This window comes from Centruroides sculpturatus, unplaced genomic scaffold, assembly GCF_000671375.1.
Source record: "Centruroides sculpturatus isolate CEXI.00-Female unplaced genomic scaffold, Cexi_2.0 scaffold39, whole genome shotgun sequence".
NCBI classification, from domain to species: Eukaryota; Metazoa; Arthropoda; class Arachnida; order Scorpiones; family Buthidae; genus Centruroides; species Centruroides sculpturatus.
In genome coordinates, this window is record NW_019384314.1 from 932,492 (window position 1) to 1,004,580 (window position 72,089).

The window sequence follows — 72,089 nt, forward strand, 5'->3', positions numbered from 1 at the left end:
ACAACTATAAAAGAAGCTACGATGTTGGGGGACTATGGAGCGTAGCAATCGCTGCAAATACGTATATTCTTCTGCTAGTATCCTATCAGTAGCATAATAGAAGAGAAGGTTCTGTAATCAAGTTTCCACCTGTCTCTGAATGGTGAACAATACTCCATTTCAGCCATTTGTACTTGTCTCGCGATCGAATGATTATTGCTGAAAGTGGTCTATCTGAGACGTTTATAACCTACCACCCGTATATGTGTTCCCTGAGATATTTAATGCACCAACATTTCAGTCAAGTCAGAACGATCCACACGGCGGAAAATACGGCGAAACGTCCATTCTGTTTTCCTCAGCACGATTATATGGCCCTTGTCAACCTCCGTCAGCTGTGCCTAATGTTTTTGACTGAATCGTACAGATAGACTTAATGTTAAACGACAGATCACTGAAAATTCCGAAAAGAATTAAAAATCTACAACTCAATTTAACTTGCCAAAAGTAAATTTAGTTTTCCGATATTAATTATAAAAGGATTTTGTATATGAATTTTAAGGATTTTATGATAAAAGTTAGGTATTTGTTTCGTTAAAACTCAATTAGTTGGATAGGATCCTAGTCTAGAAAATAGCTTTCTGTTACCATTAGCTTAGTTAATTATGTTGTGATCTTGTTGCAAAATGTTCTTATCCCTTTTTCTTTAATTTTTTCCTGTAATTTATACAAATTTTATATTGATACTAGTATTATAGTACAGCCTTTAGTATCAATTTAAAAATTTGTATTTGTATTATAACTTAGAAAGATTTTATATACCCCGAATTATTGTGAAGATATTAGAGAAGGGACTTGGATTTTACAAATACGTGAGCCGTTCACAGCCCGGCACACGTATTTGTAAACTCTAAGTGACTCGTACAACATGGAATTCATATAAAACGAAATAATCAACAGTGTTATAGGGGGGGTCGACTGTAATCCTATCCATGCAATTAGAACATCGTAGACGTATTGTAAAGGGTAAGAAGTTGGATAGAGAGCGATTTACGAAATATTTTCCGTAATTTCAAAAGTTACGTAAAAGAGAAATAAAAAATTACAATAACGAATATTTATTCAGATGACACTCGAAAGCTACACGAACCGTTGACGTCAAGACACGTTAACGGTTTGTGTGACGAAAATATCACGCGCTGGAAGTATTCGACAGTAGCAGTAAAAGATAAGTAATAAAGAGAATAGCAGAATGATAATAAAAATAGTTATTTATTTACATGCCTCGTAATTTTTTAATAATTATAACATTTGCTATTCATTCTATAATTCTTCTACTCTGGTCGCTCGTTATTAAAAATAACTACAATTATTAAATCATCGTATTATTAATTTTTTTATAGTAGAAGACTGGAAGAAAGAATTTCTTCACTTGCTCCTTAATTAATTTTTCAATATACGGAAATCCATTAAACAGTAAAGTGCTAATGAGAGGGGGAAGGTGACTCTGATGTTAGACACTTAACACCGTATGTTAATTCTTGTCTCCGTTAATAGAATTGCAAGGTTTGTAGATCCAAGTTTTAAATTAAGTAATATTTCTTTAAAAATTCTATTTATGACTATTAGAAGAGTATTAAATGTACTGTTAAATAGGCAAGAATCACACCCGTGTAGAGACTATTTGCTTTTATACTATAACAGTATTCTTTCCTCTATCAAAATTCTTAGAAATTTTTCGAATTAAACCATTTCAAAATTTTTTTATTAACTCATTTATATATAAATTAAAATTACACTTTGGTATGTCAAATATATTGTCAAACAGCTCCTTCTTCTGAAGACAGCATTCTTTTATGATTACTTCTTTATAGAATCTTTGGTGCCATATGAAATTGGTATCTAAATTTATGATTGATTTCAATTTCATTTTTATTTATTGTAAGAGTAGGTTTCGTGTGAGCAATTTTCTTCGCTTCAATAAACTCTTCTTTTCGGAAAAATAAGATGGTCATACTCCTCTGGAAATGAATCGATTGTGTAATCCAATGCATTGAAATTTTAAATGAAAATAAATTCTAGAAAAACAGAAAATAATATTCTTGAATTAGCACGTTAATTAATTGATTTTTTTATTAATACCGCCTTCAAATGATATTAATTAGGCAAAAGAACCTTAATGAATTTAAAGCTGGAAGTTTGAAGATGACATTTTCTACTCTACAGAAAAGCGTTAATTAACAAATATTCTTCTCATTCTTCTTATTATTTTACTTTGAATTATAATAAATCTATAACGTTTCTATTTTTAAGAAAAGTTTAAATTAAATTTAGACATTTATTTATTGCCATTGCTATAATCGATTATGGTTATTTATATTATTTTTCCACGTATTTTTCTCTTTCTAAAATTACAGAAAAAATTAGTAAAACTTTCGTTTTTTTGTAACCGAAAAAAGTATTTTCTGTTAGAAAGAAGAGTTGAAATATTTCTTATTTTTTTACTCTGGAGGCTTTGTTTATTTATAAGGCAGTGCGACACGATGAGGGATTCCTCCCGGGAGGACTTCCTACAAGAAACTGACCCTTATTTAGGTGTTTCTAACTTGAAGAATACCCGGAAAACTCCATATGCCAGCTCGTTGGCGAAAAGCAAACCCACGAACTATCAGTGTTCAGAAGTTTTATCCATACAGTCACTGGTGGGCCTACTCTGGAGGCTATGACTTTGTTAGAACCAAAGATGAAAAGATAACAATAGAATGTAAGGAGCTTTGCACAAAATTCTTATGTGAATTTCTGTTATATAAAATGCCATCTGAATAAATACTCTTCATTCGTTATTGTATTCTATTTTTTTTTTTATTCCCTTTTACGTAACTTCTGAAATTACAGAAAATTTGAAGCAGTGTCCCCGTAGAAAGTTCCAATTGTGCTATTTTCTGAAGAGATTTCTATAATGGAATTATATATAGTTGTATTATAATACGGGCAATTCTTCAATGGACAATGCAATAAACTTCTAATCGTAATGGCAACTTTCATTTATATGAACAACTAATTAATATTGTATTACATTACAAGTAGATTATATTTTAATACATCAATGAACTTAAATTGCTTTATCTAAAATATTATAAGTGTCTAGAGTATTAATAAATTAGAATGTCACTCGTCTTTACGGTTAGTTATCGATTGACAAGAACTAAATATTAGTTCATCAATCAGCAGCTAAAGGCTTCCAATAACTTTATTTGGCTGTCACCAATGAAATATGTTCCATCGTTCTTGATTATCTAACAAATTACTCTATATTTATTAGCATGGGAATCGCTGAATTTACTAAAAATTTATGTTGTTTAATTGTTTTTAATAAAATCTTAAAAGTTTACTAGCAATTTCCATGGAAAATGATTTGATTTCCTAATGATAACATTAGCTTCTGAGAATTCTAAGTTTAGAAGTAATTATGTAACTGAATATTGACTGATATATGAGAAAAAATTATAAAAGGATCTTTACGCTTGTAATTAAAGATAAGGTTATTCTGAAGACAAAAGCATAAAAAATAAAATGAAACACAGGTTAGAGTAATCCTTAGATGTGTAAGTTATCATTTCAATACAAATCTAATACAACCCTCTTGTTTTCTTTAAGAAAGTCAAGGATAAATAAAGCAGAAGGAACTTAAAGAAAAAGAAAATTGTATTTTCTTCTTCGATTTTTTTCACACAAAATCAATAATATAAGTATAACTAACCGTCCTCATTTGATTGCACTCGTTATCTATTTATTTTTGCAATTCATCTCCACGTTCTTGTGTCTAGGAATGTATTTTTCCATTTAAAATTTGTTTAAAACAATATTACTTTTAATCATTTAAATGAAAATCTCAATATCCCAAATTATAATGACGTTAAGTGAACATCATCCACATAAAATATTCAGATAATTATATTATTTTATAAAATATTCGCGTAATAAATTATTGAGTAGTAGAGGACTTTTTTTCTGTAACTTTTAGTTATTTTATAATTTGATTTATTAAAGCTGTTTTCCTAGATATAAGACTTATTTCCTTCGTTATTGTTAGCTATCGAAGTGTTTTCATAATGTTGAAGAACTTTTCCACAATTATCTTATACACTTGGAGGCAGTTTTCGTCTTCTTAATTCATCGATCGACATTAATAAATGGAAATTATTTTTTTCCATATATTAAGACTTTAATAAATTATTAAACAAGTAATGGAATATCGATATAATAGAATACTAAATCTATACATTTTTCTCTTTCTCGTGATCTATCTATTCTAAAAATCCTCCTCAAATAGTTTGTTGTATATAAAACTTAAAAAAATATATTTTATTAATTTAAATTATAGAAAATCCATATCAGAAATCCTACTTTAAAACTACTTTAGAAATTCGTTTATTCGTCGGTTCCTAATATGCAACCGATATCTTAAAGAAAATCTTTATGTAAACTGGAAACTATACAGTATGACACGACGTTGTATCAATAGATTCATTACTATGATGGCTTGTTTGGTGTCAGTGGAAGATACAACAGAGGAAAGAGATACACGAATTAAAACCTTCCTCATTGAGATACACAATAAAAAATTTAAATTGACTTATTTCAAACGTTTTTTTAAAAGCATTTACGATAGCAAATATGGCTTATCAAACCATCTGTAATTCTTTGTCTAATGTCAATCTTCGTATACGTGTTAATTAAAAGATAATTATCAATTCTTCTTAATTTTTCAGTTTGTTCCAGCTTTGGGTAGTTCTGGATTCGCTACTGTTTGGTTTAAAGAAAAAAAAAGTAAAAAAATATAATGGAAAGAGGTCAATAATCTAGATAAATACTTGATTAAAAGAAGAAAGAATTTCTTCATTTTCCAAAATTTTTAACTTTCTTATAAAAAAAAAAAATTATTATAACAAGAAATTTTAATTAAATTCGCTTCTTTATAAAGTATATTTTTAAATAAAAGTTTTATTATTATATTAAAATCATTTCCTATTTGATTAAATAAAATTAATACACAATACAAAATACATTACTTGACTTTTTTTTAATAATTTGAAATTGTTTTACTTATTTAATTTCATTATATATATATATATTTTTTGAAGATGAATACGTAGTACAGCTACTGGCGTAATGTAATATTAATTAACACGATAATTTATTGTTTATATTTTCCTATAATGAGAAGAAAGGAAATCAAGAAATCATATTTTATCCATTTGGAAAACAGTACAATGGTTTTATAATAGAAAACCATTGACTCGTGTTTTTCTATCAACCTCCATTTTCTCTTTTTCCTTCGATATTTACTCGGTTTTTTCCCTTCTTTACGAATTATCGACTTTGCCAAAAGTTACACTCGACAATAGACAAACATCAAGAAATAACGCGAGAAACAGAAAAAATAAAATTCTTTTTATTATCGGAAAGTAATTGTAAGAAAGCGTATATAACACTACACGGACATTTTCTACTTACAAATATTGACAAATCGTATCAATTTTTAGATAAAATTTTCTTTATATTGAAAGTACAAAGCGATATATTTGTTGCTCTGTAAATAAATATAATTGTTTAGAAAATATTATAAAGTTGTAATTAAATTTATTTAATTCATTACAAATAATAATTATAGAAATTGTTTTAGAACTAATTAATAATTAAGTTAATAATATAATGGAAGTTTCTTTGACTGCGATTTCTAGATGATCTAAGATAGGAAAGTGCCGTGTTTAAATACCAGAAAAACCAGATAAAGATGATAAATTTGACTGTATTACATTCTATAATTAATTATACAAACTTTTCCCAATATTCTAAATACTTCGTAAGTTTTAATAATTAAATTTTTTTTATAGAAAAAGTGAATATTGATTAAAATCTTCTTCCTTATGAATATCGAACGAAGACAATAGCTGTTAACTCGATAGGAAAAAGTCACTTTTTATTTCTTAACTCGAACTTACATAATTTAATAATAATTAGAGAAACTAAATAGTATATTTCTATGAATAGAATATTAAATATAAGTTTAAATATAAAGTAATATTTAAGAAGAAAGATAGAAAGATTGTAGTTATCCATCGTCTTTATTTATTCGCTAGTTCATTGATCTTCTNGAAGATTTTGGATCATTGTTTTAGAACGATAGAACAATAACAGCTATTATTAAAACACGTAAACTGATAAGTCAATACACTTAATATGTTTTTTATCATATTTACTTGTTTATTTTTATTTATTTTTTCACATCACTGACTGCTATCTAGTATTGAATTGGAATTGTAAGAAAGATTACTTTTGTACTAAATTAAAGTTTTACTTAGCAGAAACTTATTTACAATTGTTACTGTAATTTCAGTTATATAATTTTACTTAAATAAACTAATTGTTAACAAGTATATGTGGGAGTTAGTTGCTGCAGCGAAGACATTGCTGAACGAACTCTCAACAATAATAGGAATTTTAGATATTCTGTGTAGGAATTTTGTGAGTTACATACTTCTTAATTGAAATAGTCTTGTATAAACAGTTAAATTAAACTAATCGTGATCAGATTAATCACCTCTTTGTATGGTTAATATGGTTAAGAAGTAATTAAATTCGTTCTCTTCGAAATTGAGTTATTGCGTGATAATTCTTCCTGAAAAACACAGAATTATTTTTTAAAAAATCCTGATTCTCTTATTACAAGAAAAATTTATCACACAAATTTTTTTCACTTTACAGCAACTAATTAACAAAGATGTTTGTTCCCCAATTTTCTCAACATTTTCAATATTTGGCTACATATAAAATCATGGCTTTTTCAAAANACTTACATAATTTAATAATAATTAGAGAAACTAAATAGTATATTTCTATGAATAGAATATTAAATATAAGTTTAAATATAAAGTAATATTTAAGAAGAAAGATAGAAAGATTGTAGTTATCCATCGTCTTCATTTAATCGCTAGTTCATTGATCTTCTTGATCCCCCAGTTAATTCCTTCATCTAAATTACCTTAATCTATCTAAATCATTAGTATATAGAACCACTCCCAATAGAAATATACTTTTTATTCAATCCCTACTTAAAAAATTAGGTTAATCTTTCTTAAACGTTTTATCTTATTTATTTTTAAACAGCGAGCGAAATTTTCTTATATCAAAATCAATTTTTAATACCACGTAAACGTTATATTTTCTTTTCTAGTGTCTATTTTTGATTTCTGTGGTTTATACTTTATCTGTTTATCAAATTTATTCTTTAAGTCGTTGTGGAATATATATTACAAATTTTCGAGACGATAGCATGGCTCTCACCACTATGTTACATATTTATCATCAGTGTTCGTGGTCTTTATATTTCATGTTATACCCGTGTTGAAACGAAGAAAAAATTGTGTAGATAGAAATCTTTTATACCTTGTAACGAAGTCGAATCACGTGTCGAAGTGCTTAAAGATGCATTCCACAGTTCAGTTTTCTGTTATCGAATTTTTCCAGTCACTGTACTTCAAATTTTCGGTAGTTGTCTGGAGATTACTTCGTTCGTTACTAAAAATCTTCCAGTAAAAAATCCAATCGAATTCACTCTCCTGTAATTTAAGGCACTTGTATTTAATAGTGTTTTCGTTAAAAGTAATTCTTATATTAGTATTTAGTTCATTTGCATGGAATTTTTTAAACACAATTCTAGAGAAACGTCGAATATTAATTGTTTCTTTTGAAATCACTTTCAAAATAAACAAGACACACGTAAATTAAATATATATTTCTCAATTTCTGACACAATTTCCTGTAGAATCGAGATGCCTAAGGCAGATCTTTTGATGAAGACTGGCACAAGATCGGTAAGGAGGACCTTTATACAACTTTTCATGTCTTTTCTATTTAGAGAGCGTCATAATATAACATTAAAAAAAATTGAAATTATTAAACAATACGTTTCGTTCGCTTAAGTGAAATTATCTGTTTGACATTTATCATAGTGGGAAGTAAGTAATTTTTTGGATTTACGTTAATTTTATTAAAGGACAATCGAGAACAAAGTTAAATAAATTGAAATACGTAATAACGAGTGTATTATACGTAAAAATGTATTGTATTTATGGAAGTTTAAATTTTCTAATCTCTACTTTAAAGTATTATATTTAACTAATGAGATCTTTTAACTTTTTATTTTTATTCGTAATTATACTCACGACAAACATACAAGTATGCTTACTTGATGTTAATTATCTAATTAAACTAATTAAAAGGGGATATATATATTTTCTCTTGGCAACGAAAAATTAATCTGACAATTTTATGCAAAGTTAATTATAAAAGTTTTAATCTTGTAATTTTCAATTTTATTTTCACAGATAATTTTTCCAGTTATATTTTAACTAACAGATGAGCTCGGTGTTTCTCGGGCTAAAAATAACAGCAAAGATTAAAGATTATTAGATTATTTCGTACGTCTATCCCTTCTATTAGCCTATATTATCAATATATTACAGTATTTGATTTATAACTACAATGGTTATCTTACGTAAGAGTTTATCACAGTCACCGAGTGCCCAATTTAACACATTTTAAAGATTCTTTAAATTGTGTACACTAGAGGAATAAAGAAGATTGGTCACTCGGTGACTGTCTGTTTGTCTGTCCTTATTTAACCCAGAGAAAGGAGTTAAATAAATGAAAGTCGTGACTAACATGGAAAATATAAGAGAAAGGGATCTTAAATAGTAAATTACAGTCAATTCTAAAGTAATTACAATTTTGTTTTTCAGAAAGTATAGAGAAAAACAGAAATAAGTGATTAAAAGAGAATTAAATTTATATTGTTTATCCTAGTTTGACGAAATCCTACATTTAAACAAATAAAGAGTTTTCAATTAACTCGTAATGATGCAAATAGGAATTAAGTGAATTGCTTTATACAGGAATAATGATTTCATTTGACATTCGATCTTTTTAATGTTTTTAACGTCATCCATATACCTTTTTTTTTATTATTTACCGTATATATTTTACAGTATATTACTCTCTTTATAAGTAAAAATATTAGCAAATTGTCATGTAATAGAAACGTTTAAATTATTAATTATTTTTATTATTATAAATAAAAGTTAGTTTAGAATTTAGAATAAATTCTTTAAACTGAAAAGAGAATTAATATCGACTGAAACCAAAGAGTAAGAATTTCTAAATAAAATTCCTTAATTATAAATAATGAAAACTGATTTATCAGTTAAAATTTCTTTTAAGAGTAAAGTAATTATTGATAAATTACATTTATAAAAGGACATTTAAGAAGAATTAAATATATTAAAAGATAGTTTTAATGCTTAAAGAGAAATTCCATTATCTATACTCAAATTTTAAAAACTTAGATACTTTCCTTAAAATAGATTTTGTTGACACATTAATTAAATAAAATCAAAGACGACAACTTTTCTAATTAAGAAGATTTTAACTTTAAATATTTAAGTCCTTCTTCCCATTCCATTTTCCTTAATAATGTTTAAATGTTATTAAAAATTTACAAAGGTTTAAAGAGATTTCTCGATGTTTTCCACATTGAAATTTAAATAATAATAATAATAATAATTTCTGTATACAATTGGTATGTGAATTGTTATAATTATATATATATATTTTTATATTATCCTTCGTTATAACTTAAAATTTATATATTCCAGAATACTAGAAATATAAACTTCAAGTATAAAAGAATTTAGTATGTTTCGATCAATTAGAATTTGCCAGAGAGAAAACAGCATATTTATTCTTATATATTATTTTAAGAGATAAGCTCTAAAATAACTAATTTTTTTTAATGTAAATTCGTAAGGATAAGTTTTAAGTATAGAAAATATAAATTTACATCTGGAATTAGAAATGAAGATAATACTTTCGAAAGATGTCTTCGTATGGAGAAGATAGAGAATGCTTATGAATGATCACAGAATGTAAAATATTTATATGATTTTAAACTGAAAAATGTATTAATTTAAACGTATCCTCTGGTATAATATTTGTCTTAGAATATGTTCTAATATCCATTTCATAAGCTTCAAAAAATGTCCCTAAAATTGGTCAAATTTCTAAAATTTTCTCCAGAGCTTACACTGTTTGAATCTCCATCTCAAGAATTTACACATGGTCTTCATTTTTTTTGCAACCGAATCCTCAAATCGTCTATATGTTTAATAACTCTATAGCTTAATTCAAACATTTGGAATCATAAAAAAAACATGAAATTCAATTCAGGTTGCACTCGTCTAACTTGTTCATTTAACACCATTAATCAGATTTTTAGGAGCTCCCATAACAGTTCAAGCTTCAGGATAGAAAAAAAGTAAGTCTATCACTGTTCTTTGTTATAGGATTTTAAAAACTTATTTTGTTGTAAGCAAATTTAATACTATAAAAACTTGTATAAACCGAAATACTAGCTATATCCCAAATAACTCCATTATTGGGTTATAAATTTCATATTAATATCGATTTACTGTCTTCAATGCGCCCATTTTAGAGAATGTTTTCTCGGGATTTATTTTTTACAGCAATCGTTACTTTTATATACAGAATATTTTTAAATACGATTCGAGAAAGTATGCAAGTACCTGTCGATCTATATATACATTAGCTTATTTTAAGACGTACAATGCAAAGAAGCTTCTATAAATGTCAAAAAGTGTATAAAACTTGGCAGAATTTATATTTTTAAAAATGTTTTTAAAAGTGAGGAGTAAATCGTTATAAAATTTAAATATTTACATTACGATTCCGATATTTAAAGGCTATAGAGATAATTATGTTTAACGTTTCTTTAATAATTTATTACATTAGTTAATACGTATTCGAATAGTTTAAAACACACATAAAAATATCTAGGACCCTACTATGAAGAGTATCAAACAATATAAAATGTGGAAGTATTTAGATAATTACAGAATAGAAAGTAATTAGAAGCTATAAAAGCTTTTTAATCAAACCTTTCGTGTTAAAAAACACGATTTTAAGAAAGATTGCCAGTAGAAATACATAAGTGATGCTAGAGATGGTGGTAAAAAATCGTCAAGACGGTCGTAAAAGAATCGTTTCGAAAATAAAATACCTAACTTATCATAAAAACGAGGAAATGTAACCATAAAATTGTCTGTTTTGTAAGAAAGAAAAAAAAACTCTAAATATTACCTCGTTAATATGAACCGCAATGTTACCCTTTGGATAAGTTTTCACACGAGAACCAAAAGAGATATTCATAGATCAATGGATTAATCTAGCTTCTACGTAAGTTATCTAACACGAAAGAAAATATAAGGTCATTAATCGTAAAAGAGTTAATAAAATTAATTTAAACTGTGTAAAACTTTATCACAAGCGATTTAAAAGTTTTTTTTACGAAATACATTCCAAATTAATTTGAATGTGTGCCAAATATTTCTCCTTTCTCTGTTTTTTCTTTTTTAAATTGACGTGGTGTATTGTACTGCACATTGCTAAAAGTTAACTTAAAAGAACACTTGACAAGTAACTTGAATTATCCTTATTCTTTTCTTCTTCTTTCAAGATTCATGTATGACTATAGTTACAGTCCTGTATATAGGCTACAATCATATTCCCAATCCTTCTATTAATTCTTTCTATTTTTAATAATACCCGTGTATATTCTTTCACAATATTACAATCGGAAGTAATTAAATCGTTGAATTATACTATAGATTTTATATGAAGTATATTTCCTCTTACATATGCTGGTAGTTAGTAGATATATTTCTGGTAAAGAAAGGATAAAATAGTTCAGAAAAATAATAAATTACATACAATTATTTGGAGTTTTTAAACGAATAAATAGCCTTTGTCTCTATGTCTACTTTACTGTTTATTTATGCATGCATTTTAGCACTCAAAAACAATGAAATTTGTGGATAAATAACAACAATTTTGACTCCGACAGAAAATTTTTGAAAGAATGTTAAACGGATCCAGTTCTATTCAAAAAATGATAATAAAGAGATACCCGATGCTGTAATCTCTTTTATTATTGGCATTTGATTCTTCTTCGTCGTCTCTCTTAGTAAAATGAGAATGGTGAATTTATTTCTATTAACTAAATCCTAAATCATGGTTGATTCTCGACTACAGTTTCTCCCCCTGGGACTTTCTATCTCTATAGTTATCACACAACTGCATCTCGATTGTGATGAGTAGCGGAGAAATTCGAGTATTACAGATTCTTCCAAATTCTCGGTTTATGTAAAGAAAAAGAAAAAAAAAAGGCAGAATTTCTTCTGTTTCCGTTAATCGTGTTTTCATATTTATTCAAATAAACTAACACTAATAAACGTTTAACTGCTGACGACATACCACGACATTTATTTACAGTGAGTTTACGTTTTTGATGTCACAACACAGTAAATTTATATCTCGTGTTACCGGGTTTATTTATAAATGACTGCATTCAAGCATAATATTTAACGAAAATAACTTATTAACTTAAATATTTCTATTATTATTAAATGGATAGGCAGAAGAAATCAGCCTATCGGTCTGGAGGAACCTAAAACAATTGACCCTTGACATTGATCCTTATTCTTTCAACCCATTAGATTTATTTTTCTAAGGTAATACGTAGTAAAACATGAAATACACTTAATTATAGAAAGGTTAATCAGAAACATTATAAAAACATGCAATATTAATTTGTGTGTTCAATGTAGTGAGACTCACAAGTTGTGTTTTCTACGTGTAAACATTTAAACCATTCTATATTTAGTATTTTATTTACAAAATTAAATAAACAGTTAAAAATACGAAGGTTATAAGTAAGAATATAAGTGCATTCTCTAGAACGTAATCCTATAAGCATCCGAGTTAACGACTTCGACTTTAGAAATTTACTTTAACGTTTGATTCATGTGAGAAGGAGGATAAATTCGTCGTCATAGAAACGGAAATTAGGGTAGGAAGTCTTTTTACTGAATTAAGGTATTCTTTGGACAAGATATATATTTTTTACACTAACGAACACTATAAGATTCCACGTGTCCTGCATTTATATAAATGACTTTTATTTTATCAATACGTAAAAGTAGCTTAATTGTTACATATATCTCTCTTATCAGATACACGAGAAACATTTGTTTCTCCTTTACAGCTACGTAATCATTGAATAAGTATTTAAACGACGTCTAGAAGAAACACAAGCTAAAGAGAACGTCATGCATTAGACAAAGAAATCGATTCTGTAATAGTAAAGTATTTTTTAATTATATTTTCAGGCATAATAATGCTTTCAAAAGTCAGTTATAATTAATTTTTAAGTTTATTTTATTTTTTTTAAAACGATTTCGATGTTAATTTAAGAAAAATAATTAATTAAACTATCTTATTTTCTCGGAAGTTATATTGTTTTGGATTTTTATGCACGTTTTGAGATTCTATATACAATTAGTAAAATTTATTTGCGAATCTAATGGTTCTCGTAGGAAGTTAATTGAAATACTGAATTAATTACCATTATTCACTCGAATCTAATAGAAATACAAAAGTTTAACGAGAGATAATTTTAAGTAATTTTCTTCTTTCAAACAGTAATTAGATACTTAATCTCATTCTCCCTCCCAATTCTCTATAAAACAGATAAAGAAGAGATAAAGTTGTTTCTTTCGCATTAAAAAAAAACAGAGATTTATATCGTTTTTATCAACCTTTAACATCAACACTTACCTTAAATCTTATTTTCTTTTACATCTACCCATTTCTTTCAAGACAATTTACATAGAATTTGTTAATGGACATATAAAAGAAAATATTTTTGCTTTAAGTATAATGTAATTATCATGATAAAGACTCAAATTTTAATAACTTATATAATAAGAGAGTATACTTATATATTGCTTATATAATAAGAGAAGTTAGATGAAGTTTTATTATGCCTCCAAGATCTTTGTAAACAAGCACAGAAAGAATTTCTGATGGAGAAAATTTAATTCGTAAGTTGTCTAAAGAGATATAATTTAAAATCTATGAGACTAATTTGATAATAATAACAATGAAATAACTTAATAACATCGACAGTAAGTTATATAAATCGATTTTTAGAATTGTCTATCAATAAAAATGAAATGCTTTCTAGTTTCATTCGTGCTTAAAGAGAAGTTGATAAACTGAATTTGGACAACTTTTGCACTTAGCCAAGTCTACAAAAAAAAAAATAAAATGTGAAATTTTATATCCAGAAAACTTTTTGAAAGATTTCCAATAAGAAATTCTACATTTTTCATTAAATTTTTCCATATCTTGAAAGGTAATGTACGTAACTTTAGAAGATGCTTTTCAAGCATCTAAAATTTGTCGTAACTAAATTATGAATCGTATATGAAGTAGAGAAATTCAATATTCATCTCCAAACTTCTGTTTCGGGATCAAAAGAAGAAGACGAAATTTTCGTCCAACAATAATTGATAAAAAAATTTCGTAAAAATGTAACATCTTTCGACGTTTGTGGAATAGTAAATTTTCTGCTTGGAAAACATAAAACACGTGTCGTTATAATAAAATATTTCGGATTATATCTGTATAATTTACGTTGTTCTTCGACATCGTAAAATTTTCTAATTAACTTATATAATTCAGTGAAAAAGCTATGAAACTTTACAATAAAGAGTTGTAAGGGTTTATAAAAAAAAATTACATTTCTATATTGTCTTAATATACTGATGAATAGATAGCACTAAGCTGATTAAATTCTCGTCACGGTTTACCTGTTCTATTATCTATAATTAGGAATAACTTGATACATTTATAAATAGATAATATATGTAGTCGATGCATCAAAATGTCTTTAGAACAATACGCTGGTTTCATTTTATTTACCTCTTTTGTCTGTCTGATTTCATGACAGGTAGTCTATACTTTGCGGAATAAACTTAATTCCTTACCGAATTTTAGCTTATATAATATTACAAAACTGTTGACATATTTAACTGAAAAGGTTAAGATTTACAGTAATATATTTTCGAAAAATAATCTTTTATTTGTACTAAAAATACGATTTTACATGGCTTTCATATAGTTAAAAACACGACAATTGAAAAATATACACAGTATAAGTATTAGAAACATGTTTTCTTTTTACAAAAGTTAATTAATATCGATGATTAATCACGTTTTACAGATGAATCTAATGAAGATAAGTTTGATATTTGTTTGTTTTATATCAGGTTTAAAATGATATTATATAAAGTTTATTCCCAAATTTGTATTTATAATGAGTTGAAACAGATAAACTTATTAAACTTCTCTAGCTTTCTGTTCGAACTTTGATCTTATTCTATCGAGATTAATCATACAGACAATTGTATTCGAGAAGTTTGTATTTATTCAATCACAATGCTGACATGAACTGATTTTCTGTAATTTGTAGAGATGAAAACAAACGATGAGAGAGATGCAGAATTCTAGATATTTTGCATTCTTAACTAGAAAAGATGACAGATCTTTCCTTTTTATAGAAGCCACCATAATGTTTGTTTGAATCCACCAGTCAATTCGCTCCATTCGTAAAATATACAACGTGCCGAATCATCTAGAGAGAAAGAAAAATGTATTAATTAAATCTTAATCGTACTTTTTATCCAATACGTTGCATTCTCACTTAACTGCACCGTCACCAATTGAGTGAGGAAATACATCTTTTATACGGTTCTGTGGGCAACTTCGTATTGTTTCATTTAATAGAAAAATATAAATGATAAACGGTGCGAAAGTAACGTAATATGAGAGTTTCTGCTCTATCTTTCATTAGTATTAAATACAAATAATTTCATCACATTTTTTTAATCTATTTTACTCAAATAAATGTATTATAGGCCTATACCATTTACTTGAAAAAAAATCTATAAAATCAAGTGTAATTCTCTTGTCTTTTGTATGATTTAAAAACTTAAAAAATAATAAACTGAGAAAAGCATAAAACCATTTATTGATGACATTTTGAGTCACTAGAGGGAAAATTGGCGTAGTTTTCTTCTTAGAAGATCTCCAGAAAAGTAAATAAGTGGTTGATCTCTGAGCGGATAATTCTATTAATTAAAAGAATAGAAAAAAAAATATCTTAAAAATTCTTATATTATAAATGATAAGAAAGAAAAGAAACTTACGACGGCGCTTAAATCTATTTCTACCATATCCACACTTCAATAATCTAAGGAATGCCTTTCGGAATTTCTTGTTGCAACCTCCATAAATAATAGGATTGAGGGCACTATTGGAATAGGCGATGAATGTGGTTATGTGGTTCATCTTGAGGAACCATGCTGGCTGCTGAATACAAATTAAACATAATTTAAAAGATAAAAGAAAGCTAAAATTCTAAATATAAACAATACATCAAACAATTTCTTAATTAACAATTATTAAAAGGGTATTTAAAAATCATATAAATGTTCTTTTGCAAATACGAGAAAAAGAATTACCGCATGGTTGTATCCAAATTGCGAATAGAGGACAATGACTTGGAGAGGCATCCAACACAATACGAAGACTAAAAGAACCGCACACACCATCTTAATCACCTGAAACACATTTAGAAATAATAAAAAAATCATGCTGTCCAGTGAAGATTAAGTAAGTAGAGAATCTATAGTAACAATAGATATTATTTACTTTCAGAATTTAAGATTAAGTTTATTGTTATAATTAAAAATTAAATATTTTATATTTATTAAATTTAAGAATATAATCACTATAGAAGAAAAACTATTAAAATTCTCATAATAAAGAAATTTGCTGTTGGAATTGTTTTTTTAACTTAAAATTAATTGAAAAGCGAAGGTTGTAATTGCATTTGATTTCTTCAAAATTAACTTATCTATAAAAATAGACATACATTGTATTCTTTTAAAGCAAGTTTAGAAAGAACAACGATTTTTTTAGTGTAAATGCAACTAAATTATAGTTTCTGATCTAGCATCCTCCTATTACTTTTGAAGTCATTTAGTTACATTTATTCGCCAGATAAGTAACATATTTTCCGAAGTTTTGATTGTTTTAACACACAAAGAGTACAATGCAAATGGAACAATGTTAATTTATCAATACAAACGAAGAAATTCAGATAGAGTTATTATGAAAGTAATAAGAATCAATAGAGAAAGAATTGAAGTCATTTAAACAGATGATAACAGTAGCCTAGATGCTTTTAATCCTCTAAATAAAAGGCATATACAGTCGACCCCCCTATAACACTGTTGATTTTTTCCGTTTTATATGAATTCCATGTTGTACGAGTCACTTAGATTTTACAAATACGTGTGCCGGGCTGTGAACGGTGACAGTATCGATGGATTATGTATTAAATAACACTACAAATATTGTAGTTTTAAGTAAAAGTAAGCGTAAAAACTAGTTTTCTATTCGTAATTTTAGTTTATTTATAAAATTCCTTGATAGAATAGCAATTTTAGGATAAAAATTAAGATTATTAACATAGAAATATACTTTTCCTTTGATTGTTCTTCTATTAGGAACGTCTTTTCTGTTCTTTTATCCTTAAATACAAAGGAGAGAAAACTATAAATCATTGTGAAACTTTCTAAACTTATAATTTTGTCATTTATTTTCATCAATGAACGTTCCAGACAAATTTATCACTGGAGGAACTCAACACAAACGAATAAAGAAAATAATAAAATATTAGTTACGAAAGAATTCAGGTTTTATATGGATAAGATAATGCATTAAATACATTATATATAAGCTTTATTCATATATTTATAATCATTTATGTTAAAAGAATAATAAACAAAGTGTATAATTTCATTTAAAGAAAATAAATAGGACTACAAATTATAGAAATCATCTCAGATAAAACTTTTAACTTTATTCCATATTTTTAAATTAACAGTTAAAGAGAAATGATATTGAAAACTCGTTAAAAATAATCAAATTTTTAACGATTTTACAAGTTTTTTTTTTAAAAAAAATATTATTTATAAATATAAAAAGCAAGGCAATGGGGAAAAAAAAAAAAAACAAATTTTATTTTCTATTGTTGATTGAATAAAGTTACAGTTTTGATGATCTTATAAAGATTTATAAGTTTTATCGAGCATCTTATATAGAATTTTCAAGTTTCTAAATCCATTTTTCAATGTTTTTATTTTTTTTTATCTTTACGTAAATATAAATCTATAATTGAATTTAAATCATAAAATTCAGAAAACAAATAAAAAAAAAGTTAGTACTTTATAGAGAAAATTTTCCATTTAAATCTAATTTTATAAACTTGTAAGAAGCTTCATTAGAGTCATTCATATTTTAGACACGTTGGTGATGTCTTAGAAATAACAAGACAATTAAACAGTTTCGATAAAGTGAATACATTTCGTCTTCTTTACAGTAGAAGGAACATTTTAACGAACTCTGACATTTCGAGTTGTCAATTTTATGAATAGAACAATGCCTCTGTTTACGCATTTTAAACATTGTTAACATTAAAACGTTTCACATGGACAATATTTGCTTTAAATCGTAATTAAGGAATTAAGACTCGAAAGCATTCTATCGTTAGTAATTTAGTTTGAATTACGAAGCATACAGATTCAGAAATATACATACTTAGTACTTAGAACTATGCTAAAGACTTCATATTTTTATTTATTTTTTAGAAAATTATAGAGTTAATTTACAGATTCTTTACCATTCATGTGTAGTGAATCCGAATCTAATCAAAGATACACCTTACTCATCTTTAGAAGAATGGAAATCATTATCTACTAAATGATAACTGTATTTGCCTATTTCCCACATACATTACACATTTTTATATTTACTGTACACTTTTTTGAAATTCTAAACATCAGTTTACGTTAACAGACTTTTGCCAAAATGTTAAAATATTAATAAATAACTTAATGTCAACTTGGATGTAGAATACTTGTTGCATTGCCAATTGATGATGATTTAAGTTATCTTTAACGTTATGTTTGAATGTAATTTGTTTACGTTAGTGAAACTTTATATTTAAAATTATCTCTTCTATCATCTGAAATTTACTAATCATATGTTATTTATAGAAAGTTTTATATAAAATTTTATTAGCCTGTACTTTATTTCTTTATTTAATATTTTACCTCATCCATATAAAGAAATTCGCAATATTCCAATAATTTCGCCTATAAAAAGAGATACATTTTGTGTTATTTTTTTAACTCTGATCAATAAATTTTATACAAAGAAACTTCAAGAATAATTTTCTTTTGTTAATAGAGATATACTTAAGAAATAATTAGGTTTTACGATAAAAATAAAACTGTTTTAGTGTAATAAAACACGAGAAACCCATTTCAATTCTTCTTTTCCTAGAAATTTATGGATGAATGAAAAGCACTTTTTTTTACTCTCCCTGGATAATGAAATCGTCTTAAAAAAAGAATTAAATTTCTTGACACTTCTATTGAGTTTTTAACAAGATTATTTCTATTCGATTGTCATCATTAAATAAAGAATGATATCTTATTAACTGTTTTCAGAAACTCGAGAATCTTTCAACAGAGCATTCTGTACTTGTAGAGAATTTTTGAATTTTATGAATTTAAGGGTCAGAAAATGATCCCTTTCCTCAAGATTTTTACATTTTTGTACAAAATCGAGAAATGCAGAAAAATTCTGGGGTTTTTTTTTCTGTACGTATGAATATTAGTGTGTGAGGGGGCACGATTTTATTTACCCTCTTTGAAAGCTTAATAACGCCTATACTTTATGTCAAAAATTTATGAAATTTGACAAGAAAGTTTGTTTATTATGAGAATTGATGCTATTAAATTTTGATGATTAAAGGTCAAGGGGATGGTGAGATAAATAATGTATCTCAGTAAAGATTATTTACTTCCATTACAAAATACGTCGTCACAATGCCTTTTATTTTTTGATTATATTCGAAAAACACACATTACTTGTTGGTTGTTTATCAATTATCTTTTCTATTATACTGGAGAAGCAAAAATCTATCAGCATTCGGTTGGATTGATCTCTTATTTCTACTCTTGTTTAGGAACAAGTTAAGAGGATTGATCATATAGAATTTAATTTCTTTGTTATATCTATTATCGATGATTTTCGAACATAACTTTCTTTTATTTTCTTAATCTATGCAAATGTAATAACCCGTAATAAATTCGTCCAAATATATAAAGTTCATTCGAGCGAACATAAGAATTTTCTACATATTTCTGAGTTTTAAACTTCGGGAGATTCTTTGAAACATTGCATATAAATGAGCGAATTTATATTATACATTGTAGATTTGTAATTGAAATACAATCCTATAATTTATGGAAGAAAAAAAACAATAAATTAAACAAATGGACAAATAATATAATGCATTTTTTTCAAATGGAAAAAAGGAAAATTCAGAGTAATGTACTTGAAAGAAGAAAAGATAAATACTTAACAGACAAATTGAAAAAAAAATATATATATATTGTTAAATTAATTATATAAAACGAGTATTCATTCGAATGTAAATCTAGAATTTACATAAGAACAAAAACGAGGAAAATCATAAAATAATTCATCCGTACTTAATCCTTGTTAAAGCTTCCGTGACAAAATTAATAATTAAATATATTCCCAAATTTTTTTAAAAAGGAGAACGTATTAGAAGAGGAAATAAACGAGAATTCATTAAAGAAAAATTAATTTTCCTCCTTTAAACTATAATTGCGAAGAGGAAGAAGAGTAAAATAAATCACCGAAGGTTATCACTTTAGAATAAATATCATTTATAGAATAAGTTTCACTCGACATTTCTGTATAAAAGTTTCATGAAATTTTATCGTTTAATTTCTTTAATAAGTTCTATTAAAACTTTTAGTTTAGATTGTAAAAATATATAATAAAATATACTTTTGATTACAAGTGATGCAGTTTGGGAGGAGGAATTACAAATGGAAGAGCAAAGTGGAATATTTTTTTTTACCGTAGAAAAATATTTCCACAGAACGAATCGAGCAGAAAATGCTCATCTCAAATCTATATTCATGAAATTTCCGGAGGAACAATTTTTCCTTCTTATCCGTCGATAGCCAATGATCTTTCCGAATTAAAATCGGAAATGCCTCCTCAATAGGATAACGTTGCCAAGAAACAACCTTTCCGATTGTTCTGTAGTTATTCATTCGTTAATAATACTAAAATAGAAGAGTAGAGAAGAAAATCCTTTTATTTTTTTTTTATACATAATTTCTAAATATGCACACATTTTGCCTCAAGAAACAAAACAGCAATGATTAAGCTTAAGTCCATGTGTCTGAAAGTTATAACAACTTGTAAGTTAAATTGTATTTTCTTATACATATTTTATGTAAAAAAACAATTTCCCTATTCTGAGAAATAACAGAAAAACTGTGGTAATAAGGACACACAAAAGAAAATTTGGAAGAAAGAATAAAATAAATTGTTTCAGATTCTTATAAGTATTAAAGTCATTCTATTTTGATAATTATTAATATCATTAACATTTGATAATAATAATAATTAATTTACAGTTCGCAATGATTTCAAATATCTGTATATTTATTAATAATAGCTTTTAATTATTTCGCTTCAGGAAATTAAAGTTTAAGTAAATTTACTTTATGCACTTTTTTTATTCTCTCGTGTGTTAAAATTTTAATACAATTTCTATTTACTTATATTTCTTTATTGAATATTCAAACTATTTTAATGAAAAATAAACAATTCTATTTAATTAAGATTATTAAAACAATCAAATTTTCTATTCGTTTTCTATTCTAATTATGTTTATTGAATAAACAGAATTTTGGTTATAATTACATTGGATTTTTTTTCATTTACAAACAAGAAATTTCTTCAAATATTCAATTAAAATGAATAAACTTATTTAAATTCAGTTTTGAAAAGATAAATATTACAATATAATTAATTATTTTGCGTTACAAGAATATATAATACACATGCAAATAACGAATAATCAAAATTTAATTTCAATTATGTAAATATTATACGTATAAATTTATAATTAATCTATGTATATTAGAAACCAAATACTTTCTAATTGCTTTTTTATCTCTATATATATGTAAAAAGCAATTAGAAAAAGGAATTTTGTAACAGCGATAGCATCAACCTACACACGTAGTGTGTAGGTTGATGCTATCGCTGTTACAAAATATTGAAATATTAAAAGATTTTTTTCATAAATTTAAACAAATTAAAGTGAAATTTTTAAAATATATTTTAGTAAAAGAAATTAAATATTTATAGGAATTTGATGGATCGTCCTAAATCAATTGATAAACAAATTACTCGATAGATCACTGAAAAAAAGTCTTTTTTTTTAATAATTTAAAAGAGAAAGTTAAAAATAATTTCAAGTAAATAGTGAGAAAAGTTTTAAAAATAATTAGTTTCCACTCTTACTTTCATTAATACAATAGGAGAGAAAAGGACTTCATATGTCACACTATTGTCGTGTAAATACAGTGTAAAACTGTGAATTGCTCTTTCAACTGATTACAAAATTGAATAGAAGAGGTGCCAAATTTAACCTCTTTTTACTTCTTTAATAAATTATTAAGAAAATTAATCAATCTTAATTAGAAAGTTTTAACATTTCTATATAGTATACGTATAAATGAAAATAATGGTTATTTATTAGTTCTTACTTTTTTCTTTGCTCTGTATTGTGCATTAATATTAGCTATATTCTTCTCTCCGGGGAGTTCGTTCATCCATAATTTCCAGATAACGAGAAAATACGAAGTACACATAATGAAGATTGGTAAGAAGAAGAGAGCAACCGTAACGAAGCTATAGTAGATCTTCTTTCCCTTGACTATTTTAACACATTTTCTTAAATCTTCTGAGTAAACGTCTTCGTAAGGCCAAACGTCTCTACATTGAATCTCCAAGAAATCTCTCCACTGAAAAAAAAGAGGCATTCAATTTCGTAAAAATCTGATTACACAATAACAATTTCAAGCAATCTCGAGATATTTAAGTTGTTGAAATACACACGATCACTTTTATATCCCTACTCCCTCCATCATTAATTACTATAATTGAGTAGCATCAATCCCCCTAAACATATAACGTCCATACATACAATAAAGGTGCCCTGAGTCCAAAAAATGTAAAAATCTCTAGGGGAATCATTTTCCCTCCGTTATAGGGGAAAGTAAAAAATGAGATATAAAAGTCAAAATTCGAATTTCAGCGTGAAAATATTCCTTTCACCTGTCTTTCGGTATGAGTCCTGTAGAGGAGGAAAGGGATGGAAACCATCATTGAGACGATCCAGATAACTGCGATGACGGCTCCTGTCTTCTGTTTTGTGATCCTGACGTGAAGGGGGAACATGACAGCGACGAATCGATCGCAAGATATAGCAGAAAGAGTCAAGACACTTGCCGTCAGACACGTCACTGCAAACATATAGAAAAATTATTCTAGAATAATTTCCGTTATATACGTAGATAAATATAACTTTCTAGAATATTTTACGTATTAAACAGATAATAGAAAAGTAAATTTTCTATTAATTTCTTATCACAGATTGATTTTCTAGAATATTGTACGTATTAAACAGAGTTATTATCACAGAGTGATTTTTATTAATACAAGTCGACCCCCCTATAACACTGTTGATAATTCCGTGTTATATGAATTCCTTGTTGTACGAGTCACTTAGATTTTACAAATACGTGTGCCGGGCTGTAAACAGCTCACGTATTTGCAAAATCTAAGTGACTCGTACAACATGGAATTCATATAACACGGAATAATCAACAGTGTTATAGGGGGGTCGACTTGTATAAAAAATCGTTATACGATTTCACGTAATGCTATCGAGATTCTTTATCATCTAGCAAATATTTAATAAATTAAATAATCCTTTTATTAAATTTAAAAAAAGTAAATTATTTAAAGAGTAGAATTTCGAATAAACAAACAAAAGTTGAATAGAAATTTTAAGAAAAATTTCAAAAATAGAAAATTTAATCAGAGAAACAATTTCTAACTCGTCTTGCTTAAATTCCAAATCAGCAGATGCGGGTTCAGTTATTAAATTACTTTAGAGAAGTCAAGTTTAGAGAAAAATTTAAAGCACGAAACAACATAACTCGAAAAATTCCTCTTTCTTTTTTATATATCAAGCCAATTTGTGACAGGAAAAATAGAATTGACGACATCAAAATTATAGAAAATGCCATTGGGTTCGTTTAAATTTCGTAGAAATTACAATTTTCTCTTCATTCTCTGAGGAATGTTTTACTTTTTTTTGTTGTTGCTCAATTTATTTTGATTCCAATTTTATCTTCTGATCTGATAGGATGTTTGAAACAGTTTTATTGAAAAAAAAAACAGGAATTTCCTTTCGTTTATATTGTTAAATTTTTGGGCGTGTAATTGTTAGAAGTAGGGTCTAAAAAACAACGTTAAAATGGTATTAAGACAGATAAACTCTAATTAAAAACTTCTCTTTCTCTAATCAAGTTACGCCAACAAGATTCTTAAATTAAACTCGTGTACGTTAAGCAACTCGGATTATCTTGTTTCGTCATAAAATACAGTAATTTGCTTCTAGAAAGTAATTTAAACCTTTTTTTTTATTAAAAAAAAGTAGTTAAAATGATAGATAAAGCACTCTTTTAACAGTACTTAAGTTACATATTTAAACATAAATTATCATAATACCCTTGGAGTTATCAGAGTTATAGACGTGTTCGAAAGAATTTATTATCACTTTAAAGACTTTCACACAATATTTTTATTATTATTTTGTATTTATTCAGTTTTAAATTAATTTTATAGTTGTTTTTTTATATGTAAAAAGTAGAAAAGTAGTGTATTCAATGCATGTCATCGGTACAGGAGTGTATTTTATTATATATTTTTTTCGTTTATAGTTTTGAAAATTTCAATTCTACATTTAATTTTCTGCTTATATTCATGTTTAAAAAACAAAACAAATACAAAAGCACAAACTAAAAATGACGTATTTAATCTGTATTTGGCATACACGACATACCGGAGAAACGGGGAAAAAAAGGAATAAGAACTACAAAAATAAATAAATAAATAAATATTCTATTGAATCTTTTAATTTTTTAAATAATTTAAAATACAATTTACGATTATTTCAATATCATAAAACAGTAATACAGTTTTCTGATAGTGTAATAATAACACTATAATTTACAGGCTTTCAAGTCCAAGATTCGTGTTTATATTGGAATAATCTGAATAATTTTTAACTTTATGTGTTAAAAATCCCATAATATTTAACAGTTTTATAAATTAAAAGTGAATAAATATACGTAATTTTTTAAACGAAAGTGAAAAAGTATGGGTGTTAATTGTAGCCTGCCATTGATTATGGCGGATCACATTTACGCCCATTAAAAGTAAATCCTATCCTCAATTGAGTGACCAGCATTTTTTAAAGATGGGAAATATATTTAGCATAGTTTATTAATAAATACTTACATAAACTACTTAAAATTTTCATTAAGCTTTAGAATAATACGTGGTATAGAACTCCTACTAGAAAATTGTTAAAAGGTTTGGAGATTAGAGAAATCTTCATGAATTTTAATAACGTGTAATGAAGTAAGATGTAAACTAAATTCCCTATTCAGTTTGTAAGCTTTAGTCTTGATTTTACCTTTTGTTTTAGCTATACGTTCTACCACACAGACGATTAACGAAACGTGTTACATGGACGATTTCTAGGATATCACAAAGGCATATCGAAACTTTAATGACAATAAAATCAAATTTAAAAAGTATATAAACTGTTCTACAACATAATTTGTATGCTCCTTTAGAATAAAGTACACCTTCTAATACACCTGTATTATATTTCGTTAAAATAACTTGAAAATACAAAAAAATAAATAGTAAAACGAATTATAACTGAAGCACTTTACAATAGAAGTAAACGACAAAAGAGATAAGAAATAAAAGCAAGATTAAGATCCAATTGCATTTAAGCAAAATGGAAAAAATGATAAAAGTATTGACAACGATAATCCGATAAATCTTTCTATTGATAAACAACCTGAAATAGCGACATTTTTATATATAAAAAAAACTTTCAAAACTTGTTTCCCGTTTACAGTATTTAAGATTTTAACTATTTGATCTTTAATTATAGACTTAGTTCTAGGAAAAAGAATTAATACAATACTTTAGACTGTTGAGATAAAAAATAACCAATAACTTTATTTATTAAGTTGAGAATAATTCTGACTACGAAAATTCATAAAATTTATCAGAATCTTAATTAAAATACATAAGATTCTCTTGATATTTTATAAAGATTAATAGGAAAAGTGTAGTATTAATCACTTGTAAGCATAGATTCTAACAAAAGGTAGACTTCTATTCTCTTTATTTGAATCCATTTTAACATTAAAATGTAAATAAGAAAAATAAACTAAGATATTTCATTGTTGTTAATATATTTCATTGTTAAATATATTCTAAATTTATATAATAGATAATGAATCTAAGATATTTCAACATTCTTGGATTTCGAATGAGAAAATATCGAAAGATATTGACCGATATAAAGTGGAAAACCAATTTTAAAGCGAGATAGAGAAAAATCGTTGAGGCAGAACTCGATATAAAAAGAAACTTTGAAAATCGCATTATAGAATGGAAAGGTCTTCTTATACATGATATTTATAAAAGAATAAGATGAAAAAATTCAGTAGTATAAAGTCGGACAATGACACTTCTATATCCAACAACGGGGGTGATTGGTTGACATTAACTCAATAAGAAAATATATCCGTAGAGTTATATGCATTGTCGCAACTCTTGTGACAAAGAAAAGAAAATATTCTTATTCCTTCTCATTAATCTGAAAAATCCCACAAGAAATCTCAACCGAAATGCAGTTTGAGATTGTATTTCTTTCTAAGAACAAAACAAGTATGTAGTGTTTCGTATAAAAATGGCAGACGGTATTATATACATTACAAATATATACACATAAAAATGTCTTTACATATCCGTCCTATTCAATCACCGGGAAACAAACAATCTTGCTTCACAGAGACTATCTTTTATTAGAGGTTATCGTCTACCATTTTTAATTGAAACAATGTATATTTATGAAAGTTTTAATTAATATTTGCTTAATTTTACAGAGTCGTAGCCTCGAATATAAGGTCGTCTCTGTAGCAAGAGGGTTTGATTCCTGGTGATTGAACGATTGGGTATGTGAAGACGTTTTTTTTTAATGTATGTATTTTTAAAGTAAATATTGTTTGACATAATAAAAACTTCACCTTTCCTACATTAAATGAGTACATTTATACAACTTAAAAACTTTTTTTTTAACATTTTCCGATAAGATATTACTAAATGCTTCTATACTTACTCGTTAGACGAATTTAGATTTTAATAAAATAGAAAATAAAAAGAGAAATAAATGAAAGAACGTTTAATATTTATTTTATTTCGAATGTTAAATTGACTTTCGATATAAATAATTATGTAGTGAACACGCTGTTATATCGATCAAAGCGAGTATCGATCCCTAAAATGATTTTCTTGTTCCGTTGAATGTTGAAACTGAGAAGTGATTCGACGATTATTCACTTTATTTTTAATTATCTTTTGTCAGACACTAATTATTCGAGCGAGAAAAGTTAAAACATAATTATATTCTCCCCTCCTCAAACAGATACTATGACATTTCTGGAGTTCTGGAACGATATATAAACTTATTCTTGAAATAATACAATACGTAAATTAGGTAATTTTTTTGTATTTTACATATGAAGAAGTATCCAATTTTAATAAATTTTCTGTTGTTTTATAAGAAAAAGTACATTAATGTCATTCAAAATGGTAAATCGTTATGTATAGTACGTCATTTAGAAGTTCATACAAATCTTTGACAATAGTTTAAAAATTCAAAACAAACAAATAAATATTTGCTTGTTTGTTTGAATTGTGTCGATCTTAATATAATTTTATAGAGATTTTTCTGTTTGAAATTAAAATGAATCCTTCTAATATATATCTTTAAAAGGAAAGATCTTTAAGTAATTCAAAATGAATATCTAAGCTAAACTTTTTTTCAGGTTAATCTAGTGTCACGCTATGTTTTATACTAGAAAATATAATTTGTTTACACTGCAATGAAAAGAGATAAATATAGAAATTATTTTGGATTTTTAAAGTAGTAGTCTATTTTCGTACTGTAATAAATACCGAGATAGACCAGATAAGAAGTGATATTACACAAGAAAGAATAAAAAAAAAACTAAGACTTACTTTTGCTGAAAATTTCGAACTTGCACATAATTGGACCTAATAAATATTGATGTTTGTTTTGAAACATGCGAACGACATGTAGTGCCATACAGAAAATGGCGATAAATACATCGGCAGTTGCCAGATTCATCAAGCATTTTCCCGTCGTATTCTTAAAACAAGGATCGAAGAAACCGGTTAGAATTACTAAAATATTACTTCCTATTGTCCAAGAGATGAGAACGATGCACAAGACAAGTTTAAGATAATCCGACCACACAAAAATCACTTCTTTATCTCCCGGAAAAGTTTGATTAATCCAAAACTTCACTTCGCTAAAATTATCGCATTTCGAATCCATTTCGACTCAATACTCGAACTACACTTAGAACAGATGAATGAAAATGTCGGCTCGATGCCAACTGGCGAATAGTAGTTTAATCCGTACCTATAATAAGTAGGACGAAAGGAAAGAGATCTCGGGTACGAGACAAACACGTGGATGTAGAAGTAAAAAATCTCCGAATGTGTTCAAGGACGAGAATTAATGACGTTTATAAAAACACCGCTTTGTTTTTTTCTTTAAACTACTTTAGAAGTTGCTACCAGATATACGCTGTCCTGTAATACAACAAGTCTTTTTGATGTCGGGAACGGAAGCTATCGAGTGTTGTAAATACACTCGACAAATTATATACCAAAAATAACTCCCACCGAACAATTTTGGAAATAAAAAAACGTATTCGTTGTATATTAACCGGAGAGGATGACAAAGTAATAATAATGATAACACGAAACACAAGCAACTTAATGTATTCGGAAGGCGATAGCAGCTGCATATTTTCATTGAGGTTATTCCTGTCCACACTCCAAAATAGATATTAAAAAAAAAACGAATACGATATTTTAATCATTAAATTCATCGATGAATTTCTTTCTATATTATAAAGTAAACGATTCCTTCTCTACACGAACAGTTTTTATATTAATACAACTATAAAAACGTTAGTATAGAATTACGCTTACACTCCGATGTAGTCGAATAAAGGAGTAAACAAATGTAACATTATTCATCAAAAGGAGTTTATAATTGTATAGAGGCTAACAGTATTATTATAATAACTATTTAAATGAATTATAAATGGACAAACAATTAGAAATTTCCTCCATTGATTTACGTGTCAATGATACTTGTTATAAATAAGTTTAATTCTACACGTTCGTTCGAAGGATGAGTCAGAAATAAAGAAAAAGTGATCAATAATGATGTCAGCAATTATTATAATTATTATAAAACGTAAGATAACAAAATCTTCTGTAGAAAAATTCTTCTAGAATGTAAGATATTGCCTATATTTTCTACAGTTTTATTCTTTGTAGTTTTTAATTTTGTTCACATCTGCTTTCTGTTATGTATTATATTTTTACAGTAATAAAAATTACTTTTTTAAAAATGTATTTATAATATATTAATTAAGGAAGTATGAAAAGGTTGAAGTAATACTTATGTAACGTAATTATTATTTTTAGTATGTTTGGAAAAGATCCTGTTGATCACAACTCAAAGGGTCTTAGAGATGAGATCGATAGATAATTAAAAAGGAAATTGAACTTCTATATAAAGATATAGAAGTTCAATTTCCTTTTTTAATAGTGGCGAATGGCTAATGTAAAAGAAAAACACGAATAAAAGAGATAGAACAGAATAATTTCTGTAGAAAAAGTAAAGAATATTTAAGTGAGAGTGAATTTTGAGAATAATATTTTAGTTTTTATTTATTTATTTTGAACAATTTAATTAAATTATTAAATATTAAATTCAAACTGAGGTACAGTACAACACACCCAACAATTATAAATTCAAATTTAGTATTAAATTGAATCCATTAAATGAAAGAATATTTATAAAATAATTCGTGATATATATGAAATTATTTTTATTACATAATATTTAGTACTGTTTAAATATATTCTTCATTCTTTCTCTTGATTTCTCTTCACACTTCGAAATAATTCATTAAAATTTTAAAATTTAAACATTTATTCTTAAGCACGCAATAAAAACAAAATAAAATTAATGATTACGACTTTAGAAATCTCAAATTTGAGAAAATAAAGCATAAAAAAATAATTAATTAATGTAAAAAAAAAATATTTCTTATTCTTTCTTAATCTTTTCAGTTAATTCTTATTAGAAATCTTTGTTTTGAATGTATTTGAATGTTTTTAGGAATTATTTAACTTTAAAAAACTTCTTTATAAAATCTTACTAATTAATTCTAAAAGTAATTAATAAAATATAAATGATTTATTGTTTTTTTTTCTCTTAAATTTAATTCGAATTCGGGTATTTTCTACACTCTCATTCATACAATCTATCTATAATATCATAATATAATAGCAAAACAACATTAAAAATTATATACCAGTGGACCCCCCTATAACACTGTTGATAATTCCGTTTTATACGAATTCCATGTTGTACGAGTCACTTAAATTTTACAAATACGTGTGCCGGGCTGTGAACGGCTCACGTATTTGTAAAATCTAAGTGACTCGTACAACATGGAATTCGTATAAAACGGAATAATCAACAGTGTTATAGGGGGGGTCGACTGTGAAGGTAGAATATAAATTATTAATAAAGATATTCACGAAAAAATATATATAATTAAGATTCGAGAAACACTTCAAAATAAAATGGGTGTCGTCATATTTGTCCTTGTCACTCGGAAAGGTCTAATTATTTTGAAGCTTTTCTTCTCTTTAATACTAAAAACTTGTCTAAAAAAATCTCTCGAAAACACCCTTTTTATTGTGGAGTGTTTCTGTGAATTTCAATTATATATTTAAAGAATAATTAATCATTATTCTCGAGCGATTGATTAAGATTCTAATTAAACACGTTTAGTAAAATATAATGTTTTTCTATAATTAGAATGTAGAGAATGAAATAAAAAATACGTTTTTTTTTTCTTTTTGTTGTTAGTTTTATTAAATTAATTTAATTTTCTGTTTGTTATTCTTCAAGTGTACAAAGAATAGGGTGTGCGATTCAATATCTGAACGACAAAGTTGTTTAATTAAATATGAAAAATCATAAAGAACTGTGATTTTTAAAAGAGTTACATTTAGATTGGTTATTTTTCTATCTTATTTTTAAAAGAATTCGACAAGTCTAATTAATATAACTAAGAAAATTCATTAAATATACAGCAGAATAAGTGCTTGAAGAAGGAAGATTGTGTAGAAGTAATAATAATAATAATTATTATTATAATTTTCAATGTAAACTCATTCAAAATGGAAAAATAAAAATACTCTTAAATTATATTAATATTTTTATAATTAAAAAATAAAACTCCCTCAATGCTTTCCTTTGTGAAATCTTTATTTTGAAACTAAATTTGATACGAATTTTAGATTGTTTATGTTATTTGTAGTATATATTCACTATAGAAGAGTCTAAGAAAAAGAAAAATTTCTTTAAACATTTTAATTTTCTACCTTTTATTGAATGTAAAATTTAATTTAATTAATAATAATTTTTATTATTAAATTTTATGAATTTGTTATCGTAACAGCTTGAATTCTGCACGAATACTCCATCTTAATTCTAGGAATCTCGAACGAGTTGAATGCTAATATGTTCTACGAATATTTAATTTAATTTAAACGATAACTTTTAAACGGATATTTCTATAATTAACTCTTAACCCTGCGTAAAGCGCGCCAAAGATTGACGCACAGTTGTGCGCGCGGGGTGCTATATAACCCTCGTGTTCAAAATTCAATTTTTCAAAACTCATAGTTTTTTTCGCGATTTTTTCATTTTGGATGTTTGTGGGCATGTGTTTTTGATGTATTAGTGAAAAAAACTACTTCAAATATATCGATTTTATTTATTCGTGACGAAAAAACAGAAAGTCCCCGTTTTTAGAAATTTTTCAAAAAAAATTGGTTGACTTCAAGAGTGTATTTTACAAACTGTAAACAAGTCTGATGCTATCTAAGCTGTCAATCGTCTTCCTGCATGTGTTTTCTAACTATTACAACAATTAAATTTTTTGTACGAAGCCCCGGGCCAAAAATATCTCAATATTTCCAAAAAAACACCATGTGAAATCACACAGCAAGTAGAGGTAAAAATGGAGATTATTGGCAGATAACATCTATAGTNAAGAAGGAAGATTGTGTAGAAGTAATAATAATAATAATTATTATTATAATTTTCAATGTAAACTCATTCAAAATGGAAAAATAAAAATACTCTTAAATTATATTAATATTTTTATAATTAAAAAATAAAACTCCCTCAATGCTTTCCTTTGTGAAATCTTTATTTTGAAACTAAATTTGATACGAATTTTAGATTGTTTATGTTATTTGTAGTATATATTCACTATAGAAGAGTCTAAGAAAAAGAAAAATTTCTTTAAACATTTTAATTTTCTACCTTTTATTGAATGTAAAATTTAATTTAATTAATAATAATTTTTATTATTAAATTTTATGAATTTGTTATCGTAACAGCTTGAATTCTGCACGAATACTCCATCTTAATTCTAGGAATCTCGAACGAGTTGAATGCTAATATGTTCTACGAATATTTAATTTAATTTAAACGATAACTTTTAAACGGATATTTCTATAATTAACTCTTAAATTAAGTAGAAATTTCGCATCATATTTATTCTAATGGAGAGTTTTATTAGTAGACTTTTATTATTGAATGCTTGAAATGTATCAATTCAACACGATTATTTCCTACTAATGAGTATTTTTTTTTAAATATAAACTATTAAAACACAAGAACAAAGCAAACTAATATTTTTAACGCCTAAGTTCTTAAGTGAAACCTATAGTAAGATATAAAACAATATACGCATAAGTATAGTGTAAAGTCCCGTTTACACAAGACATCAACACTTTATACACTATAAAACCAGCCTCAATTTACATCTAATGTGGGCGATACGTAACCCATAATGAAATTCTCCTATTATAATTTTCCTATGTCAAAATATATGATCATTCAAATTCGGTCCAAGGCAATTTTAGAATGCATCAATAACACATTGTACAGTATGTTTCAAATACAGTATGAAAAGCTACAAGTAGGGGAAAGTCGCTAATATAATTCTGTGTTCAATTAATAAAATATATCGACAATTGAGAAGTAAAATACACCAGATATTCATAAAATCAAGCTATTAAAATTGTCATTTGTAACTATACTTCTTATCTTCACCACAATGCAATCATTCCACCCAATGATCACGTTAAACAATCGATAATACAACCAAAATGATTAAAGATAATGAAGAGATTTCATCCAGCAGCATCTCTATTATCTCTAATTATTACAGTCGATAGAGACGACGAAGTAAGTTACGCTTATTACGATTTTATTTAATGATGCGAAAATTTATAAAAGATTTTCTGTGATAAATACAGACTTTTAGATAAACGATGAAAAAAATAATGGTCAAAGTCAGTAAATTTTTAGCAGGCAACCGTTGGTCAAAATCACAATTAAATTTCTATTTACATCAAAATCCAGAGAACGACACTGAGTCAATAAACTCAATTTCTGTACATGAAACATTCTAGAATTTAATAGGATTATCAGATTAATGAATGATTCCTTATTACTTATTTTATATGACAGATAATCAATAACATCTGCTAGGGATTTTACAAATAATACATTTACAAATCACTTTTTAAACGGATCTCATTTCAGTCCTTAGGGGATGTGTTCGTTTTCAATGACGTGCCTGTGTTTTTCGCCATGACATTGACGATCACATTCTTTGTAATCTTATACAAGTCGACCCCCCTATAACACTGTTGATAATTCCGTTTTATATGAATTCCACGTTGTACGAGTCACTTAGATTTTACAAATACGTGTGCCGGGCTGTGAACGGCTCACGTATTTGTAAAATCTAAGTGACTCGTACAACATGGAATTCATATAACACGGAATTATCTACAGTATTATAGGGGGGTCTACTGTATTTTTTATCTGTAAAATACCATGCAAAATTTTGAGATTTGTATACCCATATCATTTGAAAACTGAACAGTGAATCGAGTACAAGAAAGTAATTTATCGATAAAATATAAGAAAAAACACGTACAATAACTTACCAATGTTATTATTAATTTCGCATGCACACTTCTAAAGAATGCTGTAGGAGTTTGTTCACATGGAATACAAAGAACAAGGTGTATCAATAGTAACAAGGAAATATAATTGTTTCATTTAAGGATCTGTTTTCTTGTATATTTTTCTACTTACGCTTTACACAGAATAGACCATTTTAGACTTTTTAAAACTACTTCTGTGTAAATTTTTAAAAAATTTTTTGCAGGAACCGTAGATCAATTTATGTAGGAAAAAATAGTAAACTGAGATTTTGTAGCATTCTATTCGTTATATAAAACAAATGATATTTTACCAAACAAATGGTTTTCTTCCATATTTGAAAAATGAAACTCGTTTGAGGAAAGAAGAAATAGAAGAATCAGAAGATGATGAATGAGTTTTTGATAAATGATAAATTCTTCGTAAATTCTATTAATTGTTTCACACGAGAACAATATCGTTCGAACTTATTCTTACATCGAATAGAGAAGAAAATCATTAGAAATTAATTAGCAACATTAAAATTAAATAAAGAACTTCAGTATAAAGGCATTATAATCCTTTTCAATGGAAAGAAAATTTTCTTTACCAACGACTTGACTGAATAAAAGGAATAAACTAATTATTAAAGACTTATTAATAGACTTTTAATCATAATTTTCGAAAAATTCTGTTTCACCAATGAATTTTTAGGCTTTAAATAAAGAATATTAATATTTTTTTTTAAATATAATATAAAAAATATTAATATTTTTTTTTAAATATAATATATAATGAAATTAACTTTAATTAATTTTCCAGCTGACAGTTACGAACATTATCCTTTAAAAATTTAAAACATTTCATTTAGATCTAATTACTATAATCCTTTGAAAATTTATTTATAAGAGTAAACTATGTTGTGTCGTTCCTTCAGATATAATTAACGAGAATGATTAGAAACATAATTTTGTTTAACATCGTTAACAGTTTAAGAATTTGTCTTCGGTTAATTAGTAACTTCATTATTCTCTCTTGATAATTTTTTATATACATTTTATTATATTTTAGTTGCTAATTTGAGAATTAATAAATGAGAAATTGGTAATTATAATTAATTATTTCTTAAGTCTGGATGAAATGTTATTTAAGGTTTTAATCTACTTTTAAAATTTCTCTAACTTTCCAAAAAAAAACTCATTTTAACTCCAGTACAGATAATATTAAATCTAGTGTAAAATGGATGCGAATCCCTATTGCACAGAAGCTATTTTCTCTTGTATCCCAGGGGTGTACTCAACCCAACGAAATGTTTTCGATACGTTTATTGACGAAATTTTCTAACTAATCTACTCTAAATCTTTTCAAATTTTAACATAATACAATAAAAAAATAAATGTACTACAATATTTTATAATATTGCATCTGTACAGTCGACCCCCCTATAACACTGTTGATTTTTCCGTTTTATATGAATTCCATGTTGTACGAGTTACTTAGATTTTACAAATATGTGAGCTTTTCACAGCCCGGCACACGTATTTGTAAAATCTAAGTGACTCGTACAACATGGAATTCATATAAAACGGAAAAATCAACAGTGTTATGGGGGAAGGGGTCGACTGTATATTAAATAATCAGCAAGAAATTAAATATTGAAATAATAGAAGGATCGTTCTTAGATTTAAAAGACTAAATACTTACTGGAATTTTTGTTTTTTATAAACTGTTCCTATACCTGAATATTTTATTTATTTTTCATTAATAAACTTTTGATTTGATTAATAATATACAACAATACCTTTATGTGTTTCAATGTTTTATATATTTATAATTAAATAATTTTTGTATTAGATTTTGTATATATTTATTTAATTTATGAGCAAAATAAATGATTAGAAAAGAAGAAATTTCCTTAAAGAAAATACGTCGAGCGAATAATGAAATTAAATAAAGTTACAAACAGATCCGATTAGACACATCACATTCGAATTAATTAATAATTAGATAATAACAAAAAGTGTTTTGTGCATTTTTATAATTCGATTAGTTACATTAATTAATGCGATATAATTGTTAATTGAATTTTTCTATCGGTGCTTTTAATCATAGAAGAAAGTAAAGTTTACATTATTTTATATAATGAATACAGAATTGTCATTTATATTTAGCTTTTTTTTTCTTCTGTCGGTTTGTTTGTCTGTCCATTATCCGTCACGTCTATAATACACAACTTATATATTAATATAAACAAATGCAAATAAGTTAAAATGAATTCTGTAGAATGGAATTATCGTTGATACTTCATTTCCATAATTATCTGTAACATTTGTTTCCATTAAGTATATTTAATGCACGCACACTTTCGTATATCTCATTTACATATGATGAGACCGAAATTCATTTTCATCGCATTATAATAACATTTTCAATTAAAATTATAGAATAAATAATTATTAATTTAATATCCTTATTGAGAACAAAACGAAGGTTAATTGAGAAATATGATTTATTCATCCGAATGAGATTACAATATATACAATAAAATTTTTCTATATACAAATTCAATAATTGTTTACAATAATTTACATAACTACAACAGGCGTTAAATATTTTTCGGATTTTTCGAGAGGTGTTAGAATGATTTAGAAGCTTAAGAAAATCGAAATTCCATGAATAAAAATGACTTTTTGGTAATGGGGAATTTATTACAGCGGTGTTGGCTTCGTTTGTTTAGTATAAGAAAAGTAAGGTTTACTCCCGTTGATAGGTGACTTCAATTCTGTTTCCTTAATCCCATTGGTCAATTTTCCCCTTCCGTGAGAAGGACTCCACGTCACTGCGGTGCTAAAAGTCATCCGAGAACCTTCTATAAAAATAGAAAACAGTAAACACATGATCCACACGGATGGTGTTTCACAGAAGAAAACTTTTCTATTCTCTGAAGATAATAATACTCAAAGTTACTTACTTTATATACTGTGTTATAGAAAGATATAAAAATAAACAATAGTAGAATGGTTACAGCCGCGTATTGTTTTATTATTTTTTTTTAAATTAATTACAGTAGAGCGTCGATTATCCGAAAGTCAATCATCCGAAAGGATTCCAGTCGGCAAATTTAAATTTTCGCCAGTGCTGTGGCGCTGCAATCTTTGGCTATGTCTTGGGCTACTCAAATATTTTACGTTTTTGATACTAAATTAACTTCTGAAGTATAATTTTTTATTGTTTTTATATTTTTCAATATATTTATTTTGTTCGTACAAAATAAAAAAGTAATTTTTAACGATACAATAGTCTTCGTTAGATTTAACATCGACGAAAATTCAACGCGAAGCGACACACAACAGAGAAAAATGTCAAGATGAGATAAATTAATATATTTTTTCGTGCATAATCGGTTATCCGAAACATCGATCTTTCGAACCACCCCCGTCCCCAATTGATTCGGATAATCGACGCTCTACTGTATTACAATACACTTAAAATAATATGTAAATTAACTTTATAAATAGTGGAAACTCACGAGGACGTTTAAAATTCTTTACTCCATAATTACACTTCAATAATTTAAGGAAAGCCTGTCGAAAATTATTGTTGAATCCTCCGTATATAATAGGATTGAGAGCGCTGTTGGAATAGGCGGAAAACGTGGCGAAGTAATTGAAATTTACGAACCATTCGGGTAACTAAAATACGACGAAATCGTCTTTAGAATTATGATAATTATAAGAGTATTATTCATTCAAATCATATATTAGTGCATACGTTATACGTCTCATACAAAAATATTGGAATAAATAAAATTAATGATAACATTTACAGAAAATTGTTATCTCGGGAAGGTAAGAGAAAAATTGTTTTCAATCAATAAACAGAAATAGTAACGGAAACACGCGTGATAATACTTTAAATTGTGTGTAATTCACGTCACTACAGAAAAATATCAATATATTCGGAACATCTAGCATTTTTATCAAAATATCTAAATGTTTTTCCTTAAAAATAATGTAAATTTAGAACCACAAAATATATATTTTCGATAGGAAAAAAAAAAAATAATTTATTACAAATATCAATGAGGTTATTTACTATTAAAAATATTATTATGGCGACAGGGCATATTTTATTGCTATGTTATTGGTTAAATGTACGACTGAACTATAATAATTTATAATTCTTTACTCCTTTACATATTTGTTAGATTGATTTTTTAAAAAAAATGAACTTACAGGAGCATCGTTATGTCCGAATTGCGAGTAGAGGACGATGATTTGGAAAGGCATCCAACAGAGAACGAACACCACCAGAACCATACAAACCATTTTGATCACCTGAAAACAAATGATTAGAAGTAATTAATATACACTTACTAATTAAAATCACATATTGTAAATATACTTTTATTTATTTAGAGAAAATATAATTGGAAATTTTTACTTTCGATAATGTTTTTCTTTTACAGAAAATATCTTTATATTTTAAATAAAATTAATTAATTAAATAATTAAATGAATCGAAGGGAATCTTAAAAGCTCTTTTGGCATAAAGACGAAGAAATTTCTAAATTGCCATATTAAAGTATTGATTTTTTTCTTCTTCTTCTTCTTCTTCAGCTAGTTCTTTCATCTCTTCGAATTCGTTAAATAGACATACATTAGTAAAATTAAACCATTAAATGACAGGGGAATTACTCGTAAATTTTAATTAATAAATTATCCACTGGATTTTTTTTAAATCTTTAATGTTTTCTTTACAATACGAGAACGTCGCCATTTTCGAGAAAGAAGATTTAAATAATTTGACGAATTCGATAATAGAAAATGTAGCGAGAGTAAAAATTACTTTGTTAAAATATGAATACAGAATAATTATTTCGTATCAGACGAAGAAATTTAACGTCTTCAAACAGGAAATAACTGAAACATTAATGTCTTTAACACATAAAACAAGTTTACTACGAAGGAATATCGTAACAAAACTAAGGATTTAGTAAACGAGACACGTTTCGGTAACGGGTCATTTTGAAAATATTTTAGTTTTATCAATTTAAAAGTAAAGCACGTCCTGTTAGACGACGTACCATCTGGATTCTTCTATTGTAAAATCGAATGGCATTGTCATTATTCCATTAACTTATATGTAATATTGACACGTGATATATATAAACGTTTACATAAATTAGTTGCTTTTCTATGTTACGAACGATAAATTAACTACTTATTTTACTTATCTATCAAAGCAAATAAAGGAATAGTTAATTTATAATATTATTATGAAAACGCTAAGTTACCTCGCTCTTAACACAAAGGTTTATTATCACTTTAATAATAAAATTGTTTAAATCAAAAATCTTTAAATAATATATTCTTATTATTTAAAAAAAAATCAAGCAAAAACATTAAATATTCGGTTAGTGTATTTGCTTGTAATCTGGTGTCTATAGACACAAAATATTAGAGAATAGTGGTTTCATAACAGTAACAACAAGTTTCATATAATATTTATTTTATACTGAAAAAAAATAATAATTATGGCATTGAAGCGAAGATTAAAATTTCAAATATAGAATGAAATAAAGTAAAAGTAATGTGGAGAATAAGGAATGGCTTTTATTTTATTCAATAAGTCGAAAATTATATTTTGTTTGTCGTCTTCCGGAAATAAGATTTCGAAAGCAATTTCTGTATGGAAATTAAGCGAAAATGTTTCATTCAGTAAAGAATATATTTACGGTTAGAATCGAATTTCGTCTTCTGTATTCACTCACGTGTTCTTAGAAAATATGTTACACGAGAAATGATGCTTCAGCTGACGTATTTTCTCACGCTTTAGCTGAAAGTTTCTCTCTTTTTTTTTATCTCAGAAATTTCCTTTGTTTAACGTAGACTGAAAGAGTTTTAAAAAAGAAAATCTCTGAAAATAGATGAGAATTTATATTCAACAGGATGAAGTGTTGAGGAAAAGATATATCTTATAGAAATTACTTTGTGGGGGAGCATTGGAAATTTTACTAGAAACTATAATATATAGTGTCTTAATTTTAAAAAATTCTAAATTTTAACAATTTTTATTAGAATTTATCTCATAACAAACAAATAATTTCATAGGTTTGAAAGGGTTAAAGTCGTTAATGGAAGTTTTCTGAGCTCAGATGATTGAGTTGAAGAGGATTCAGATATTGGATAAGGCCATTATTATCACGATTTTCGGTACATTCTTAGTGATATTACTCTAAAACTTCATTCAAATTTCAGAAGAGTTTGTATAGAAACGTATCTAGGAATGAAGAATTTTATATTTGATAATAGTCGGGTTTCATCTATTTGGAAAACGGAACAATAGTTCCGTAATAGGAAACTATTGACTCGCCTCCTTTTATCCAGTTAGCGACTTTCTTAAAACTTCAATAACGAGACATTTAAAGTTAGCGTGGAAAGATGAAATTCCTTTCTCGTTAAAAGATAACACATAACCTAGTTATAAGCAAGAGCAATTAATTGTAAGAATATATTCTCGTTTCAAACGTCGAGATACATAAGCGGATAGACTGGAATTAATTAATCGAATAAATTAAGAATGGTCAAATACTTTATTCTATTCTTACCTTTTTCTTAGCGTTATGTTGAACAGTCATGTTAGCCAAGCTCCTCTCTCCCGGAACTTTGTTCATCCACAGTCTCCAGACGATGAGGGAATAGGAAGTACTCATGATGACGATTGGTAAAAAGAAAAGAGCCACTGTGACGAAAGTATAATAGATCTTCTTTCCTCTGACCATCTTGACGCATCTGCCAAATTCTTCAGAGTAAATGACTTCGTGGGGCCAAACATCAGAGCATTGTATCTCCAAGAAGTCGTTCCACTGAAACGAGGATGGAATCCTGTTTTATAAACAGGGCGCGTAGTTATCACGAATTATCTTTAGTTTGGAATCGTCACAGGGAACAATATCATTGTTCATTACACTGACCTGTCTCTCCACGTGTGTCCTGAAAATGGGAAAGGGAATGGCGGCCATCATGGAGACTATCCAGATGACTGCGATGACGGCTCCCGTCCGCTGTTTGGTGATTCGAACGTGAAGTGGAAACATGATGGCGATGAATCGGTCGCAGGAAATGGCGGAAAGAGTCAACACACTGGCAGTCAGACACGTCACTAAAATGCCATGTATATATATATTTCATTTATAAATTAAAATCATTGAACATAAAAATAAAAAGAAATTATAATATATTTGGAAACATCATCGATAAACTTATAATTCTGTGTATATATTGTCTACTTGCACCTTGTTTATTAATAAGGCATATTATACTGATCAGCAGAGAGAGAAAAACTTAGTCTAAAGTCAAAACAAAAAAGTAAACAAGACAATATATATACAGAAATGTAAAACAGTAAAGAAATAGACGTAAAAAGAATTACAAACAATTATTTCGATGTTTCATTTATTTCACATAAACGAATTATGTTGATAAACAATATTTTAATGTTTACAATAATCTGAAAATTTTATCTAGATGTCAGACAACACATTTATTCTTATTACAAACGATTTTGTATATAATAAAATATTTAATATTTATCTTATAAACAAATTGCGCAAAAAAAATTCGAAGAAGTATCCTCTTAAACTACACTCCTCAAAAGTAAATTCGTAACACCACGAAGGAATGCGCTTAACCACGTGCAAATTGCAAGGCCGGTAGAGGTGACAGAGATATGCAAATGGTTAAGTTTGCGTACGAATCATTTGGTACTCAGTTTCGGATTATAAAGATCATCAGCCGGCTCGAGCCGTAAATGGTTTATGTCAGCAAAACTCTCGAATAAGCATAGAAAATGCCTCGGACACGGCAGCAAGCTGAATAACCACCATTTAACGGCTGGGGAACGAGACAGTATGCTGGAGCTGCGCGATTTCGATTTGTCGATGCACTCAGTTGTCACGCGTGTTTGGCACTATCTGAGAACTTTCCAGCGTGCAGTAACATCTGCGAACATGTCGAAGAGTGAATGGATCACACCTGCTCGTGAGACCGGCAGATTCGTCGAATGGCCTGTCGCTGTCAACGAGTACATCTGTGTCTACCCAACGATTCGTAACAGGCTGCATGAAGGCCTGTTGCAAGCACGGCAACCACCAACCGGAATTTTTTTTTTTTTTTTTTTTTTTTTTTTTTTTTTATTAAAAGAAGAGGGGAGTCCTCCAGGTATCACTCAAAGGTATAACCTGGAGGTTGGAAAAGTTCGCTCTCCCTCTTCCTTCCGAACTTTTCCAACCTCCACCAACCGGAATGCCATTAATCGCTCCACACAGGGCTGCACGCCTGGCGTGGTATTGTCGTCTCGCAACTGGACCACTGAATGGTATCGGGTATTGATTACGAATGAATCCCGCTTTTGTCTTTGGAGGAATGACGGCCGTGGATGGGTGTGACGGTTTCACGAGTAACGCCATGTGCCAGCCCTTTCGCCGAGTGTCATACCGGACCCACACCGGACATCATGGAGGCATCATTCGATCAGCGGACAGCAGTGGTGCACATTTCCGGTACTCGAACCAATATGTCACATGAACTGTGGGGCCTGTGGTTCGGCCATTGGAGCAGGCCGCAAGTGACACGATGTTCCATCAAGATAAAGCACGACCGCGCATCACGCAGCAAACTCTCACCCAGCTTGATAGGAATTTACATACTTCTCTGACCGGCAGCCTCGCTGGTTCTCTCCCATCGAACATCTATGGGACTTCGTCCGACGTGAGGTGCAGTGCGGACACCACCGCCACATACCATAGACGACATTCGCGCCGCAGTGGATGCGGCTTGGCACAGAATACTCCAGCAACCATTAATTGCCTCATTGATAGTATGTCTCGCCGTATAACTTTCTGTATAGCTGCCAGTAGGTACCATATTCGTTACTGAATACACAGGTGGCTGTTTCATATTTTTTTTTTTTTTTGGTGTTTTAACCATTTACATATGTCTCTCAACTCTACTGATCCTGTAATGGGCATGTGGATACGCACATTCCTTCGTGGTGTTGCTATTTCACTTTTGAGGAGCGTATAGTTTTTTTATTTTGCTTATTTCTGTTTTATAAAATGTAAGATTTATTATCATCATGATCAAATTTTACTCCATTCTTTCGCCGTTATATTGTATGATCTTGTTATACGAAGGGGTTGCACGTCAGCGAGTCCCGAATAAAACGAAATTCCGCATAAATCTGTGCTTCATCCAGATCGTTTCCTAGACATTTATGCAATAATTTACAATTAACAGGGAAACACTAAAGTAAAACGTTTTACATTTATGTTTAACACTACAATGAATGACGTTTTAATCCGGTATTTCCGAATATAGAGCCAACATTTATCGTACCGTATCGAGTACAATAGTTCAGAAAAATACATGCAAACCACAGTGAGTAGCATTTGGTATTCACTGTGGTTTGCAGTTTTCACGTTTCTCTTTGAATTTAACGACCGAGAAACGTTAAGAAATCAATTTTAATTATATAACGGAGTACAACAGAAAGGATTTCTGCAACAATGACCATAACTGTCTAAAACCCATTATTGCCACGTCTCGTACTCCATACAAATATTTTCAGATTAAAGAGATTTGGCACTGATGACATTACTTTAAAAATCGTATTTTTTTATGTAAAGTTCATCACAATACCTATTTTCTTTTCCCTTAAACACACAGACGATAAAACAAAAATCCGAAAATATATTTGGTGGAAATTTTTGTAATTTTGAAGAGATAAAATACTTATTTCGCTGATACTACTACAAAACTTTTTACCGCAAATTTATAATATTTTATCATATTTTAGATAGGAAAAAAACAAGATAATATTTATTGTTAAACATATTCAAAAGCCATTTATCATTCGTACAACTTTTTAATATAGAGAAACTCTAGCATTAATGTTGAATTTGATTATTTGTATAATTATTTTACTCGAAAAAAGTTCTGTTGTTTTATTGCAACAACAGAAACATTTCTTGCAATAACGTTAGAAAATGGAAGCAATTATACTTTATCATTTTAAATGCGTTGCTATTAATAAAGAGTTTTTTTTCCAGTTAAACAAAGATTTGTTACAACAGAAAAAAGAAACGAAAAAAAAACACGAACAACAGATGTTGTAGTTTGATTTATCCCTTACTTTTCATCATAAAATACTTCTATCATCATAATCTAACCTTTATCTTATACAAGTAATTACTAAATGATAAAGTAACTCCGTTAAATTAGTCGTATTATAGTAAATGTAATTGATACGATAAGATATAATGAGATTTTAATTGTTTACTTTATTTAATTAATAATGAAAGTTAAAAATTCTTAATTTAGATTTATGGAAATTTGCTTGGAGAGAATTAAACAAGACTCACCCGCGGCATTTTCTCATTAAGATCGTCCAACTTTTTAATAAACGAAAAAAGTCTAATCACTTTTAATATTCTATATTTTCTCTCGTTTTATTTAAACGAGGAAGAAAACTGACGTTCGTTTCTTTTTTCTATAAAATATATCGATCAAATCTAAATTATGTCAGACGAAACTATAATTACTTTCATAAAAATCACTTTTTACTCTCTCGACTGTTATATATAATAGAGGGAAAGTATGACGATGACCCCCCTCAAGATTTTTACATTTTAGGATTCAGGAGACTCGAGAAATGAAAAAAGCTAGGGAATTTTTCTCTATGTATTGATGTTTATGTTTGTGTAAGGGAGCCTTCTCCTTCTCAGTATATACAAATTGTTTTGCAAGTGTCTACCATTGTATTTCCAAGTGCTATCCAACAGCTCCCCTTTGCGGCCCATGTCCTTTTTTTTCCACTTTCAAACTTCCAACCCCACCCTCCTAACTTTTCCTCAAATCACTCTCCCTCCTCTCTTCACCCATCTTTCTTATCTTTTCTTTCACATGTATGTATGTATGTTTGTGTAAGGGACCCGATTTGAAACTTAATAACACCCTTGTGCCTTTTGTCAAATCTTGAGGAATTAAAAGGTGTCTTATGTAAAGGTATATGCATACTTTTTGACATAATTAAAGAATCTATTGATTAGTTTATCACTGTTTTTTTTGTATGAAAAACATGCATTACTAAAACAAATTGATTGGATATTATCGAATGGAAGAAAATCTTATGTTCTTCCAAAACCAGGGGAATAAATTAAGTTTCTCTAAACAGATGAAAGATTGATTATAATTGAATAAAAAAAATTGATATGAGATAATACATTTGGTAGTCAGAAAGATAAGAATGAAAAGAAAATAAGATTTCTTATCTACTTACCTTTAAGTAACTACGCTATGATAAGAAGCAACTAAAGAGATAAACAAACAAGAATAAATAATAGCCTAATAAAAGGATATAATCTGGTCATAAAGATTGTTTTTTTTTTCTGTTAGGTATAATCGAGCAGAAAATTGAAAAAATAAATATATAATAATTCAAGAAAAAATTACATGATAATTGTATTATACAGTAAATAATACTATTTATCTTAGATAAGTTTTCAAGTTCATAATATCTGACGAACATGCTTATTCAGCTTATACGTTTTACACATTCGTTATTTTACGAGGAGACTTTGAAATAAATTATTTATCGCATCATAATTTTATATGAAAATCCTTAATTTAACGATAATCAAGAACATAAAACCGAATTAATTCCTTAAATTTAGTAAACCCTACCTTTCAATATGAACATTATTTATGGACAGTCCCTAAGGGAGATTCTTAAGTATGATTCTTACCATTCTCACGACAAAATTTTAAATATAATGTTTTTTTTTTCGAAATATAAAGTCAAATTGAGAGATAAAATAAGCTTAAGAAGCTGATAAGATGTATTTTGGTACCAAAGTTCAATAGAAACAATTATAAATTATCAACTCGTTGATATATTTGCGAAACACTTCAAGTTATATCGCTAAAAAAAACATTTTATTTAAGTTAAATTAAATTTTCTTAAATATTCCTGCAAAATATTTACGAAATATTGCTGTTGATAATTAAATTATTATAATTAATTTATCGAGAAAGTTTATTTAGAAAGAGAGAGAGGAGTAAAGTGGATAGAACTTACTCTGGGCGAATGGATTGAAAATGCACATGAAAGGTCCCAGCACGTAAATAGGTTCGGTCAGATCGTTGCACAGATGGACCCACATGCAAGTCAGACAGATCAACAGGTCGGCCACTGCCAAATTGACCAGATAAACATTGATGGTGGTGCGCATTGAGTTATTAAGACCCACTGCAAAGACGATGCCCAGATTGCCCACTACTGTGGCACACATTAATAACAGGTAACTCACGATTTTGGCGTATTCCTTCCAAGTCAACTCGCGAAAAGAAGTGTCGCTGGGAAATTCTATAGAAGAGAAATTCAAGAAGAGCCACTCAGAATCGTTACACGTTCTATCCTCCATAGTTTACTAGGTATGTGGACTAAACGAGAATTGAACACTCGACTGGCTCGTGGGCCAGCGAATGTAGTGGTCGTTTCGGTGATCTGTTTATAAACGAGGTATGTCACGCGCACACCTCTTTCCGTGCGATTTTTCTATTGGTCGTTCGATCGATGACGTAATTCAGACTTTCTACAAACCGGCGTATCGATCTCGTTAGACTTGCTTCTCTTCCTATGTTTGTAATTGTCACAATTAATAGGTAAATTTATTAGTTATTTTTTTACATAAAAAGTAATAGTGAAATTGAATTTATTTACCGTAATATTAATAAACCCATTGAATATTTAAAAAAAAACCTTTAGTTTCTCGTAGTTTCAAACGATTTTAATGACTTTTGAAGTCGTTTTATAAATACAATTTTTCGAGAATTTTTGAAAAAAGTAAATTTTTTTTCTGTTAAATAACGAAAAAGAAAAATGAAAAATAGAGAAATTCGAATGTGTTGACCTCGATTCTATTAAATGACTTCCTATCAATTATTAAGAGAAGACGTCAAGAGAATAGTGAACCAAGCACAATTTATTAAAGAATTTAACTATTAAAGATAAACTTTCATTTTTTTAAGGGTCTACATTTGTATTTTGGGGAAAATTTATTTTTTGGGAGTTGTCACGCTTCTCAACTGACATAACACAACGTTCTCTATATCTTTGTAGGTTATAATCATAATAAATGTAGCCATGAGTTTAATATTGCTTCCGTGTGAGAGAAGAAGAACCCAACAAGCATCCCATTACCCTGATTTTGAGGTAAAAGATGATACACCACACAGACTGAGTAAAGCGGAATTGAGTGATCTCATTCGAGGCCTAGACTTGTCAAAGCAGAAGGCGGAACTTCTAGGGTCAAGACTAGAGAAATGGAATCTTCTTCAAAGTGATGTCAGGTCTCACAGTACAGAAAACGTCAGAGGAATCTGCTTCCTTTTTTTGAGAAGAAAAAGGTTGCAGAATCTGGTTGTTTGCTGCGACGTTAATGGCTTGATGAAATGTTTGATATGAAACCATGATCCAAGTGAATGGAGGCTATTCATAGATTCCTCCAAGCTTAGTTTGAAAGCTGTATTACTTCACAACGGCAACCGTCTTCCTTCTATTCCTGTTCACATGGCGAGGATTTATGAAAACATAACAGCCCTCCTCGACTCAATCAAATATGCTGAACTGTGTTCAAATATGTTATCCGTGGCGATCTAAAAGTCCTCGCTGTATTCTTAGGAATGCAACTGGGGTACACTAAATACTGTTGCTTTTTATGTATGTGGGATAGCAGGGATAGGAAATCACATTCAAGAGGACTGGCCTATAAGAAATCTTGACTCGACCCAAACGTTGTTCTTCTTCCACCCCTTCATATCAAGCTGGGTTTATTGAAAACTTTTGTCGAAGGTATGAACCAGAGGACAGGCATTTAAGTACTTAAGAGACAACTTTCCTAGATTGAGTGATGCAAAGGTTAACGAAGGTATTTTTGTTAGGCCACACAAAATTTGACAACTCATAAAGGATCCTACGTTTGACCGAGTTTTGGAGGGAAAAGAAAAGGAAGCAAACAACAAAAGAGCATGATAGCTACACTCAGTTGAGTTGATGACAGTACTTCTGGAAAAATACCATCACCTCGGATGCAACGTCCCTTAAAATCCCAGTACTCCCACCAAGACTTTTTCCTCCTGGTTGTGGAGCTTTCAGTGATGAATATGGAGAAATATTCCACCAGGATATTTCTGTAATGGAACAAAGATATCAGGGCCGTTGGAATGAAGCAATGCTTTTGGATTACTTCTGGTCTGTGTATAGGGATGCACTTGAACTCACTTACAAGAGGGAAGCCAAAAGAAAACGATCTCATGAAGTCACCACATGATTCTCTTCACACCGAACCACCTGCCAGGTATTCTTCCATCAATTTAGAACTCTTAGAATGTAACTGTAATTAAAAAAATAATTCTGCCATACTGCCATATATTGCATATCAGAGAAACTAGAGCTAATAAAAAATTGTCTTTGTCATATTCGATTTTCTCACCCCAAAATTAGTAATATTTCACTCATAAAATAAAGGAAACATTAAAACATTTTTAAAAAGTGTTTTCCCCTAAAAGGTGTTAGATAGACTCTATTGTTAAAGGAAAAGTATGATTTACAGGGGCAAACCACTACTAATTTGAGGTGGAGAGCATATATTTTACCTCGTAAATTAAATTAATTAAAAATTGCAGCCTGGCATTGTTATCTTTCTTTATAAAACGTTCCTTTTATAGAACAAAATCGTGGATTAAATTGTCAAAATTTATCTTTATTTATGATATTCTTACGTGAATACTATTAATGAAGACAGTTTAAGACAATCCTAAGCATACCCAATAGGAATATCATTAATGCAGTGGTTTGAACTGCAAACTTCTTTTACGGGTGGCACAATATATTAAAAAATAATTAAAAACATTAACCGTTCATTATTTTTAATATATTTTGTATATTTTTATATAAAAAGTGTAGAATTTTGTTTATAAATTAAACTGTGTACTGTTATAAATTGTGAACGCATGTTGAAAACATTGAGAACCACTATATTACACTATTGTTATGGGTAATATATGGTGTTGTCATTTAAAAATTTCATAAAGTTTTATAAAATAAATATATAATTTGTAAATTATTATAAATAGAAAACAGAAACCTATTTTTAGTTTTCCGACTGATCCAGCCTTAAAGAGGGTTTTTTTGTATGTATGGATGTTTGTATGTGTATGAGGGGGCACAATTTTATTCACTTTGTTTGAAGCTTAATTAATTAATAACTGCTGTGCTTTTTTGTCGAAAATTTCTGAGATTTTGCAGGGAGATTTATTAGGGGAATTGATGCTATTAAATTTTGATGGTTAATAGTCGACAGAGTAGGGAGATAAAGGGGAGGATCGTGTGTCATATCTCGAGTAGGGTTAGACTTATTGACAATTTTATTCGTTATTAGCATTTACACTTTTTAATGTCGTCTTTTATATTTTATGTTATTTTTCAACAAGTTATAGAAATGAGTTAAATGAATTCTTTTAACCCCCTTTCATATATATACAAAAGTAGTGTTTTGTACAGTACTTTATTAGTAAAGTTTCGACGACTTTTTATCTTTTCTATAATGATTAACATGCAATTTTCTTGTGAGCTTTTTTTTGAAGAGAGAATCGATGGAAGAAAAAAATCATTTTGATTTTTGTAAAACTTTTCACAGCAAACAAAAGTGCGGTTAGAATACTTTCAAAAAGAAAATCTTTTAAGGATAAAGTCTTAAAGATTTAACGATTAAAAGAGTCTTCGAAGCTGTACTTTGATTTTCTTTCAATTTTGAACGAACTTCCAACTTGTTCTTTGTAAAATTTACAAATTGAAGTTACTTAATGAGAATTTTTAGATGTAATGAGGCAACCAGTATTTTGAAAAGATTCGCCTCGAAGCTGTCTTCTCTATTTCGTAATATAATAAGTGTAAAATATCATTTAAACATGTTTCTTATCGATCGTTTTTTTTATTATTTGAAGCGAGAAATTAGAAATTCAAAGCATCCAATGAGAATTTGCAAGATTGCATTTTCATAGAGTTAAATGACAAAAAACAAAATCTAAATTAATGTCGCGACTTTAAGTTCGTATGTATCTATTAATATGGCAAGAAAATATATTCCAATTGCAAATTTTTACGAACTGAGATGCTTTCCTCTCATCAAAACTGGTATTTTATATGCTAATGTAGTTATTTAAGGAGAACGAGTTGTGTATTGAATAGGGCTTTTTATTTAAAAAAAAAATCTTGAAAAGCGTTAAAATTAAAATCCTAGTGAATAGTTGAAAAAGTAAAATAATCAAACTGTCATTTAAAATCGTCGTATAAACTTTCTAAATTTGTTTTTCAAAAACTCTTTTGCAGAAAGTGCGAAAACTCAGGAAAAATACTATCGACGATAAATTACTAGAAAAAGTTTAAATTAGATTTTTTAAACATGTGAGTCTCGATTCTAATAACTGAAGAATAAATTATAGAAATATGCGTAATTATAAAGAGAATAAGAGAATAAATCTAGTGTTAAATCTACTAATTAACTATTTATTTGGCATATTAATATTCGTTTTTACATAGGGTAGCTCTGACTGGATGTTTAAGATTTGTCAGTACTAGGGATGAAGAATCATGTTATTGTAAGATTTCTTGGTTTCAATTAATAGAGGAAACAAACGAATTATCCAGCAGTAATACGTGAACATACTTCTAGTCCCTCTCAGATTTTTGGTTTTGTTTTATTTGTATACTGCAACGAGACAGGTGGGAATCTGAGGAGGGGGATGCCTCCAAGGTGGTATTTTAGGGGAAACTGACTCCTATAGGTGTTACTAACGTGAAGAAAATCCGAAAAATTCCACGTGGTCAGTCCGTTTGCCAGACACAAACCCATTACCATCTACTAGTGTACAGTAGTTTTGTCCACTCGGCCAGTGGTGTGCCTCAGTCCCTCTCAGATTCCTCAAACATTCTCAAAACTGTTTATCACTAAGTAAATTTAAATAACCATTTCTTACAGTTAATTTAATTATTACGCATTGTATACATTTAAGCAGAAATCAATTTATTTTAAATGATTGATTCCCTGTGTAAAATTTCTTTTCAATTTTCAGTAAAGTTGTGAAGAAACATCCAAATTTTGATTTTTAAATTAACAACTTGAATATTATTTACAAATAGAATTATACGAAACGTCGTATGAAATTTGTATGTCATCATTTGGGATTGTAAAAAATATTCCCAATGCTTTATAAATAGAAATGAAACAAGTATAGAGAAAGGAGAGTTTACCTGCAAAATTCCTGTTGTAAAATTAAAATCAGGATATTTAATATAGTTAAAGAATTTAAGAAAAAGATATCTTGTTTAGTTTCTTTTATTGATTTTATAGAAACATTAAAATTGGAATTGAAATTTTTTTAAAAAAATAAGAACTGAATCGTATACAATAGAAAATGGTTTTATATATTAAAAAATTTATATTGTGACGCAGTTTAAAACCATCTACGCAATTTCCATCCCATTTATTCTCTTTATTTTATTAATAAATAATGATTTAGTGTACCATTTACATGTAAATTTGTAAATCGACGATTTATTTTAATTTTTAAATTCTCCTTTTTTATTGGAATGCTGTTTCAATAAGCAACTCGTCTACATGATGAAAATAATATTTTTATTTGATCCACAATATATATACAGCACATTAAATAAATTTTCTACACTTATATTAACATAACTTCTAGCAAACATATCTTATTTTATGACTTCTCTTAGCCTCTAAAATCCATTCCTGCAAAGGTTCTCTCTCTCTCTATCCCTAGATGATTATCAGCATCTTGATTAGCATCAGAAAATGGAGCTCATCGTGATTAAATTTTTAATTAACATTAATAATTTTTATTTAGCTTTAACAAATCATCATTAAGATTTATTTCGTCATTAACTTTAATATATATATATTTTTGTTTGTATTTCTTCTATTGGAGTATAAGCTATTAATTATTGTAATGTAATCTTTCACAGTGTAAACAAAAGGGAATTAAATTTAGAATGTCTGTTGATATTTTTTAATGTAAATTTTTATTTTATTGATTCCTTTCTGTTGAATTAAGTAAATAAGAATAAGTAAATTGAAGTGAAAAATGTTATTGATAATAAAACAAATAAAAGACATAAAAAAACTAATTGTAATTCTTCCTTTCTTTCACTCTTTAGAAAAGATTCATTAGGAGAATTTTCTAAAGTGTCGAACGAATAAAGAAGAGTGACGAATAAACTAATTTACAATTAAGTTTTTTTTTTTTAATTAAAGAAATATAAAAAAAATTAATTTTGAATGTATAAATTGTCAATCTGTTTTAAACTTCAATAAAATATAACAATTTTTTTTGTGATTTAAACAAATCTTCCTTAGTTATTTATATATTTAATTACAAATGATTCCCACTTTATAAGTATTAACGTTTTTTTAATGATTAAATTTGATTAATTTTAAACGAAATAGTAAATTATTTTCATTAAATTACTATTTGTCTGCTTCACAAAGACGGACACGAACGTCTTATTAATGTTAATTGAATTTAATATTTTAGTTTGTTTAATAAATAGATATATTTTTAACTTNTTATCTAGATGTCAGACAACACATTTATTCTTATTACAAACGATTTTGTATATAATAAAATATTTAATATTTATCTTATAAACAAATTGCGCAAAAAAAATTCGAAGAAGTATCCTCTTAAACTACACTCCTCAAAAGTAAATTCGTAACACCACGAAGGAATGCGCTTAACCACGTGCAAATTGCAAGGCCGGTAGAGGTGACAGAGATATGCAAATGGTTAAGTTTGCGTACGAATCATTTGGTACTCAGTTTCGGATTATAAAGATCATCAGCCGGCTCGAGCCGTAAATGGTTTATGTCAGCAAAACTCTCGAATAAGCATAGAAAATGCCTCGGACACGGCAGCAAGCTGAATAACCACCATTTAACGGCTGGGGAACGAGACAGTATGCTGGAGCTGCGCGATTTCGATTTGTCGATGCACTCAGTTGTCACGCGTGTTTGGCACTATCTGAGAACTTTCCAGCGTGCAGTAACATCTGCGAACATGTCGAAGAGTGAATGGATCACACCTGCTCGTGAGACCGGCAGATTCGTCGAATGGCCTGTCGCTGTCAACGAGTACATCTGTGTCTACCCAACGATTCGTAACAGGCTGCATGAAGGCCTGTTGCAAGCACGGCAACCACCAACCGGAATTTTTTTTTTTTTTTTTTTTTTTATTAAAAGAAGAGGGGAGTCCTCCAGGTATCACTCAAAGGTATAACCTGGAGGTTGGAAAAGTTCGCTCTCCCTCTTCCTTCCGAACTTTTCCAACCTCCACCAACCGGAATGCCATTAATCGCTCCACACAGGGCTGCACGCCTGGCGTGGTATTGTCGTCTCGCAACTGGACCACTGAATGGTATCGGGTATTGATTACGAATGAATCCCGCTTTTGTCTTTGGAGGAATGACGGCCGTGGATGGGTGTGACGGTTTCACGAGTAACGCCATGTGCCAGCCCTTTCGCCGAGTGTCATACCGGACCCACACCGGACATCATGGAGGCATCATTCGATCAGCGGACAGCAGTGGTGCACATTTCCGGTACTCGAACCAATATGTCACATGAACTGTGGGGCCTGTGGTTCGGCCATTGGAGCAGGCCGCAAGTGACACGATGTTCCATCAAGATAAAGCACGACCGCGCATCACGCAGCAAACTCTCACCCAGCTTGATAGGAATTTACATACTTCTCTGACCGGCAGCCTCGCTGGTTCTCTCCCATCGAACATCTATGGGACTTCGTCCGACGTGAGGTGCAGTGCGGACACCACCGCCACATACCATAGACGACATTCGCGCCGCAGTGGATGCGGCTTGGCACAGAATACTCCAGCAACCATTAATTGCCTCATTGATAGTATGTCTCGCCGTATAACTTTCTGTATAGCTGCCAGTAGGTACCATATTCGTTACTGAATACACAGGTGGCTGTTTCATATTTTTTTTTTTTTTTGGTGTTTTAACCATTTACATATGTCTCTCAACTCTACTGATCCTGTAATGGGCATGTGGATACGCACATTCCTTCGTGGTGTTGCTATTTCACTTTTGAGGAGCGTATAGTTTTTTTATTTTGCTTATTTCTGTTTTATAAAATGTAAGATTTATTATCATCATGATCAAATTTTACTCCATTCTTTCGCCGTTATATTGTATGATCTTGTTATACGAAGGGGTTGCACGTCAGCGAGTCCCGAATAAAACGAAATTCCGCATAAATCTGTGCTTCATCCAGATCGTTTCCTAGACATTTATGCAATAATTTACAATTAACAGGGAAACACTAAAGTAAAACGTTTTACATTTATGTTTAACACTACAATGAATGACGTTTTAATCCGGTATTTCCGAATATAGAGCCAACATTTATCGTACCGTATCGAGTACAATAGTTCAGAAAAATACATGCAAACCACAGTGAGTAGCATTTGGTATTCACTGTGGTTTGCAGTTTTCACGTTTCTCTTTGAATTTAACGACCGAGAAACGTTAAGAAATCAATTTTAATTATATAACGGAGTACAACAGAAAGGATTTCTGCAACAATGACCATAACTGTCTAAAACCCATTATTGCCACGTCTCGTACTCCATACAAATATTTTCAGATTAAAGAGATTTGGCACTGATGACATTACTTTAAAAATCGTATTTTTTTATGTAAAGTTCATCACAATACCTATTTTCTTTTCCCTTAAACACACAGACGATAAAACAAAAATCCGAAAATATATTTGGTGGAAATTTTTGTAATTTTGAAGAGATAAAATACTTATTTCGCTGATACTACTACAAAACTTTTTACCGCAAATTTATAATATTTTATCATATTTTAGATAGGAAAAAAACAAGATAATATTTATTGTTAAACATATTCAAAAGCCATTTATCATTCGTACAACTTTTTAATATAGAGAAACTCTAGCATTAATGTTGAATTTGATTATTTGTATAATTATTTTACTCGAAAAAAGTTCTGTTGTTTTATTGCAACAACAGAAACATTTCTTGCAATAACGTTAGAAAATGGAAGCAATTATACTTTATCATTTTAAATGCGTTGCTATTAATAAAGAGTTTTTTTTCCAGTTAAACAAAGATTTGTTACAACAGAAAAAAGAAACGAAAAAAAAACACGAACAACAGATGTTGTAGTTTGATTTATCCCTTACTTTTCATCATAAAATACTTCTATCATCATAATCTAACCTTTATCTTATACAAGTAATTACTAAATGATAAAGTAACTCCGTTAAATTAGTCGTATTATAGTAAATGTAATTGATACGATAAGATATAATGAGATTTTAATTGTTTACTTTATTTAATTAATAATGAAAGTTAAAAATTCTTAATTTAGATTTATGGAAATTTGCTTGGAGAGAATTAAACAAGACTCACCCGCGGCATTTTCTCATTAAGATCGTCCAACTTTTTAATAAACGAAAAAAGTCTAATCACTTTTAATATTCTATATTTTCTCTCGTTTTATTTAAACGAGGAAGAAAACTGACGTTCGTTTCTTTTTTCTATAAAATATATCGATCAAATCTAAATTATGTCAGACGAAACTATAATTACTTTCATAAAAATCACTTTTTACTCTCTCGACTGTTATATATAATAGAGGGAAAGTATGACGATGACCCCCCTCAAGATTTTTACATTTTAGGATTCAGGAGACTCGAGAAATGAAAAAAGCTAGGGAATTTTTCTCTATGTATTGATGTTTATGTTTGTGTAAGGGAGCCTTCTCCTTCTCAGTATATACAAATTGTTTTGCAAGTGTCTACCATTGTATTTCCAAGTGCTATCCAACAGCTCCCCTTTGCGGCCCATGTCCTTTTTTTTCCACTTTCAAACTTCCAACCCCACCCTCCTAACTTTTCCTCAAATCACTCTCCCTCCTCTCTTCACCCATCTTTCTTATCTTTTCTTTCACATGTATGTATGTATGTTTGTGTAAGGGACCCGATTTGAAACTTAATAACACCCTTGTGCCTTTTGTCAAATCTTGAGGAATTAAAAGGTGTCTTATGTAAAGGTATATGCATACTTTTTGACATAATTAAAGAATCTATTGATTAGTTTATCACTGTTTTTTTTGTATGAAAAACATGCATTACTAAAACAAATTGATTGGATATTATCGAATGGAAGAAAATCTTATGTTCTTCCAAAACCAGGGGAATAAATTAAGTTTCTCTAAACAGATGAAAGATTGATTATAATTGAATAAAAAAAAATTGATATGAGATAATACATTTGGTAGTCAGAAAGATAAGAATGAAAAGAAAATAAGATTTCTTATCTACTTACCTTTAAGTAACTACGCTATGATAAGAAGCAACTAAAGAGATAAACAAACAAGAATAAATAATAGCCTAATAAAAGGATATAATCTGGTCATAAAGATTGTTTTTTTTTTCTGTTAGGTATAATCGAGCAGAAAATTGAAAAAATAAATATATAATAATTCAAGAAAAAATTACATGATAATTGTATTATACAGTAAATAATACTATTTATCTTAGATAAGTTTTCAAGTTCATAATATCTGACGAACATGCTTATTCAGCTTATACGTTTTACACATTCGTTATTTTACGAGGAGACTTTGAAATAAATTATTTATCGCATCATAATTTTATATGAAAATCCTTAATTTAACGATAATCAAGAACATAAAACCGAATTAATTCCTTAAATTTAGTAAACCCTACCTTTCAATATGAACATTATTTATGGACAGTCCCTAAGGGAGATTCTTAAGTATGATTCTTACCATTCTCACGACAAAATTTTAAATATAATGTTTTTTTTTTCGAAATATAAAGTCAAATTGAGAGATAAAATAAGCTTAAGAAGCTGATAAGATGTATTTTGGTACCAAAGTTCAATAGAAACAATTATAAATTATCAACTCGTTGATATATTTGCGAAACACTTCAAGTTATATCGCTAAAAAAAACATTTTATTTAAGTTAAATTAAATTTTCTTAAATATTCCTGCAAAATATTTACGAAATATTGCTGTTGATAATTAAATTATTATAATTAATTTATCGAGAAAGTTTATTTAGAAAGAGAGAGAGGAGTAAAGTGGATAGAACTTACTCTGGGCGAATGGATTGAAAATGCACATGAAAGGTCCCAGCACGTAAATAGGTTCGGTCAGATCGTTGCACAGATGGACCCACATGCAAGTCAGACAGATCAACAGGTCGGCCACTGCCAAATTGACCAGATAAACATTGATGGTGGTGCGCATTGAGTTATTAAGACCCACTGCAAAGACGATGCCCAGATTGCCCACTACTGTGGCACACATTAATAACAGGTAACTCACGATTTTGGCGTATTCCTTCCAAGTCAACTCGCGAAAAGAAGTGTCGCTGGGAAATTCTATAGAAGAGAAATTCAAGAAGAGCCACTCAGAATCGTTACACGTTCTATCCTCCATAGTTTACTAGGTATGTGGACTAAACGAGAATTGAACACTCGACTGGCTCGTGGGCCAGCGAATGTAGTGGTCGTTTCGGTGATCTGTTTATAAACGAGGTATGTCACGCGCACACCTCTTTCCGTGCGATTTTTCTATTGGTCGTTCGATCGATGACGTAATTCAGACTTTCTACAAACCGGCGTATCGATCTCGTTAGACTTGCTTCTCTTCCTATGTTTGTAATTGTCACAATTAATAGGTAAATTTATTAGTTATTTTTTTACATAAAAAGTAATAGTGAAATTGAATTTATTTACCGTAATATTAATAAACCCATTGAATATTTAAAAAAAAACCTTTAGTTTCTCGTAGTTTCAAACGATTTTAATGACTTTTGAAGTCGTTTTATAAATACAATTTTTCGAGAATTTTTGAAAAAAGTAAATTTTTTTTCTGTTAAATAACGAAAAAGAAAAATGAAAAATAGAGAAATTCGAATGTGTTGACCTCGATTCTATTAAATGACTTCCTATCAATTATTAAGAGAAGACGTCAAGAGAATAGTGAACCAAGCACAATTTATTAAAGAATTTAACTATTAAAGATAAACTTTCATTTTTTTAAGGGTCTACATTTGTATTTTGGGGAAAATTTATTTTTTGGGAGTTGTCACGCTTCTCAACTGACATAACACAACGTTCTCTATATCTTTGTAGGTTATAATCATAATAAATGTAGCCATGAGTTTAATATTGCTTCCGTGTGAGAGAAGAAGAACCCAACAAGCATCCCATTACCCTGATTTTGAGGTAAAAGATGATACACCACACAGACTGAGTAAAGCGGAATTGAGTGATCTCATTCGAGGCCTAGACTTGTCAAAGCAGAAGGCGGAACTTCTAGGGTCAAGACTAGAGAAATGGAATCTTCTTCAAAGTGATGTCAGGTCTCACAGTACAGAAAACGTCAGAGGAATCTGCTTCCTTTTTTTGAGAAGAAAAAGGTTGCAGAATCTGGTTGTTTGCTGCGACGTTAATGGCTTGATGAAATGTTTGATATGAAACCATGATCCAAGTAAATGGAGGCTATTCATAGACTCCTCCAAGCTTAGTTTGAAAGCTGTATTACTTCACAACGGCAACCGTCTTCCTTCTATTCCTGTTCACATGGCGAGGATTTATGAAAACATAACAGCCCTCCTCGACTCAATCAAATATGCTGAACTGTGTTCAAATATGTTATCCGTGGCGATCTAAAAGTCCTCGCTGTATTCTTAGGAATGCAACTGGGGTACACTAAATACTGTTGCTTTTTATGTATGTGGGATAGCAGGGATAGGAAATCACATTCAAGAGGACTGGCCTATAAGAAATCTTGACTCGACCCAAACGTTGTTCTTCTTCCACCCCTTCATATCAAGCTGGGTTTATTGAAAACTTTTGTCGAAGGTATGAACCAGAGGACAGGCATTTAAGTACTTAAGAGACAACTTTCCTAGATTGAGTGATGCAAAGGTTAACGAAGGTATTTTTGTTAGGCCACACAAAATTTGACAACTCATAAAGGATCCTACGTTTGACCGAGTTTTGGAGGGAAAAGAAAAGGAAGCAAACAACAAAAGAGCATGATAGCTACACTCAGTTGAGTTGATGACAGTACTTCTGGAAAAATACCATCACCTCGGATGCAACGTCCCTTAAAATCCCAGTACTCCCACCAAGACTTTTTCCTCCTGGTTGTGGAGCTTTCAGTGATGAATATGGAGAAATATTCCACCAGGATATTTCTGTAATGGAACAAAGATATCAGGGCCGTTGGAATGAAGCAATGCTTTTGGATTACTTCTGGTCTGTGTATAGGGATGCACTTGAACTCACTTACAAGAGGGAAGCCAAAAGAAAACGATCTCATGAAGTCACCACATGATTCTCTTCACACCGAACCACCTGCCAGGTATTCTTCCATCAATTTAGAACTCTTAGAATGTAACTGTAATTAAAAAAATAATTCTGCCATACTGCCATATATTGCATATCAGAGAAACTAGAGCTAATAAAAAATTGTCTTTGTCATATTCGATTTTCTCACCCCAAAATTAGTAATATTTCACTCATAAAATAAAGGAAACATTAAAACATTTTTAAAAAGTGTTTTCCCCTAAAAGGTGTTAGATAGACTCTATTGTTAAAGGAAAAGTATGATTTACAGGGGCAAACCACTACTAATTTGAGGTGGAGAGCATATATTTTACCTCGTAAATTAAATTAATTAAAAATTGCAGCCTGGCATTGTTATCTTTCTTTATAAAACGTTCCTTTTATAGAACAAAATCGTGGATTAAATTGTCAAAATTTATCTTTATTTATGATATTCTTACGTGAATACTATTAATGAAGACAGTTTAAGACAATCCTAAGCATACCCAATAGGAATATCATTAATGCAGTGGTTTGAACTGCAAACTTCTTTTACGAGTGGCACAATATATTAAAAAATAATTAAAAACATTAACCGTTCATTATTTTTAATATATTTTGTATATTTTTATATAAAAAGTGTAGAATTTTGTTTATAAATTAAACTGTGTACTGTTATAAATTGTGAACGCATGTTGAAAACATTGAGAACCACTATATTACACTATTGTTATGGGTAATATATGGTGTTGTCATTTAAAAATTTCATAAAGTTTTATAAAATAAATATATAATTTGTAAATTATTATAAATAGAAAACAGAAACCTATTTTTAGTTTTCCGACTGATCCAGCCTTAAAGAGGGTTTTTTTGTATGTATGGATGTTTGTATGTGTATGAGGGGGCACAATTTTATTCACTTTGTTTGAAGCTTAATTAATTAATAACTGCTGTGCTTTTTTGTCGAAAATTTCTGAGATTTTGCAGGGAGATTTATTAGGGGAATTGATGCTATTAAATTTTGATGGTTAATAGTCGACAGAGTAGGGAGATAAAGGGGAGGATCGTGTGTCATATCTCGAGTAGGGTTAGACTTATTGACAATTTTATTCGTTATTAGCATTTACACTTTTTAATGTCGTCTTTTATATTTTATGTTATTTTTCAACAAGTTATAGAAATGAGTTAAATGAATTCTTTTAACCCCCTTTCATATATATACAAAAGTAGTGTTTTGTACAGTACTTTATTAGTAAAGTTTCGACGACTTTTTATCTTTTCTATAATGATTAACATGCAATTTTCTTGTGAGCTTTTTTTTGAAGAGAGAATCGATGGAAGAAAAAAATCATTTTGATTTTTGTAAAACTTTTCACAGCAAACAAAAGTGCGGTTAGAATACTTTCAAAAAGAAAATCTTTTAAGGATAAAGTCTTAAAGATTTAACGATTAAAAGAGTCTTCGAAGCTGTACTTTGATTTTCTTTCAATTTTGAACGAACTTCCAACTTGTTCTTTGTAAAATTTACAAATTGAAGTTACTTAATGAGAATTTTTAGATGTAATGAGGCAACCAGTATTTTGAAAAGATTCGCCTCGAAGCTGTCTTCTCTATTTCGTAATATAATAAGTGTAAAATATCATTTAAACATGTTTCTTATCGATCGTTTTTTTTATTATTTGAAGCGAGAAATTAGAAATTCAAAGCATCCAATGAGAATTTGCAAGATTGCATTTTCATAGAGTTAAATGACAAAAAACAAAATCTAAATTAATGTCGCGACTTTAAGTTCGTATGTATCTATTAATATGGCAAGAAAATATATTCCAATTGCAAATTTTTACGAACTGAGATGCTTTCCTCTCATCAAAACTGGTATTTTATATGCTAATGTAGTTATTTAAGGAGAACGAGTTGTGTATTGAATAGGGCTTTTTATTTAAAAAAAAATCTTGAAAAGCGTTAAAATTAAAATCCTAGTGAATAGTTGAAAAAGTAAAATAATCAAACTGTCATTTAAAATCGTCGTATAAACTTTCTAAATTTGTTTTTCAAAAACTCTTTTGCAGAAAGTGCGAAAACTCAGGAAAAATACTATCGACGATAAATTACTAGAAAAAGTTTAAATTAGATTTTTTAAACATGTGAGTCTCGATTCTAATAACTGAAGAATAAATTATAGAAATATGCGTAATTATAAAGAGAATAAGAGAATAAATCTAGTGTTAAATCTACTAATTAACTATTTATTTGGCATATTAATATTCGTTTTTACATAGGGTAGCTCTGACTGGATGTTTAAGATTTGTCAGTACTAGGGATGAAGAATCATGTTATTGTAAGATTTCTTGGTTTCAATTAATAGAGGAAACAAACGAATTATCCAGCAGTAATACGTGAACATACTTCTAGTCCCTCTCAGATTTTTGGTTTTGTTTTATTTGTATACTGCAACGAGACAGGTGGGAATCTGAGGAGGGGGATGCCTCCAAGGTGGTATTTTAGGGGAAACTGACTCCTATAGGTGTTACTAACGTGAAGAAAATCCGAAAAATTCCACGTGGTCAGTCCGTTTGCCAGACACAAACCCATTACCATCTACTAGTGTACAGTAGTTTTGTCCACTCGGCCAGTGGTGTGCCTCAGTCCCTCTCAGATTCCTCAAACATTCTCAAAACTGTTTATCACTAAGTAAATTTAAATAACCATTTCTTACAGTTAATTTAATTATTACGCATTGTATACATTTAAGCAGAAATCAATTTATTTTAAATGATTGATTCCCTGTGTAAAATTTCTTTTCAATTTTCAGTAAAGTTGTGAAGAAACATCCAAATTTTGATTTTTAAATTAACAACTTGAATATTATTTACAAATAGAATTATACGAAACGTCGTATGAAATTTGTATGTCATCATTTGGGATTGTAAAAAATATTCCCAATGCTTTATAAATAGAAATGAAACAAGTATAGAGAAAGGAGAGTTTACCTGCAAAATTCCTGTTGTAAAATTAAAATCAGGATATTTAATATAGTTAAAGAATTTAAGAAAAAGATATCTTGTTTAGTTTCTTTTATTGATTTTATAGAAACATTAAAATTGGAATTGAAATTTTTTAAAAAAAATAAGAACTGAATCGTATACAATAGAAAATGGTTTTATATATTAAAAAATTTATATTGTGACGCAGTTTAAAACCATCTACGCAATTTCCATCCCATTTATTCTCTTTATTTTATTAATAAATAATGATTTAGTGTACCATTTACATGTAAATTTGTAAATCGACGATTTATTTTAATTTTTAAATTCTCCTTTTTTATTGGAATGCTGTTTCAATAAGCAACTCGTCTACATGATGAAAATAATATTTTTATTTGATCCACAATATATATACAGCACATTAAATAAATTTTCTACACTTATATTAACATAACTTCTAGCAAACATATCTTATTTTATGACTTCTCTTAGCCTCTAAAATCCATTCCTGCAAAGGTTCTCTCTCTCTCTCTCCCTAGATGATTATCAGCATCTTGATTAGCATCAGAAAATGGAGCTCATCGTGATTAAATTTTTAATTAACATTAATAATTTTTATTTAGCTTTAACAAATCATCATTAAGATTTATTTCGTCATTAACTTTAATATATATATATTTTTGTTTGTATTTCTTCTATTGGAGTATAAGCTATTAATTATTGTAATGTAATCTTTCACAGTGTAAACAAAAGGGAATTAAATTTAGAATGTCTGTTGATATTTTTTAATGTAAATTTTTATTTTATTGATTCCTTTCTGTTGAATTAAGTAAATAAGAATAAGTAAATTGAAGTGAAAAATGTTATTGATAATAAAACAAATAAAAGACATAAAAAAACTAATTGTAATTCTTCCTTTCTTTCACTCTTTAGAAAAGATTCATTAGGAGAATTTTCTAAAGTGTCGAACGAATAAAGAAGAGTGACGAATAAACTAATTTACAATTAAGTTTTTTTTTTTTAATTAAAGAAATATAAAAAAAATTAATTTTGAATGTATAAATTGTCAATCTGTTTTAAACTTCAATAAAATATAACAATTTTTTTTGTGATTTAAACAAATCTTCCTTAGTTATTTATATATTTAATTACAAATGATTCCCACTTTATAAGTATTAACGTTTTTTTAATGATTAAATTTGATTAATTTTAAACGAAATAGTAAATTATTTTCATTAAATTACTATTTGTCTGCTTCACAAAGACGGACACGAACGTCTTATTAATGTTAATTGAATTTAATATTTTAGTTTGTTTAATAAATAGATATATTTTTAACTTTCCCTTCTCTAATGTAAAACAATTCAGAGGTTTTTCTGTATGTATGGATGTTAGTGTATACTTAGGGGGAGACATCAGCTTATTCACCCTTTTTGAAGCATAATAACTTCTGTGTTTTCTGCTGAAATTTTGCAGGGAGGTTTGTGTATTAAGGGGATTTATGCTGTTAAATTTTGATGGTTAAAAGTCGAGGAGGTAGGGAGATAAATGGGATCTGATCATATCTCGAGAGGGATCGGATTTAATGACGATTTTACTCGTTATTTGCATTTGCAATTTTTAAATTAGAACTCATCCCTATCCTGAAAATTAAGCTTTTTCTTATTTTATGATAGTTAAAAGTATGAAAAATTTGATAACAGATTGCTCCACCAAAATGTTGCTAGGAAAGTTAAGCAACTTGTTGCTGAATTTTTTTCTGTAATTCTTTGATGTTAAACTCCCTAAGAGATAAAAGAACACTGTAATAGGATTTTTTCCGAGTAATTTTTCTAATTTTAGTTTGTAAGAAATGTTATACTTTGGTTCGTTTTCTGTTAACACAGGAAAGATTGAAAAGTTCGTAATATAATTGTTTGCTTCTTTTCTTCTGGTTCACACAATGATCTTTTGTTCTCGTTTTTGTGTGCTTTGTACTTTCTTTGTAAGTTTTTTTTTTGAATTACCGTATTATAAAATTTTTTTTCTATCAATTCCAATCACATAATGCTACCTGATTGAGTAATGGAGAAATAAAAACTAGAATACCTTTACACGTAACATCCGGTTAAGGATATAAAATAAGAAATTATAAAGTAAGCATTAAAATGCTCATACGGTGATTCTAGATACACAAAATCTCAGAAAGATGTGGAGGATTAAGAAGTGAAAATATTAAAATATTCCAGTTCTATAAGAAGAGCTTACATCCTTTGGTATTGTAAGATAAAGATGTATTGTACAAACTACAATCAAGGTATTAAAAGATAAATTTGAAATGAAGAGTAAACAGATTCAAACAATCACATTTTACATTTACAGACAGATTTTTACCAGCAGAGTTGGATTATCAATTGGTTAATCTTCTTCGTGTGTTGTAACAGAAATAATCATTTAAGAGGTGGAAATAGTGTAATAAGGGAATTTTAATAGTAATGTATACATAAACTAATAGGTTATTGATTATTTGATTATGACAGAACGATGTTCCAAACAAAAATAATAAGGGACAGGTTGGAAGTAGAGAGAAGAGGAGAAACGGCGATAGATTGTTTGGATATTAACATAAGGATTAATTAAAGATAAAGTGATGATTTACACTCGAATTTATGTTATAAATATGTAAGTAAATAACTTAATGTTATGTAAATCTTAAAATATCACGATATAGAAGAAACTGAGAAGAACGAAACCCCAAGGCAGAATAGAACTTTCTCTACTTTTTGGCCAGCGGATGGTGAAAACTAGCGAGAACTGGAAGAACTTCATAACAGACCTTACACTGTGAGTAGGCAAAACACATGCTAAAACAGAGTTTATTCCTTTTTTGCATCAAGATATTGTAATATTATTATTCTCCCCGTAAGTCAAACAAGTTAATGTTAATTATTATACACACTACTATTTTTTTAAACATTATACTTACAATATAAATAAATAAATTTACAGTTTTAATTCATCAGTTTATAACAGACCTAACAATATTGAAACATAATCTCTGCATTCGGATAAAACGTACTAGTGTATTTTTTTTAGTAAGTTAACAAATAACAATTGATGTGTTTAATTTTCGTGTAGTTTTGAAAAAAGAAATATATGGAGCAGTTAAAAGATAAGCCTGTTTATTTTTAAACATCAGTGAATTGTGTGAAACATCGTATTTCACACAATTGGCGACCAAATGTACAGTAAACTTGAAGATCTACGACATACTTGTCGACTTGAAGCTCCTCAGTGAACTTAAATCTCCCACTTCGACATTAATCAAGGCCTCCTGCCCCTACCTAACATCTGTTCTCGAGATTAAGGAAGGACAGTCAGACAGACTGACAGACGACAGTGGAGATTTATAGGTCTACAATTTTTTTCAAATTGCAGCCCAATGATGAACAAGACACCCATTGTCAATTCTGTTTCCATGTTAATACCAAAGTAAGAACGTTGAAAAATGTACAGTACAGTAATAATTATTATAAAACAATTACCCCATTTCTATGAGTAATACGAATTTTATTTCAAATTATTATAAAATTATTTGTAAATAACTTTTAGTTTTTACCTTTTCAAATATAGATTTTCCTATTGGCAAAACGTTGTTTTCGTTTTCTATCTTTTGATCCTTTGTACAGACCACTCACTCTAACATAAACTACCAATCTTTCGCTCTAAATCTGTCTACCAGAGCAATGTTTTTTTAGTATTATTGACAATCCATTAGTTTTTTCGATGGCGCTTGTTTGCGAGGCGTGAAGGGCGCCAAGCACCCCTTCATGTCTCGCCGCCTTGGCTTTTGCCCTGTTGCCAATGCAGTCGACGTGTCAAAAAACTAAAAATGAAAAGAAATACAGAAGTGCGATGAATATGACAAAAACCACTAGAATATAGAAAAATGTTTTACTTAAAATTAGTTCAATTTTCTTCAGAAATCGATGGGAAAATCGAATTTCATAGTTTGACTTTCTTACTTATCAGCAAAAAGAAAGAAAGAAAAAAAAATGTGGTAGCATTTAAACTTGAGGTAAGTGATTACAAATATTTACAGAAAGGAAGGAGCCAGGGAGTCTTTAATCTGTTGGAAGTCACGAGAATCTATTAGATATAATCTAGCAGCAGTCTGTAGACTATTTGAAAGAACATATAAATACAGTATTATAGTGAAGAGAAAGCTGGAATACCGCTTTAAAAGCGATGACACCGGAAGAATAGATGAAAAGATTAGGAGAAAAGTCGAAGAGAACATAAGGAGAATAAAGAAAGAGAAGAGGGATATGGATAGGGCGATAAAAAAGAAATTTAGAAAAAGAATGATTGTTCTAGTAAATGATATGAAAGTATATAAAATGTTGAATGAGTAAGTTATGTGGAGGAATATGAAGGAAGACCTGCTTTTCAAGAAGAACAACACATCTTTGACATGGTGAGAAATGAGAAAGCTTCCTTTCAAAACATACAACAGTCAGGAATATAGAATACATAATAACAATGGAAAGTGAAAAAGGAGAAGAGGCATTTTATGTGAGATGTAACTGTAAGGAACAAGAATAGAACACATAAAAATTTTACTAAAGGTAACTTAATAACAAGTTAAGCTGAAGAACTGTGCAAGAGAACAGTAAGAATAATAGGGAATAGAGCGAAGAAATGTACTATACAAAGAGAATATATAAGAATACATCCTCTTTGTATAGTAGAGAATAATTTATAACGAATACAAGAACAAGAAATGAGATGTGTATTTGTTAAGTTTAAAAAATAGCGTGATAAATAAATTTGATGTCCACACATCATCAGAGGTTACAAGAGGAAAGCTATGAAGTTACATTCTAATTTTACTGTTTATAAAATCAGAATACAGCAAAAGAATTAGGGTCGAGTATCAAAGGAGCGGGATGGCTTAAATATTATAAATACTTTTTCTAAATATTCTATGCTAAAAAGGGGCACGTCTTATAATGGAGAATAGAAATAAAAACTCCTTGAGAAAGGTTTGAGATTATGTGATAAACTTAATAAATTATATTAAGTCGATTTTTCCGTGTATATAATGATGAATGTTTCTTATACTACTCCATACAAAACCGTTTTTTGAAAAAGAGAAAATGAGACAGAGCATACAAGAAATGTATGGTCACAATGAAAAGATGCTTTATCCTTTTCTTCCAATGACAAGATTAGTAGAAAAATTATAATCAAAACTTGGTTTAAAAAGAGGATAACTTGGTTTAAAAATTATAATCAAAACTTGGTTTAAAAAGAGGATAAACTTGGTTTAACTTTCTTCGAGAGTTTACTCATAAATCAATAATTCGAATAATTGTTTGTCTGTTTGTTCGCTATGTACTCCTAGGTCGTTCGACGAATTGCTACGAAATTCAGCAGTCCCGTTAACATACTAGTAACTTAGATAACGACGTAATATCACCTTCAAATATTTATTAGATTTCTAAATATCAGTTAAATTTTACTAAAGTTTACTTTTATTACTAAAGTATTGTCGATATAAAAATAATACGGCGAGAGAGAAGTGTTTTGAGAGCGAGAGGAATGAACTGATGCTTTCGTGATATAAATATCGAATAACTGTTTGGAATAAAAACATTTTATGATGATTTAATAACTTTCTGGTATGTTTAATTGTTTTATTGTTACAAAACTTTAATAAAATTAAAACTACTTCTGTTAGAGTCGAATTTAATCACTAAACGGATAAAAACTAATTAATTCTTTATTGTGTTTCGTTGGCAATTCACTCGATTCTTCAATTGTCCTAAATTCCGATGAATTCAATAATAGCTTTAGTTACTTCTAAGTGACAAAATTATAAATGGCTCAGGAAGTTTTATTTAAATGTATTACGTAAGAATAAATACATATCCTTTATGGGCATACATCACTACTTAAAATTATAAATATATGTTTCGAATTAATTCTAATTGATAAATCTAATTAAATAATTTCTTTATAATAGTTACACTGTGAAAGGAAATTCTATATTGTAATATAAAGTAGGAGATTAATGGATCAGATACCACGAAATCTTCATGTTAACGAATGAAAGTATAAATTACTATATTGAATCTACTTTCAATATTAGAAATTTCTCAGGAACAACGAGGTTTCTCTAGTTAATTAGGAATCTATATTATCCAGGAAGTAATTAAACTAAGTTCGATCATAATTCTGTTAGTTACAATAAACATTTGCTTAATTAACATAAAATTTACGTTCTTATACTTAATCTAATTAATATATATTTTAAACATTATGTAATGGGATAAATTTAAGAGATATATGTTTTAATATTTTATTTTTCTATATAATAAAACATGAAGTTAATTAATTGTTTAAAATCTTTCCAATTGAAGTGATTGTTAATAGAAATGATTATCAATTATTAAACTTTTTAGGAAAAGATTATGAAACATCCAATAAAGTAATGTTACCAGAATATTAAATATATATATATATATAGGCCTACGTTTCTATAATTAAATTTCCATCATCAAAATTATTCTGTAGAGAAATGAGATTTACAGAGAATCCGTGTCCAAGATAGAGTAAATATGCCAACTATAAATGTTTACCAACGAGACTGAATCGTATAATTTGGTTTCCTCCGGGAGGATCTTAGCAATTATTGCCAAATAAATCTTATTTAGTTATTAAAATGTAACGTTTTTCATTATTGAAGCAATAGAAATGAAGTGTAATTTTGAATCATAATAAATCTAATTTAACGGTATAATTTAGATCAGATTATGATTTAGAGTGGAAAAAGTACAGGAATATTTTGATGAAGGATAAAGGAAAACAAAACTATAGAAACAGAAATAGAAATCTCAGTTAAATTAACCGAATTAACATGTTAGCAGCACTTACTATTGATATTTTATAAATCATTTTGATAGTTACTAACCACAAAGGACATATGAAAAAGATCTTTGATTACAATGACCTATTGTTAATTTAATTTAATCATTTTAAGCTATGAAAAAGAAACTAGATAGGAACAATAAGCTTTCGATTGACTAAATTTATTCATTCAATATAAATTTGTGTAAATATTATTACAACACAAATAAACAAAGTCTAAATATAGTATCTACAGGATATTGATGTTGCTCTTTTAAATATTTAAACCATTCATCATTGACTGAGATCGATAAGGGAAATGGCGTGTAATTTTTACACTTCTTTTATTGTAATTAAACGTAATAATATCATAAAATTTACTGTAATATATTTAAAAAATACAACTTCATACGCAAGTTTTTGCATCATATACAATGTAAATTCAATAGAGTTTTGGAGAATTGTTAATTATTCAGATAGCGATGATCCTTGCAAGTCTATAAATAAATATTTAAAAGAATAGAGGATAGATGTCAAATACATATTTTGCTTTAAAATATCTTCAAAATAAATTATTGTGCATCGATTAATCGAGAAATATTATTGAAGTGATATTTAACAGAAAATCGATTTCTACAACCAGGAATGAGATTAAGACAAGTATTCGATATATAGATTCTATTTGCGAATTCCAAACATCTGCTCATTTCCCTCTATCATCCTTTCTATATTGACGTAATTCTCATATTCCCAATCTATTAATATATTGGCATTTCGTTAGTAATCCTTCCTCGCCTTTACACGCTTATCTTATCTCCAAACATCCTTTTATTCCTTGAATATAAAATTAACTATTGTACATAATAGCATGTATTTATAGCATCGTGGCTTTAAACACTTACAAAAAATATTAATATGCATTTATTTGTGTATAGTAATCGAGGTTTATCATAAATACTTCATTTATTTTCAACGAATATAATTTAATAAATATATTTTTACTCACATGGTCGTGTTTATGTGTTAATAAAAATGCCAATACGTCAAAAATAAAATAAAAATTACTCCTTAGGAAGTTGCAATTAGCTGTTAAAAAGCTATTAGTGAATGCCATTAGTTAATCAGCTTGGAATACCGTGTAATATCCGACCATTATGTTCTACTCTAAAAATAATAACAAAAATGAAAGCTTAATATTATCCGATGACATTCTTTGAAACTAGAAAGCAATTTACAATAAATTAAATTTATATTNATAATTTGTAAATTATTATAAATAGAAAACAGAAACCTATTTTTAGTTTTCCGACTGATCCAGCCTTAAAGAGGGTTTTTTTGTATGTATGGATGTTTGTATGTGTATGAGGGGGCACAATTTTATTCACTTTGTTTGAAGCTTAATTAATTAATAACTGCTGTGCTTTTTTGTCGAAAATTTCTGAGATTTTGCAGGGAGATTTATTAGGGGAATTGATGCTATTAAATTTTGATGGTTAATAGTCGACAGAGTAGGGAGATAAAGGGGAGGATCGTGTGTCATATCTCGAGTAGGGTTAGACTTATTGACAATTTTATTCGTTATTAGCATTTACACTTTTTAATGTCGTCTTTTATATTTTATGTTATTTTTCAACAAGTTATAGAAATGAGTTAAATGAATTCTTTTAACCCCCTTTCATATATATACAAAAGTAGTGTTTTGTACAGTACTTTATTAGTAAAGTTTCGACGACTTTTTATCTTTTCTATAATGATTAACATGCAATTTTCTTGTGAGCTTTTTTTTGAAGAGAGAATCGATGGAAGAAAAAAATCATTTTGATTTTTGTAAAACTTTTCACAGCAAACAAAAGTGCGGTTAGAATACTTTCAAAAAGAAAATCTTTTAAGGATAAAGTCTTAAAGATTTAACGATTAAAAGAGTCTTCGAAGCTGTACTTTGATTTTCTTTCAATTTTGAACGAACTTCCAACTTGTTCTTTGTAAAATTTACAAGTTGAAGTTACTTAATGAGAATTTTTAGATGTAATGAGGCAACCAGTATTTTGAAAAGATTCGCCTCGAAGCTGTCTTCTCTATTTCGTAATATAATAAGTGTAAAATATCATTTAAACATGTTTCTTATCGATCGTTTTTTTTATTATTTGAAGCGAGAAATTAGAAATTCAAAGCATCCAATGAGAATTTGCAAGATTGCATTTTCATAGAGTTAAATG

General features: G+C 28.5%; 1 protein-coding gene across 1 annotated transcript; it reads right to left on the reverse strand.

Annotated features, from left to right (window-relative positions):
• Positions 1-15,019: 15,019 nt before the first annotated feature.
• On the reverse strand, positions 15,020-46,967 carry LOC111622786. Its single transcript, XM_023365210.1, has 13 exons — positions 46,577-46,967; positions 41,415-41,602; positions 41,049-41,306; positions 38,674-38,775; positions 37,968-38,130; positions 37,151-37,307; positions 35,049-35,059; positions 28,327-28,671; positions 23,266-23,453; positions 22,695-22,952; positions 16,482-16,580; positions 16,167-16,329; positions 15,020-16,088 (listed from the first exon to the last, which is right to left on the reverse strand). Exons 1-13 carry the CDS (start codon positions 46,920-46,922, stop codon positions 15,853-15,855), a joined length of 2,514 nt encoding a protein of 837 aa, XP_023220978.1. The 5' UTR covers positions 46,923-46,967; the 3' UTR covers positions 15,020-15,852.
• Between the last annotated feature and the right edge of the window lie 25,122 nt (positions 46,968-72,089).

Bases quoted from the DNA above. Each gene is read 5' to 3' on its own strand.
- LOC111622786 (XM_023365210.1), bottom strand. From the start codon at position 46,922: ATGGAGGATAGAACGTGTAACGATTCTGAGTGGCTCTTCTTGAATTTC. The intron at 38,131-38,673 runs GTAAGTTCATTT...GTCGTATTTTAG, and splicing joins TCGGACATAACGATGCTCCT to TTACCCGAATGGTTCGTAAA. The intron at 22,953-23,265 runs GTGAAAGGAATA...CTTTTTTTTCAG, and splicing joins GGACTCATACCGAAAGACAG to TGGAGAGATTTCTTGGAGAT.